Below are 56,772 nucleotides of genomic sequence, written 5' to 3' on the forward strand. Positions count from 1 at the left end.
AAGAATGGTAAGGAAATTCATACTTGGGTAGTCTCTATTGGGATTCTACCATGTGAATTTTTCTTCATAAAATTGAAGTGTATTTTTTAGTTAAGTAGCCACATGACCTAATCTTAGGTGGGAAATCTAAGGAATAGCACTTAAGGTATTGTACCTAAGTTTTGTTCTTAAAACAAAAAGACGTGTCCATTTAAAAAAGTACTAGAGGTAAGTCACACAATTTTTTCAGAACATCTTTAAAGTTTAAACCCTAACAAAATGTATTAAAGGGATAAGCTGGAAAACAGTCCCGTCCGTAAACTCTAGAATATTGACCTATTTTTTACCACATGGCGCTATTCTAGTTTTGCACAATTGTTTTAGAGATTTTATTCAAGAAAATCAATTAATCATCAAGCTCATTAATTGTACTACATTATTTAATCTGAATTAAGTTTGTTAAAGCAAAAAAGTCTCTTCCTTTACGTGTTTAGATCCAAAGACTCCATACCCTGATACACCTTTAAATAAATGGTATCAATATTTTTCAATCTCAATCTCATTTTTATTTTTCCAATGTTTTATCTAAAATATTATTTACTTTTTAACTTTGAAATTTGACTCATTCTTTAATTATTCCAAGATGTGAACATCGTATACAAAAGTATGAATTAATGCTTTTGTCATTTATATTTCTTCTTTTGTTTACTAGTTTAAATAATCCTATAATAAGCTTGAGTTACAACTTACAACCAGTAACGTCTTTAGTTTATTTATAACTAACTAGTGTTCGTTATTAGTTATTTTATAATACTAATATGTGTTATAATGTTTGAAAAATTAATTTCGATTATGTACTATATACGTCACTAAAATAATGAATGAAAAAAAAAATTGTAACACAATATATCCATAAGTAACCATAATTAATTAGACTCTAAAAATCTCACTATATGTTCTTTTTTGTTTGATCAGGTGTACATATATATTTAGTTCTTACATTTGACGGTTTCCAATATCAATTTTTTTTATTATTTCCTTTTTTTTTTAAGAAATATATATATATATATATATATATATATTTTAAAGAAAACATGTGAACTTTTGAAGGCTAAACATCTATGATTTAAGGTTTATAATTTCTAATTCTTAAAGCTAAATATACATGCCTAGAGATTAAAAATAAAACAATAATTGAACAGGGAAATATAAACTTATACTATTTTGTATCTTACGTTTTATTTTACTTACATCTGAGTAACTTAATCACCTACAAAGATTAAATACTTTCCAAAAATATAAATAAAAACAAAAAACACATACCTTTTAGAAACCCCATATGTTGTGAAAAGATTGTATCAAGCTTTGATAGTGTTGTTAATGATTTTACTTACATCTGAGTACCATAATCACTTACAAAGATTAAATACTTTCCAAAAATATAAATAAAAACAAAAAACACATACCTTTTAGAAACCCCATATGTTGTGAAAGCATTGTATCAAGTTTTGATAGTGTTGTTAAGGAGTTTAGAGCATATGCACTTGAAACCAAATTCAATTTCATACTCTTTTTGACACTAATTTCTCACTCTTTGTCTCTCTATCTCTCCAGTCCTATTTTTCTTTTGGCCTTTTGATATTTTGTGAAATTGGAATATATATATATATATATATATATATAAAGAACATGAAAACTAACATTGAATGGAGAAAACCTTTGAAAACCTTTCATTTTTTAAATTAATGAAATTAAAAGCGAAAGAGTTCAAGAAGTTGGAAAAGGGAGAAGAACCAAATCTTTTAATTTTTCTACATTTATAGCTTAAACTAATCATTGATAAAAAGATGGGAGGTGAAAGGCTTATCGAAAAGGTACTCATACAAAGCGCCATATGGCAGAACCTTATGCACTTCTGCATGAGGCCTCTTCTTTTATATATATATTGATGATTGATGATTGATGATTAATTGTATATGTTGATAGCATGTTTGGGTTGGTTTTTTTTTTTTTTTTTTTAATTTTTTTTGAAAGATTACCAAATACTCCAATATTGCATCTTTTATATCATAATTTTGGAAGTTCCGTGGTATGAAAATTCAAAATTTGTCCTCTATAATTATAAATATATGTTTTGCTTAGTAAAGTGCCTTCTCCATATCAACCAATATATATATATATATATATTGGCTGAATCTTCATGCACTACGTTACTATATATATTCAAAGAGATATTAGTCTAAGAATCAAAAAGAATATCGGAAGCCACATAGCTAGTTGCTCTTCTCTCTCTCTCTCTCTCTCTCTCACACACACACACATCCAGATATGAGTACCCACCAAGATGTTCCAGCTAAAAGACCAAAGGGAGGCTTGGTAACCATACCGTTCATAATAGGTACATGCAAAAAGGAAAGAGAAGAGAATCTTTTTTTTTTTTTTTTTTTAAATTTCTTTGCTAGATTTTTAATATTATTTGAAGTATACTATAGGTTGTATGATCTTGCAGCTTTATGATGAAGTTTTGTTGAAATTAATAATTGCAGCAAATGAAGCACTTGAGAAGGTGGCAAGCTGTGGGCTGGTTCCAAATATGATAATGTACTTGATGCTAGAGTACCATCTGGGATTAGCCGAAGGGGCCAACATACTCTTCTACTGGTTAGCTGCCACCCATTTCATGCCTCTCTTCGGGGCTTTCCTTGCTGATTCATATCTGGGTCGCTTCCTCACCATTGCCTTGGGTTCGATTGCCAGTCTCTTGGTAATTACTGACTATGTTTTTTGTTGATCTTCTAACTTTCTTATGACATTTCTTTTTCTATCTAATAGATTTAAATTTAAGGCAATATCTCCTGACACTTTAACCCCGTAGACCTATTGCCGATACAGCTTGCAGCGAACAAAAATATTTGTTTTCACTTTTCATGATATTGTGCATTAATCATAGATCTCACCCATCACATATGGGACAAAAGCCATAATGACATGGATGTCTCTTTAAACTGAAATATTCTCATTTATCTATCTTTTTCTTTTCTTTTCTTTTTTTTTTTTCTTTTTTTGCTGAGATATCTATCTATCTTAATATTTTCATTTTCAATACACTTATTTTATAGATATGTTTATCTTTATGTGTGAGCTCTGGTTCAATTCCATCAAGGATTGATTTACTAGAAGGAGTTCTAGTTCTAGCATGAGAAGTTAAGATTTAAAATCTCTATTTAAGTGTGGTATTTTTAGAAGTAACACTACTAAGATTTAGGGTCTTTAATTATAAGTGTGTTCTAGTAGGAGAAGTTAAGATTTGACATAAGCATATTAGGATTTAGGAGTATCTTTATGTGTGAGCTTAATTTGGTTCAATTCCATTAGGATTTGGTTTACTAGTCAAAGAAGAGGTTTTAGTTCTAGTAGGATTAGTTAAGATTTAAGGTCTATATAAGTGTGTTATTCTGGAAGTAACACAATATTAAGATTTAGGGTTTGTATAAGTGTTTTAGTAGGAGACGTTAAAATTTGGCTTAAGAATTACTGGTCTATTGTACATCCTTGGTGTAATGGTCACTCTCCAAGTATAAGTGTTTATAAGGTATGGAGGATAAGGGATAGGGATCAAGTCTCCAAGATGAAATTTCACAAACATATACACTTAGATTAGGCTAGATTAAAATTTCTATTTTGTATTAAAAAAAATGGCTCAAAACTAAATTAAGCAGGACTCACTTGTTAATATATAAAAGAAAACCCAAGGACCACGACTATGGCTCATCCCAACAATGGAAAAATTACTAAAATAACCTTGACTTTAGAAATAATCAAATAAAGCATAAAATAAAATATAAAAACACAATTAACTCCATCAACCACACGCAGCTATTTCCCTCTATAGGGATGGGGGCACAGCACAATTCGTCTTGGAGGAGAGAACCATACTATGGTTGCTCCATCAACCATTCCGTAAGATTTTGCTTCTCTAACCACGCTAGAGTTGTGCCATCAACCACTCCATAAATTTTTATTACATTAATATTTTGAGAATTCCATTGTTTGATCATATTCTTTTTGTTCTTAATGTCTATGCCAAATTTTATGTTAATTGGTTGTTTTTTACATTTTGATTCATAAATTCATATTTTGCATATAATTTTAAAGTTAAACATACTTGAAATTTAAACATGAATTGATGAGATAGTTATTAATATTTGATTAGTTTGATATTTTGTAAGCACGTAAAATAGAACAAGGAAATATAATTTAATGGTTAATTTGTCAATATACTCATTTAATAAAAAATTATAGAGCGCTGTAACATTGTCAGTCTTAAGGAGCTTATTTGACCATACGAGGACTGGTCAGCGTGATAGGAAGAGATTCTGGCAGCTTAGCTATATTTCACTTGGTTGTTGGAGGTCTTCTTGGTCTTATAGTGCGTGCATCATGACATACGTTATTGAATCCACGATGAAGAGTGCACAAATCATTAGAAATTAACTAGAGGTCAATGATTTCTTAAATTAGTGTAGTATGTACTTAATTAGAAATTTCTTTTATGTTTATTAATTTGCTCTAGGATCAATGTGATTACATGTTTAACAATACATGCCCAAGCGATAAACGGATTAAAAGAGCCGGAAATTACAATATTTTTCGAAATTACAATATTTTTTACAATTAACTGGATGATTTGGAACAAGCGGAATGAAGTCTCACCTAGGCATTCCAAACCTGCATCCCTAGCTAGAAAAGCTACTGTCCCCATACCTTAGAATATGTAGAGGCTAATTTTGGTAGTCTCACTTCAGTTTCTAATATTTTTTTGTTGTTTTGTTCTCTATAGGAATTCTTTCTCTCTTTTTTTATTCTTTGTTTTAGTTGCTTTGGGGAATTAAATGGAAATGACAACTGATTTAGATATAGCAGAAGCCTTTGTATTATTGTCTCTATTGTTGGTTTTGGATGGAGGTGTTTCCTCTAGCTTGTACTGGTTGCTCCAGTTGTATACTTTATGTGGTAGAATGAAATTATCAAGCTTTATCCTTTAAAAAAAAAGAAAAAAAAAAGAGCAAACTTTCTTTGTACTTTTATTAAGAAAAATAACATTAAAGTTTTCGTCTTTGTAGGGAATGCTACTCCTATGTTTGACAGCCATGATTCCAGAAGCACGGCCTCCTCCATGCAACCCATTTACGACACATAGTTGCAAATCTCCAACAACTGCTCAAATGACTCTTCTAATCTCCTCCTTTGCAATCATGTCCATTGGAGCTGCTGGAACTAGGCCATGTTCCTTAGTATTTGGTGCAGATCAGTTAGAAAAGAGAGATAATCCCCAAAGCCAGAGAGTCTTAAGAAGCTTCTTTGGCTGGTACTACGCTTCTGTAGCTCTTTCAATCTTGATTGCCTTCACGGGAATTGTCTACATTCAAGATCATCTAGGATGGAAAGTGGGTTTTGGAGTTCCTACCATTCTTATGTTCTTGTCTGCTTTCTTCTTTTTCCTTGCTTCACCCTTATATGTAATGAAGAAACCCAGCAAGAGCATTTTCACAAGCTTTCTTCACGTGCTTGTGGCTGCTTATAGAAAAAGAAAATTCCCACTGCCAGACACGGACTTAAGTTACAAGTGGTATTATCAAAAGGGCTCAAAGCTTGTCCTGCCAACCAACAAGCTATGGTATCATATATTGAACATAGTTTCAATTTCAACATTTCAATTCCAAACATTCATAAACCTTTGTTGATTTTCTTTGTTATTATTAGGTTTTTAAACAGAGCTTGCATCATTAGAAATACTGGAAATGAGATAGCACCAAATTCATCAGCAGCTTCAGATCCTTGGAATTTTTGCACAATAGAGCAAGTGGAAGAGGTAAAAGCACTGATTATGGTCTTACCATTGTGGTCTACAGGGATCATGGTGTCAATAAGCGCTACTCAGAGCTCATTTCCATTGCTTCAAGCTAAGTCCATGAACAGACACATCACTTCAAGTTTTAAAATTCCACCAGCCTCTTTTGGATTGTTTTCAATCGTTGCTCTAATAGTTTGGGTTGCTCTTTATTACCGCGTGATCATTCCCTTAGCGTCAAAAATCAAAGGTAAACCAATGTGGCTAGGTGCAAAGCAAAGAATGGGAATTGGAGTATTTCTCTCATGCTTGGCCATGGTAGTTTCCGCAATGGTAGAGAAAATTCGACGTGGAAGAGCGATACAGGAAGGGTTTATGAACAATGCAAATGAAGACTCAGAGATGTCTGCTTTGTGGCTTGTGCCACAATATTTCTTGATTGGATTAGCTGAAGCCTTTAATGCAATAGGCCAGATTGAGTTTTATTATGCAGAGTTGCCAAAGGGTATGTCAAGTATTGCCATGGCTCTCTTTCAATTAGGAATGGGGTTTGCAAGCTTGACAGCTAGTGTTATACTAAGCACTGTTAATAAAATAACTTCAAGTGGAGGAAAAGATAGCTGGGTTTCAAAGAATATTGACAAGGGTCACTATGACAATTACTATTGGCTTCTTGCTGTGTTGAACTTTATAAATTTGCTGTACTTTTTTGTTTGTAGTTGGATTTATGGACCTGCAGCTGTTGAATTAGTATCAGAAATTAAGGATGGACAAATTGGCGAATGAAGTTAAAGAGAAAGGGAAAGGTTTAAAGGTCAAATAAGATTTATTAAAGTTTCCATACAAGACTTCACACAGTTTGATATCTTTTAGAGTAATTAGCTTGATGTATGTTTAACCATTTTGTGCTGCTTCTTGTGAATATTTGTGAGCTATGCCTATGTAGTGAAATATAATGAAGACTATGATCTTTGAATCTATGATATAACTTCAAGTTCCAATTAAAGATGTTAATTAATCTTCAATTTTGTTCCATATATACTATCTACAATATTCCTCACCAGCATACATAATTTGTGTACATCAAATAAAACCAGAGTTTTAAGAGTAAATTGGCTTAGTTAATGATCAAGCTATATAATTCTTTACAATTTTCTACCTGTACGTACTATGAATAGAGACACAAATTTTCACTATCTTTTTCATTATTCATGAGGTGGCATATTATGATTTTCACTAATAAAAATGTTGTCAATTGTAGGTTTCCGTGAAAGTTATCAAGAATGGAATTGAGATTTTAGCTTAGGGGTACAAGCATGAACTAATAGATTTTTATGAAAATTCAAACTATCATCTACTTGGTATTAACAAAAAAAAAAGAAAAAAAAAAAAGTTTCTGAATTATTTGTATGCTTGTAGCTAGTTTTTCCATAATCTACAAATCAAATAAAAGTTATATCTATTATCTAAATCTATAAGTAGTCCTATTAAAAATAATAATAATAATATAAGTAATATTCTTTTAATTGAAAAGCTCAAAAGTATTGTCAAATTAAAAAAAGAAAAAGAATTTAAAAAAAAAAAAAAACCCACAAAGAAGTCATTTAGTTATATCTAAACAACATCACGATAGTATCCAAATCCCCCAAAGTGCCAACTTTAAACTTTGGGTAGCAACCAGAGTTAAAAAAATTTAAACACACTGTCATTTGAAATTTAAAAAAAAAAAAAATCAACAATTAACAAACATGTTTTGATGTAAAAAAAAAAAAAAAAAAAAAAAGTAAAAAAAATAACACACCACATAGGCACACAATGTCTTATAATGCATACTCACACGAATGGACCAGATTACTAATTTATTTGTTTCCTCGGCCCAATTTTTAATTTTTAAGGGGCCCAGTATTGTTATTTTGGGCCCAAATTTTAAAATATTTAAAATTAGTAGGGTTGACTCCTCTTTGTATTGTTATTTCTGCCAATGATTGGGAGCATAAATGTATGGGTGGTTTGTAAAAATAAAAAATAAAAAAACCAACTGATAACATTTCTTGATGTAATTATTAACTCTTTAAATAAGATTGCACCGATTAAGTTTAATTTTTTATTACTTAAAAAAGTGTTTATCTTTCTTTTGTTTTAACAGGAAGGCCATAGATGTGGGTTAGTTGTTTAGTTTGCCTTTTCAAATCTAAACTTCATATTTGAATTAGATATACTATAAAAAAAAATATTAAAAATATAAAATTAAAAAAAAAAAAACCCTTAAGCTACGTTGAAATTTTCATTTGGTGCTTCCTTTGAGCGAGCTGGAATTCCTACAAGTTTTCTCGAACAAACTTATCAACAACCTTCCATTATAAACAGCTCAACTATGGCACAATGCATAATTTTGGGCTTTGGATTTTTGCAACAACTGCGGCATTGTCTAGTGACCTTCAAGCTTCAGCTCTCGTCAGTGACCTTTAATTTTGCTTTTAATTGACTAATTATATCCCCTAAGTAGAAGTTGCATAAGTATGTTCATCCATAGAAGGATTTATTTATATATATATATATATATTTTTTTTTTTCCATTTCCTCTCTTTCTTTTGTATTTATAAAAAAAAATTGAATACCATTTAATTTTAAATGTTATCAAGTATGATGCATCTATTAAGAGAGAGAGAGAGAGAGAGAGAGAGAGAGAGAGAGAGAGAGAGAGAGAGAGAGAGAGAGTGTGTGTGTCAAAGAACAACTTTGATTTATAATAATCTTGATTATTTGCTCACGGAGAATTGACCAATCTTCCTGTCCTAAGTTGTGGCAACCTTATGAGAGAGAACAAATTAGTAATTACCCGTAAACTGAATTAGTGAAATATGCATTGCATTTCATTATGTGATCAATTAATTTTGGCATACGCCTGTGTTTTTTAAATGTATAAATTCATTGCATTGATTTGTAGAACTAAAACCAAAATGCATTCTATTCATCCAAAAAAAAACCAAAATGCATTCTGCGTTTCGTTGGTTTGTGCTCAAAGCTTGCTCATTTCACCAAGTTTAACCTTTAGTGTGGGTGTGGCCATCCATTGCTTACCCAAAGCAATTAGTTCTCCATTATCTTTCTTTCTGACCTCCACCACCACAGATGTTAATATTTCTTTGTCCGCCACAACCTTCGCTTCTATCTCAACCTCTTCCTGTCATGGACACATAGTTCTATTATCAAGGTCATAAAAATAAGTTGGAAACATAATCTTGATTTTTGAGGGAACAATTTCTGAAAACATTTCACATCTATAAAGAAAAGGGAAAAAATGCATAGAAAACAATTTTCATAGGATTTACCTTTAAAGAATATGAAGACAATAGCAGAAAATGCATTAAAAGGGATCCTACGAAATAGGTTTTTTAATCATTTCAAAATATATTCATCATTTACATGAAATAATAACAATACACCATATTATTTACATTAAAAAAAAAATACATATTAACTTTAAAGTTCATTGCAATATGTGAACTGCTGGGGTATTACAACAATAAGCAATATTAATAAAATGACTGATTGGATTACAATTCATGTGTGCTTTGTGGAAGGAAGGTCAAACCACAATCAGGATAATTTTGGTGTGCAAAATGTGAAACAAAAACAAATCTCCCTATCCCAAGTTTAGAGGCACTCACATTAACTAAATACTCTCCAAATATTTATAATATATTCATTAGAAAATTTTTGTATGAGATGGTCTCATGAGTCTTATGTCTCAATGACATGTGGGTCTTACATGCGTGTGACCCATAATGTCATTGAGACATAAGTCTCATGAGATACTTTCTAATATTTATCTCACTACAACTACTATATATACAATTGCAAACTACTTCAGGCACAAGATACAAATTAAAGCTTCAAATTGAATTTTTGGACGCAACTAACAAAACAACTTTTGTGATATTTGATCGAGATGCTGAGAAAATTCTAAATAAATCTGCAAAAGATCTTGCTAAAAAACAAACTGAGCTACAACTTATTTAAATTATTAAATTATTGTAAAACTATTGATCATAATATATATTAGATTCCTCATATACATATTGATATTGGAAAAAGAATCTCACATTATTTGGAGAAAATTTTAGGAAATAAAATGCATTTTCCTACTTCATTTGAATGAATTTAATCTAAAGGGTAGTTTTGAAAATTACACAATTGCTAAGATTTTTTATGTACCTTCAAATGACAAAAAGGTATGGAAGAAAAAAAAATATACACAATCCAATATGCTATATTAATTCTTTTGCTACACTATTCCTAAATTAACAAAAAAAATATAAAAACCTTTAAAAAAAACTTTCATATCACTAAAATTTAACATAAGTGCAAATACTTACGAAAAATTTTAACGACAACAAATCCTCAAGATCAAACTTTGTTAGATCCAGTCAAGAATCTTACAATGCCAATGCATTAGTTATTAAATTAACACAAATAATACAACAAAAGGAAAAAGTGATGAAAACTCAAAAACTGAACAAATAGGAATGGGCCAAACTTCAAACGTTAAAGATGAAGAAACAGATGATGATAACATCTCAACCAGCTTTACCCTCAACAAGCTTTACAAGTGTCACTATGCTGCAATAACAAAGCATTGAAAAAACCAAAAAAAAGAAAAAGAAAATCATAATGAAGCTCTTAATTACATCACATAATAAAGATCAATAATATGGAATCTATTAATATACTTTTATCAACTTTTATTATACAATATTACTCCAAAATTGTTTTTATTTTTTATTTTTTTATTTTTTATTTATTGCTTATTACTTGAACTAAATAATTATAATGGATATGTGTATGAAATTTACAATTGTTGTTTCCTATGATGAACTCATTAATAACAAAGTTTTATAACAAATATGTTATAATATATGTACAACATTCTCCAAAATCAATTTACATAAAACATGACTACATTATTCGTTCATCGCATGACAACATACTAGTTTAACAATTGTCATTGTAGTGCATTAACTTTGAACAATTTTCTTTCTTTTTTTTTTTTTTTCTTTTCCTTTTTGCCTTTTTTATGAATGAACAATTGTCCTTTTAATATGCTAAGTTTAAAAAAATTTATTTTTTTGGTTTAAATAAATTATCTCTAAAATTGTTTTTAGTATTAAAAATGTGAAACAACATCAATTTAAGGGAGTTAACAAAGAGTTTTTAACGGTAATGAACATAAGGACCAACGTTATCAAAGATAATGAATTAAATGAGAATTTTTTAATTTAGTGGACTAAAATCACAATTGATTATAATATAAGGTAAGTGTATTTTTGCCTAAAATGAAAGAATATTTAAATGTGTGTTAGCTATAAATTTCGAAAAATAAAAATAAAACTTTTGACTTATTTTTTACAAAATGGCACTGATTTCGTGAATTGACAAAAAGTAAATTTTATTTTATTTTATTTTTTTGGAGAAGTCAAATTTAAAGATTAATTTAAAATTTTGGGTAAAACTGATTGAATTGAAATTTAGCCCTTTTTATAGTTTAAAAATTTTTGAAAAAAAAAAAATCACAAGAAAGTTACAATCTTTTATTTAAATTAATTTTTAAACTTGGAAATTATACTTTACTCACCTATGGTTTGCCCAAAAAACGTTTTGCCTACATGTGATTTAAAAATTAGCACTTTACCCACATGAGGTAAGTTTCATTTGTTTCCAATTACCCACCCTTGTTAAAAATATGGGTAAATGTGTATTTTTGATACTCTTATATATCTCTTTCCTCCTTAAACATAAAAAAACTAAAAAAAATAAAGAGAAAAAAGACCTAAAAGTTAGGTTATATAAAACTTAAGACAGATAGTTAGGATTTATAAAACTTAAGACAGGTATCATCTTTAGTGTCCCCAATGGAATTGCCAAACCACTTCTCAATGAAAAATTGATGAACATTAAGAATGCAAGAGGATATTATTATTGAGGGATATATGTAATCCCTTTTTAAGTTTCCAAAGGCTATCAGTGGTCGTTGCTAAATAAGTAGATATTACGCTTATTCCAATAAGAAATACATCCTTTGTGGAGGGTTGCTTAGCTTCACATCACAGCAGAATAAGGATTAATATATGTGCACACACACACGAAGAAGAAAGAACTTTTTCAACCAAGAAATGCGTATTTTCATAATTATTTGCTCACGGAGAAATTGATTAATCCTCCTGTCCTAAGCTATGATGCACAGACGCGGCAAAATGGGCGCCGCACTCGCATTCAACACGGCGACACGTGAGCAATGCTGCTGCCCATGCATCGATGCCGCGTCTGAGGGTTTTTTTTTTTTTTTTTAACAGATTCACGCCGACTCAACTCCAATTTGCACTAAACTGAGCTGATTCAGCCACAATCAAGTCATATCGGCCGAATCAGAGCATATCAGCCGGTGGTCGAAATTGGCCTTAAATCATGCCGGAACAGCCGAAATCAGCTTTGAATGAGGCCCAAACATCCTAAATCTGACCTTCCTCAATTTTATTTTGAATATTTATTGCTTCTTTTGTGTCTTTTTTGTTTTGTGTTTTGTTTTGTATTTCTTGCCTTCTTCTTTCTTTGTTTTATGAACCAAGGACATATAATATTTTTTTAAGAATATTTTAATAGTAAAAATATAAAGAAAATATAAATAAAAATATTTTTAATAATTTTTTAATTGCCGCATCTGCATCCTACTTTTTCAAAAATTGCCAAATCTTGCAATCGCACCTGCACCCGCACCCGAATCCGGAAACACACCCCTGCTTCATAGGTCCTAAGCGGTGGCAACTCATATGAGAGAGAACAAATTACCCCTAAAGTTGAATTAGTGAAATGCATTGCAATGTACGTGATCAGAATTTTGACATAGTCCTGCGTTTTTCAAATGTATAAATTCTTTGTATTGATATGTAGAACTAAAACTAAAATACATTCTGAATTGTGTTTGTTTGTGCTCAAAGCTTGCTCTTTTCACTAAGTTTAATCTTGGATGTGGACCATGTGGTCATCCATTGCTTACCCAAAGCAATTAGTTTTCCATTATCTTTCTGTCTGACCTCCACCACCACAGATGTTAATATTTCTTTCTCTGCCATAACCTTTGCCTCTATCTCAACCTCTTCCTGTCATAGATTCATAGTTCAGTTATCAAGGTCATAAAAATAAATTAGAAACATAATCTTGATTTTTGAGGGAATAATTTTTGAAAACAACCCGTCCAAAAAAAACAAAAACAAATTAAATTGGTGCCCTAACACTTTCATTTTGGAGTTTATAAAAGCAATATAATGGAAAGGAAGGGAGTTTAATGAAACTAATTAATGTTTCCAATGGAGGTATCTAAATTCAAATCATCTCTTCCAAATGCCCAAAAAAAAAAAAAAAAATTGAATAAATAAGTAATAAAAAATGTCAAAAATTTTGTACCTTAACTGGCATTTTCTTTTCGTATTTTTTATAGAAGTATTCAGGATTTAAAGCTTTCTCTACTATCGTGATTATCGATCTTTTTTCTTTTTTGGGGAGGGGGGTGGGGACAAAGAACATTGTAGATTAATGGGTTGACTTCTCTTGGCGTTTCTAATAAAAACATCGAGAAGACATCCAAAGTTTTAATTCCAACACCCTATTCATTAAATTATAAAATAAAAATTAAAAATGAAGTGAAGAAAATGAAGTGAAGAAAGGTAAGAGAGAGAACTCGAATCTTAGGCGTGGAGTAGTATGAAATATTGAGCTGTACAGAAATGTTGATAAGACCAATTAAAGATAACACAGCGGCAGCTCCAATGGTGTCGATTAGCGTTGCCATTGCACCCACGTGCCAATTCCCTTCTTTATCCTAAAACGATAACATATATATATATATATATATATATATAAATATTAGGGAAAAAGAGAAGGGTTAAAGTGAGTGATTTATCAATGAGAAATAGGTAACACTTACTGCTACGCTATTGGGGACAAGAAAATGACATCGAATGAAACCCTTTTGAGCCTGAACAATCTTGAGTCCCTCCATTGTTATGGTCTCAAGCTCTTCACCAATCATGCCCTTTGACAGACCTTCAAGCCATTTCAGGGATGTCTCCACCGAAATATGGCCTTCCATCTCTCTATCTCCCCGATCTGTGGAGGAATCTCTATTCATAGTTAACTTATTATATATGGTGGTGAACTTAGTAAATTTTGTTCTGTTTGTGATCTCCATTATAGAAAAATAAATAAATAGATAAACTATTCTCACGTTCTAACATGTGTGACCAATCTATTGAAGTCCTATCTCAGTGGCACACAATTTTACGCACACTTTGCCACTAAAACGGTCATATGTGACAAATGACAGACTGTAATATGCTGTCTGTTACCATTACATGTTAACTTTATCTTATGAAACCATCTATTCATATAGCTAACGCTTAATAAGAAAGCATGCTGAAACTATTATTATTAAATGAAAGTTTCACTTTTGAGGTCTAGAGTGGACTCCCTCAAAGTAATGTGTTTATCAAACTACGAGATCTTGCATTTGAACAAAATTTTGAAACATTTGTTAGGTTCATATTTTTATGTAATTAGCATATCTTATGATAAAATGTACTTTACTTGTTTATTATTTGTAATTGTTTTTCATATGGTGCACATAAAATGTTTTTAAGTGCTTTAAGGAAAGACAAGTATGAAGCTAATCAAAACAATCAATCCTAGTTTATGCTATAGTTTCTCAAGCCTGGTTTTTTTTAAATAGGCTAGTTTATTTGAATATGGGTTCATTCATTGTATTCAGGTTATTAATGTATTCGGCTTAGTCTTGTACTTGAGGTTTTGTCATGGATAAACAAAGGGGGAGATTGTTAGGATAATGTGATTTGGTATTGTCAAATCATACCAAATTATGTGTCTTTTATTGAGTTTTCATATATCTTAAAGTTGTAATTGAAGACCAAGTTAAAGACATAAAGTTTGCTCAAGAAAAGCTATAAAAAAACACATTTTCATCACTTTTTCAAAATGTACCTTGATAGCAGCTCAATACCTCTTGGTGAAAGCTCGAAACTTATTTTCTCCTCAATAGAGACACAAGCTCGATCAATCGCATCACGGATCACCAAAAATCAGCAATGCGAAAAAGCCCGTAACTTATTTGTTTGAAGCCCGAATTGAGATCTGTTTGAACCAATATTTAAAGGACAACTAAACCTTCTATTAGAAGGCTTTTTTTTTTTTGAGAGAGAACTACTCCGTTTATGCAGCTGGGGTTTTGTAACAAAGTTTTCTCTATTTCACCATATCAAAGAGTTTCAAAGTAAATCTGAAGATTCCATTGGTGAAGAAGCTAAAGTCATAGCAACCAACACAAACTTGGTATTGTGAAGAAAACCTTCAAGAGATTCTTGAAGTCAATTGAAAGTTCCAATTGTGATTGTGGGTGAAGCGTTCATATATTGAAGAGTTCAGAAGTGGTAGAAGGTTTCTGCTGTAAGTTTATCTACTGGGTTTGTAGAGTCTAGGAACAAAGGTTTTATACTAGATCTGAAACTTCTCTTTATTATAGTAAATTGCTTTTTTGGAATGTTTCCCCCAAGTTTTTTTATTGTGAAACTAGTTTCTTTCATTGGTTTTCCTAGATCATACCTTCAAGAGGTTCTTGAAGTCAATTGGAGGTTCCAATTGTGATTGTGGGTGAAGTGTTCATATATTGGAGAGTGCAAAGGTTCTAAAGCGGTAGAAGGTTTCTGCTGTAAGTTTATCTACTGGGTTTGTAGAGTCTCAAGACAAAGGTTTTATACTAGATTTGAAACTTCTCTTTACTATAATGGATTGCTTTTTGGGAAGGTTTTCCCCTAGGTTTTTTACTATGAAACTAGTTTGTTTCATTGATTTTCCTAAGTTATCATATTTTGTCTTATTTACTATTCCGTTGTGCTTAATATTGGTGTTTGTTTGTTTGTACAAGGATTATTCATAATAGATCTAATTAGCAACTTAGGTTTAAAACTTGTTAATTCTATCAACTGGAGTCAAAATTTCCCAACAATATTAACAAATTTGTATTTATGACATAGGTTTTGATGATCACAAACATATAAACTATATTAGCCTCTCAATTGTAGTCTCCTTAAGGTATCAAGTATCAACTCCCTAGCAATTATTTTATTAATTGTAGATGATTTTAAGTCTAGGTATAATCTATTCCTCTATCACAGAGAGAGAATACTTGTGATCTTCTTCTTATTAATAAGATCTCTTAGGGATGGCAATGGGGTGGGTGGGTGTCGGACCATGGGTGCCTTGTCCCCAACCCATCTACTCTTCAGGAAGAGGAAAACTTGTTTGGCACAGTAGTTGGGTAATTTGAGTTTGGGGCAAGTTAGAGATGTTTTACTAATCCTAATGCGATTAGTTTTGACATTGATTAGATAAAGATGAAGCTTAAAGGGAAATGGAAACTATGATGGTACTTTTTTTTCTTTTATTTTTTGAGGGAGTTTCAACTTATGGCATCCCCTCTTAATGATAACTCTTTATCTTCAGACTAAAACACCAATCAGTTTTTGGTGTAAGCGGGAATTGAATCACAGATCTCTTATACAGCTATCAGAAATTTTACTAGTTGAACTAACTGAAACTCACAACTATGATAGTACTCAAGAGAGAAATAGAGACAAATGTTTTGAAGATAGTAATAGAATATGTAGAAAAAAGATATTATATCTAAGATATGTATAGAAAGAAGAAATTACATTATATGTATAAATAGGTTAAATATATATTAAATAAATATGTATATATACATTCGGATGGGACGAGCAAAACATGTCCCTGCCCTGTCACCTTTTTGCAGTGAGAAAAATTCACTCTAGGGCGCGAGGCAGAGGTGGGCCATGCGGCGCATATTGTTTTTGCCATCCTATGTACTTAGGACTCTATGTTAGAGCAAACTTGTTTTCAATGTAGCAGTTGAGGAACTTTCTCCTGTTATAATTTGGATGGTTCCGGAATGTACTGTAAGTCTATTACCACACTATTTCTTATTGTTTATCATATACCTTATTACCCTTTTTTTTTTTTTTTGTTAAGTTGTCAGACTTACATAACTGTTAACGATTGGAGTGTCTCGATTGGCAATCCCAAGCACTATAGTTAATGGTTGGTGCTGCACCATATTCCAAGTAGTAATTGTCACTTGTAAGGATGAAGAATCCTAATCTAATGTTTCCATGAGCTGAAACCAATTCACCCCAATCTTTCAGCTCCTGTCCTTGCACTGATGTGTTTGGCTTGGAAGAAGATAGCCCCAACAAGAGTAGCAAACATTAGAACTGAGGGCTAAAATGGTCATATATCACTGTTTGACAAAATATTTAGCAATCTACTACCTTTTTGAACTCAAGTTGCCATGTAACTCGAGTTCCACAAAATCAAGTTCTTTGAAAAAATAGTCTTCAAATTTGTCGTGCTATTTTTTTTGGAACTCGAGTTACATAAAAAATTTTCCATGGAACTCGAGTTTGTGAAACTCAAGTTACATGGCAAACTCAAGTTTTAAAAAAGTAGTAAATCCCTAATTATTTAGCAAACAATGGTAAATCCATACATATTTGATCAAATAGTGGTACTTGGCCATTTTGGCCTAGAACTGAGCATAAGTTTTGGTGCTCTGCACTTCTACTTATTTACAAAACCAAAGTCCCAAATAGCAATCCCACAGAGAGAGAGAGAGAGAGAGAGAGAGAGAGAGAGAGAGAGAGAGAGAGAGAGAGAGAGAGAGAGAGAGAGAGAGAGAGAGAGAGAGAGAGAGAGAGAGAGAGAGAGAGAGAGAGAGAGAGAGAGAGAGAGAGAGAGAGAGATTTTATTTAGTTTTTTGGGTTACATGACATTTTGATAACTACAACTTATCAGCTTTGACTAATTTCATCCATATAATACGAGGCACGAGGTCCATAATATTGCAATGACATATTGCATCCATTAGGAGAAATGTAACAGATAAGATAATTTGATGAACAAATTACAATGGCATGAAACATATAATATATGGAAAACATTTCTTTTCCTCTATATATCATTATTAAGGTTTTATTCTGTTCAAAATTTTGTAATTCAGATCACCTTCACATAAAAATTTTAAATTCCAAAACTGAATGTTAAATGCTTCATTTTGATCTACAGTCAATATTCATTTTGCTCCTGCACACGAGCAATGGACCATATCGCTGAATACGGCCCTAATTATCAACGAAATTTGGAGGGCTAGGAATCATATTCTGTTTCAAGATGGCAAAGCTGACCTGTTAAAAGCCAAGCAAAGCGTTCACGCTAAATTCATTGAATTCTCTAATGTTTTTTCTTCAGTTATCCACCCCTCACCGGAACAAAGCATAGCAGCTTACTCTCCCCCTCCTGAGAACTGGATCAAGATCAATGTGGATGCCCCCTTAAACGATACCAGGTCTGCACTAGCTGTTGTAGCAAGGGACAATCATGGTGAGTTCATTCACATTTGGGGAACGAGGCATCACCTCTGTACCTCAGCCCAAGCTGAAGCTGAGGCACTCCTGTGGGCAGTGAACCTAGCTATCCAAGAGCGTTGGAATTGTGTCTTGTTTGAAGGAGATGCAAATTGCTGCTTTGATGCACTGTCTTGCTCAGATCATATCCCGGACTGGTCTATGAACACTATCATTAATAATATCAGTAGTTTAGCTGCTAATTTCCCGTTTTTTAAATTTAGTTGGGTCCGGAGCACTTGTAATTCTGCAGTCCATGTGACTGCTAGACTTGCCTTGAACTCTTTTCATGTCTTTTGTTATAATAACCGAATCTCCCCACCCCCTCTTGAGGCTGTCTGTAAGGGAGATTTCCCTGGTTGTTCTACTTTTGTTTAATGAAATCGCATTTTATCAACAAACAAAAAAAAGCATTAACTGTTTAGCTGCCAGCACTTTCTTCAGCTCTTTTTTGTTCACCTAGGATAAGATATTATCACATTAAAAGTCCGTTTGAGCACAGCTTATTTAGTTGAAATTGAAAAATTTTTGTTGAAAATACTGCAGATAAAGTTAAAAAATAATTAAAATAATACAATGAGACCCGTGAATATTATAAAAAAGCACAATTTGACCAATAAATAGTAGCAAAAATAAACTAAATAGTAAAAAAAAAGCTAACCTTTTAAGCCAATGCCAAACGCAACTTAAGAGTATGTTTGGAAATAGGTTATTTAATTAAAACTGAAAACTTTTTCCTGAAAGTACTATAGATAAAGCTAAAGGTAGCTAAAATAGTACAGTGAGATCCATGAATAGTACTAAAAAGTGTAATAAGACCCATAAATTGTAGCAAAAATAAGCTAGATAGTAAAAAAGGCTGACTTTTTAAGCCAATGTCAAACGCAACCTAAGTATAAAAAAATAACTCTTACATACCCATCTGAAGTTTTCATGATAAGAAATGGAAACAAAACAATATTTTTCTTGCAAAAGTATAAAATGAAAGCAATTTACTTTATACTATATTGAGAATCTATTTGGATACCGCTTATTTTGCTGAAAACTAAAAATTTATTGCTGAAAATACTGTAACAAAATATTGTTGCTGCGTTTTATTAATAACTTAGTGCCGTGGGACCAGCCAAAAAAAAGACAAAACGCACGCTGAGTGTTACATGCTTCATTTTGATCTAAAGTCAATACACACTTATTGTTTAGCAGCCAGCACTTTCTTCAGCTCTTTTTTATTCACCTGGAATCAGATATGATCACATTAAGGAAGTTTAACAAAAAAACTCGTACATACTCATCAGAAATTTTCATGGTAAGAAATGGAAACGAAACAATATTTTTCTTGCAAAAATATAAAGTGAAAGCAATTCACCTTTCCCATAGCATTACGGGGCAGTGAGTCCCATAGATACAATTTGGTTGGCAGCTGGAGAGAAATAACAAAATTTTTTAGTTAACAGACAGGAATTTATTTAAATTTACTAAAATTAAAGACACTGCATATATAGACAGATTTATAAATCAAGCACATCAGGCTAAATCTACTACTGGAGAAGACATTCAATATGCTCGTATACATGGCATGCCCAATCATTAACACAGACGTTTCCTGCCTAAGCCTCAACCACTTCCCAATTTTGAAGTCTCCGTGAAACACAGCCCCAAGTCTAGCAATGAGTATCAAACTCACCGAAAATCTATCCTCTGGAAATCTATTTTCATCAATTATGTTAGTGTAAAGACATGCTCCAATACCTTGTAAGGTGCAAGTTTTTCTTTAGCCCAAGAGCGGAGTTCTTTCAAGCTTATTGCAGGCTTCAAATCTTCCTCCTGTTTTACCTTTGCATCCACTTTATGCACAATAATTGCACAAACAGCTTCTCCATAATCTTTGTCTGGTAAGCCCAGCACACAACATTCTGCAACAACAGGATGCTGCACAAAAGATATTCTGATTGTGATTTTTTTTTTTTTTTTTTTTTTTTTTTTTTTTTTTTTAATAAAAAAAATCCCCTTTTTTGAATGTTTGTACCCGAGGGTGAAGAATTTTAGAAGAACAAGAATAAATGTCCTGCAATAAAGGGACCATGACTATGCACAGATAGAGAGTGGATAAGAAGTCTTACCTCCAAAATAGTTGACTCAATTTCTAATGCAGATAATTTGTATCCACCAACCTTCATAATATCAGCACTTGTACCTGATACACACACCACACAGTGTAGTAGCGTATAAATATGTGATCATTGATTTATGGAATATTATAACAATGTTAAACTTGATACCACTTGCAATTAGTATTCAGATAATCATGAAATTTGGGCCCATTTATCAGTGTAAGAGGCAATTAATATATGAAGCTGGAACTGAATCCCATAAAATTCAAAAAATATAAATTAATAAGTTCTTCATCTGGGACTAGCAGGGCCGTCTTCTTCAACATAGGATGACAGTAGTTTTAGTCTTTTGTTTAACTTTCACTATAAAACTTCTAACTACTCTGAGTGAGTCCAACCAGGGCAAAAATGGCATGAGCATATTTTTGACAAGTTAAAAGAGCCAGATATATGTCTTCACTAACCAGCAGTACCAGGTTTATGTGTGTATATATATATATTGATAAGTAGGTTTATTTATATATATTACACATGGCATGTTGCATGGAACCAAAAGAACACATCGAGCATAAATGGATCTCAAGTAAAAAGTTTGTCTTAGGCATAATCTGAGATAAAAAGAATTTGGCAAAATATAAAGAACAATACAATGCACATAGATTCTAAATGTCCTTACGTCCCAAAATGACGTAATATCCATCTTCATCCACTCTACCAGCATCTCCAGTCTTGAAGAAGCCACCATCAATAAATGATTCCTTAGTTACCTATAACCCAAAAAATAAATAAAAAAATGCAAAAGTGAATTTGTATGAGTATTCCTCATTCCATATTTCATTATTCCATTATTCTACGTATTCCTGTTTTCTAAAGCATATTTCATCTTTCAATCCATATAAGTACAATTCAAAGACATTCTTAGACAAAAACTCTGAAGTTGCATGATATCTAGGCCATATGTTACAGAATTTAAATTAGTTTTGAATCTCAATATGATTGTATACCCAAATTTAAAACATTAATGAGACCTATGAGATTGTAGCCCATGGAGTATATGTTGTCAAAATTCTTAGATCATGGCTTCCACAGGAAAAAAAAAAAAGGCCGAGTGGAGGGGTGGGGGTGTGTGCAGAGATATAAAGGTCAAATAACATGCATTTCTCTACTTTGGTTGTTATAAATGATCTGAGAAAAGAAAAAAAGATGGCACTAACATAGAACATAGACAAAAATTTGGAATGGATACACATCTTAGTAAAATTTAAAAACCTAATGATAATGGTCGTTTTCGCTGCCAATCAGCTTTAGCTTAGATTGCACCCACACCCCTAGTAGAAAGGGATGAAGGGTGAGGTCGCAGGTTCAATTGCTTGAGTGCATGTGTAACTAACCAACAAAAGAAAAATGAAGTTGTCTCCATAATCCTGAGTGGGCTTTGAAAAATGCATCAGCTACTAAACAATTAGGAAGGAATAATAAGTGATGCACGGAAATAAGTATATGATATCAGAAAGTACCTCAGGAAGTTTCCAGTATTCCTTAAATAATGAAGGGCTTTTAACGCAAAGTTCACCCACCCCATCTGTATTGTCTCCATTCTCATCCTCCGTTAGAATCTTGACCTATCGCAAACACATCATTTCATTATTCACACATAATTGTCAATTTCTTTCATATTAACTTCTATTCTGGTGAGAAATTCATTTCATTTATATAATTCTAATAAATCGAAAAATAAAACTCCACTATGCTATTCATAAATGTTTAGATGAAATCTTTACAATAATTGTTTCTGTTCAGTGGTTATAATACATCATCCACTTCATCGTGGAGGTCAACAAACCGCTAGAGCCAAGAAAAAAATAAAAAAATAAAAAAATAAAAAAAAAATCTTGACTTAACTAACCTGCACACCAGGAAATGGCTTCCCAACAGTCCCGGGCTTCCGCATAGCTTTTAAAGGATTTGATATTGACATGACAAACTAAAAACAACAAACCATTAAACATCTGCTGATTAGACACAGTATATACTCTCCTCCATAAAGTTAATAGATAGCCTGAAAAAAAGAGAGACTTAAACTAGAATTCATTTACTTCAGTCATGCCATATCGTTCCAAAAGGCGATGCCCAGTGATGGTTTCCCATTGTTGCATGACAGGTAGAGGGAGTGCCGAGGAACCACACATCTGGGAAAGGAAATAAAAAATAAAAAATAAAAAACAAAAAGAGGAAATAAAAGTAGCTTTATCTGCTGTCAATGGATAAAAACCAAAAGAATATAGACGACAATCCACAATATAAGCAAAAGCTGCAAAATCTAAAATATTTTACAGCATAGAAAAAGCCCCTTTCTACTTACCATAAGTCGCAACTCTCTTGCTGCTGAGGCAGAAGCAACTTGTAACTCTGGATCCATTGCTTCATAACCTTGTATCAGTCGAGTATACATAGTTGGAACCTACATATTACAAATTAATTCATTGCATCAACTCTCAACTTTGACCATTCTACTAAAAGACTATAAACACTCTATATTAGGAATAAGTACCTTATAATAAAAAAAGTGTGCATTAGAACCTAACTAAGATTCACTATTTCTATCTTTAAGTATTACCCTATGACACGCCCACTCTTGACTCTGTATGAACCGAAAGAAATTGAAATCCACATAATCCACGGCATAGTCCACTAAGTTAATGTGGTGGTACAAGAACATAAATTTGCAATTTCAAGAGGTAAATAAAAGAGTCCAACCAGGTAATATTCTAAGTGACTGAAGGATATAAAACAAAATAACCATCAAGCAGCAGGTAACTAATATACAGAATACAATGCACCATATTCTAACAAGATTAGAGTACACAAAAATAGTACAGGTACCATAAAAAGTGTCCATTCACATAAACAAGCTTAAGACAAAGACCAAACTTACTCCTGTAAATACAGTTATAGCATCTTCAGCCCTAGTCCCATCAACTGGATATGACTCACGCCATCTCTGCCAGATTCCCCTTACACTAAATTTTGGCATAAACTCAACCTTCAATAACACAATAAAAGATATTAAAACCAAAAGTGGTGAAAGAAAAGTGAACTTTAAGAGTTAAGCGGAACAAAAAGTAGAAAACATGAGCTTGAGGAAAGGAAAAAGGGATTAATCATTGGTCTAATAGAAACATAAAGTAGATAGTAGAATATATTACCGTTGAACCCGCATAGAGAGGAGCTAGCAAAGCATTAAAAAGGCCATGAACATGTGTCTTATAAGTTAAGGATCACTGTAACACTGAATTTCCAAATCAAGTTGTATACAGCAGCTCACAAAAGTAGTCAACAAAGATGTACACTCAAGATGTAATCATATGAAGAACTATAAAAGTTTTGCAATCTAAATATGTAAAATATGATGGATATGATGTAATGGTAAGGAATGCAAAAATTGATCAGCCGATGTATACTCCCAAGCTTCTGTCAATGTTTGTACCTGAAATTGACCCAATAGTGCAGCAAATATCAATTTAAAAATCATTAAAAATAAAATTTAGATACTATATAAATAAGAAAATATTGCATAGTTTCAAGTAATTGCTCGATCAAGGTGATTTTAGCATTGGTTGTCACCATGGAGTCAGACAGCAGGTAAAAAGAAATCAATGTTCAGAGTAAATGCTCTGAAGAACAGTTATCTACAAGAAGATTTTTTCTTGAATAGTCATCAGCATGAATGATTTCTACATGCTGCATACCTGTGCAGTGATGCTTCTGTGAGTGTGAACAACTCCTTTAGGTTTACCTGTTGTACCACTTGTATATATAATTAATGCCGGATCCTCACCTGCAGATTGAGAAGGAAAAAAAATGTCTTCTGTGAGTGTGAACAGCTACAATTTTCTATAATTTCTCAAAGTTTTATGACCATCTTACTTGAGTTCTCAATACTACCACGCAAAATTCCAAGTTCATCTATTTCTCCAGGATGTGAATGATCATGAGCATTTTTCAGTGAAGAAGTGCTGGGAACAGGTGGAATAATAGAAAACTGAGCAGCACATTTTGAAGCAACTTCTTGCAGTAACTCACGATGATCGTTGGTACTTAGTACCATGGAGATATCCTATAAAAAATAGTGGAAAGAGTTGAAAAAAACCAAGTCCCAAAAAAAAAAAAAAAAATACAGAAAATTACAAATATATATACATTACAAAATGAAGATGATGGATGCTGGCATGAATTACAACCTCCTTTCAGCACATATATTGCTATAAAGTTTAAGCAATCATAGTACCTCTAATTCACCTATAAAATAAGATGCCATCAGCTAGCATGACTATCTTCAAAAAGAGTAATGACTATCTTCAAAAAGAGTAAAAATCATAATAGTGAACTCCATAAAATAAATTCTGAAGTCAAATGGCATCATATTATTGTTTCGGGGTTGGCAGTTGATACTAAAAAATGTTCTAGTACACGGATTTTGAGTTCACTAATTTCCATTTGCAAATTCGAACAAAAGAATCAGGGAAGGACCCTTAGAAGCACTTCTAACAATAAAAAAAACATGAAACAAATACGAATATTTGCAATTTAAAGGCAAAAGAGAATAAGCACTCAAGGACACACCGAATCATTCATCACATGTAAGAGCTCGGCCTCTGGGTAGCTGAGTGCTAGCGGAACTGCAACGCCTCCACTAAACCAAGTCCCTAATATTCCAGCAACAAACTCAGCTGAAGGTTTGGCCACAATTCCTATTCGAGCTCCACCAAGATGTCTTTGTTTACCCATGCCATCAATAGAAAGAGAAGGATTTTCATCTTTCCTTGCTTCACAAGGCTGAGTAAACACCCAATAATTATAAATGAGTACAAAATATTGCATGAATAAGGTAAAAAGTCTAACATTAGTTTCTTTACAGGTATATTAAAAAGAATATAGCTGAAAAATCGATGAACCAAACTGGGAATTCTTACAGTAAATTTACTAATTAAGTATATTAAAAAGAATATACCTGAAAAATCGATGAACCAAACTGGAAATTCTTACAGTAAATTTACTAATTAAGTGGTTGGTGCAACATAATAGCCACATTCTTATTGAACTTGCATACTTCTTCCCAACTTAATATAAAAGTCTCATGCACAAGAGTGGGGTATGCTATCTTTAAAGTTATAGGAGTAAGTGAACTACTCACAGTTTTTATGTCACTGTAGTTTAAAAAATTAGATATCTTCACTGCAGATGAAATGATTTGTCTGTAACTATAACTTTGCTGATCAGCTCTAATAGCAACACTATCGGGGGCAGCAGACCCCTGCCGACCAACTGCTTTGACCACCTCCATAAATGTCCCAGAATGTGACGCTGTAGAATGGAAGAAAAATCATTGCAACATATTTCGTGAGATATAAGCATTCATGCATAACAAAGATGGTTCATCAAACCCATTAGCCCTTGCAACTGAATACCCCAGCACAAAACAAGGGCTTGTAATTTGTTTATGGGTGCCACATCAACATGTTTCAGTCATTAATCCCCTTTGATGATTCAACTTCATAGTGCTCATCTTATATATATATATATATATATATATATATCAAATTCACTCATATATTAATGTGATTTTGACTTCGCTAAAAAATACTAAATGGAAACCTCAAAATACATATCTGGAACCTAGAGAGATCGAATTCCTCCGTTGTGTTTAATGATGGCAATCAAGGTCCAGAATGGTGTAACTATTAATCAGGCTGGATGCCTACACACCCCCCACTGAGCAGGCATCGGGTAAATTGCAAAATGTCTCAGCTAGGAGTCAAACCAGAGATTTCTGGGTTTATAGTTAGTCTAGGCACTCCCCCTTACTGCTGAGGCACCCTGGGTGGAGGCAGAGTCATCGCCATAATTGATAGTATACTATGAAACAACACATTTCTGATTTCCTTATCGCTGTCTACTCTGATGGCTGTTCTTAATTGAATTGCACCTTTAAATGCAATGTAAAAGAGAATGATGCTGCCATTCAATTATCCTGTCCATTCTCCCATTCCCTCACCAATAACTTCATTTTAATCTAATAAAATTGTACATAACCAAAAATATTCTCTATCATTATCAAGTATTCAACCAAATTGAATTCTAAACAACAAAACCAACATAAAAAAAACCAGGAAAAAAGAAAAAGAAAAAGAAAAAGAGATAATATTTTGCCATATGTTTTTATTTTATAAGAAAAATAATTCACAGCCACTCGCATTCTCAACATTCAATTTCAAACACGACAAACTACTTCCTAATTTAACTTTCTTTGACCACCAACATACACATACATATTCAAGTCTTTAACAACATCATATACTTACACAAATACATGCAAACACATACATTAAACACCAACAGTAAAACAATCAAGCATGGTTATCCAATCAGACCAGACCAGTCAGTCATTTCTTCAAGCACAAAGCATAACACCCAAAAAAACTTGCATTCCTTGCATTCATTTCAATGATTTTTCACTAACCAAGTTTTCATTTTGATAATTACCCAAATAAAAGAACACTCACAGGAGTAAGACCGAGGTGCAGAGACACGACAACAACAAGCTTGGCTCCTGATACGCCTTACAGAGAGAGCAAGACAACGACACAAATTAGTTCCCAAACGCAAAGAAGAAGAAGTAAAAGTGGGCCTAAATAACTGGTAGTTGAAAGATTTATTTATTAATGAAGAATTCATTGCTGAAGAAAGTAGTTGACTGTTAATAATGGGTGCTGAAAAATATAGGTTTGCGTGTGTGAATTGGTTGGGTTTCAATATTATGTGTGGTGTGTCATGTGACTGTTTCAAGTCGGTAGTTGGTGTTTTTTTTGGCACAATCAATTAATGACAGACAGTATCAAAGTTGGGTTTGTGTGCTTAGTTCTTGATTGAAAGAAAGGATTAAGGGAAGCTTGACAGTAAAACAGAAAAGCAGAGGTGGTGGTGGGGTTTTAATGTTTTGTGTGATTTTGTCGGCTCTGTAAACAACAAAAATGGTTCTACTTCACTAGGGAATTTTTTTTGATAAAGCACTCATGGAAAGGGATTTAAGGTTTTTTATTTTAAAAAGTTTTTTTTTTTTATAACATTATTTTGAAAAGTTTTTTTTTTTTTTTACTTGTAATGTAAATTTAGATCGCAAATATAATGTAAACTTATAAAGACTCTTAATTTTTATATTTTTTTAAATAAAAATAAGAAATTTATCTTATTAGATTGCCTGATGATAGTAAATTATTCTCTCAATATTGAGAAAATTACATTATAAAGTTAATGAAGACTGTTCTTTACTCTTTAGTAAAAGGGAATGGTTGCGGATGTTTTTCCTTTTTGACTTTTCATTAAATTTTAAAAGAAGTTTCAACAAATTTTACTAACTTATGCCAAGATTTAATGGCTATTGTCTTAAAGAAGAGAGTATTAGTTTTAATCCTCCTCCTTTGTTACAAAAGGGGGGGAAAACTTTTTTGAATGAATTTCAGGCTTGATGGCAATGAGATTGAGAATTTGGGATCAATTCCAATAAATCCATAAAATCATTATTTGATTTACTTTGCTCTAAAATACGATTTAATTGTTTATATTTATTTGCATTTTACAAAATATTTTGACAATCATAAGTCATAATATATCTATTTGTGGAGGCATGTGATGAATTTTATTCGTAAAGAACTAGTTTTGAATCTTCTTTGAAATGAGTATAATGATGCATACCTTTATTATGAGCTTTTGAATCTTCTTTCTTATGGATCTTATGCGTTGTTTTGTTTTGAGCCTACAAAAACATCCTTCTTCTTTTTTATTTTAAATCTGCTTTATAAAAATCCACTTTTAATAAGCTCCCCCCATTGTTATTTATGAAACATCAAAAAAATTAGGAGAGAAAAAGGGAAAAAGAAAAGAAAAGAAAGGTTTCTTATTTTAGTTGTAAGAAAAAAATGGAGTTGATATGGGCCTTAAAACTTAAGGTTCTTTTATGAGGGGACTAAATTAATTTGGCCATTGAAAAAGAAAGGTACCTCCTCTTTGCATATATTCAGGATTTTTTTTGTAGTTTTTGACCTTTTTCCTTTTTAATTTGCTAACCAATGATTCTTTGAAGGTGGAATAGGAATAGCCTATGATACTAAAACGTTAACTCAATCGATAAAGTCTCAGATAGTTGAATAAGAGATCTAGGGTTCAATCTCTACTTACACCAAAAACTTATTGATGTCTTGGTCTGATGGTAAAGAGTTATCATTAAAAGCAGATGTCATATATTGAAACTCTCTTAAAAAAAAATAGCCTATGATACTGGAGAAATTTGTTTATATTTTGTTTGTGAATGACACGTTCTTATTATAATTGGATCATTTGATTTAATAACAATAAATAACAGGTTGACTGAAGTATTTTTTTTATTTTATTATTCACGAAGTCACACTAACCAGTAAACACTATGTACAGGTGTTTTCTTCTTGTTTTTTTTATACAACATAGAAAAGAAAAGAGAAAAATTGATCATTTTTATGCACGATTATGTACCAAGTATATAATATTATCCTTGTTACAATGGAATAGCTTTGAGAGGATGAAACTCACAAATAAATATATGTTTTGTTTGTTTCAATGGAAAATTTTGTGTAAAAATAATTTTCATGTTTTCTAGCGTTTAATAGCATTAGAAAAAATTAGTCAAAGGAAAATTATTTTTGGTCAACAAAAAAAGCAATACTTATTTTTAGAGATTGTTTTTCACTATTTTTTTTTTTTTGGAAAACAACTCTATCTCATAGTAAACTAAATAAGAGAAGTTAAGAGATTATTTTTTAACTCTTAAGGTTGCTACCAAATATAGAAAAATGAGGTAGTTTTATAGAAAATACTTTTTAAAAAATGACTCATTTTTTAGAAAATATTATTGCCGAAACAAACAGAGCTTATCGAAAATATAATAAATGTTAAGGTCACAACATTTTTATAACACTTTCACAAAAAATATTATGTGGTAGATTGTTATTGGTGGGCAAAAAAGTATTTTCCATTATAAATTCACATTAAAACTAGTAACAACTTACTACTTATGAAAGTATTGTAAAAATATTATAGACTTAGCATTATCAATAAATATTTAGTAATTTTACTTTCAAACAAAAAAAATATTTAGTAATTTTAAGGAGAGGCGGGGTTTGACAAGTAAAGGCAGAGAACTATGGGGGCAAGGATGCCACTGAGTTGTAATTTGCAACCCCCATTAAGGACAATTGAAAGGAAATGCTGACTGAAAAGGTGAAGTAGAAAAAACAGTTTTGGGGACTTGGTGGGGGGATTCTAGGAAACTTCTCAACGTGGATGTAAATGCCATAATTTTCTTAGAATTGCCTTGGTACACATAAATCACCCAATGCAAAATTCTAATTTTTAATACATATCTCATCCCCGCTAGCGAACAAATCCATTTCAATGTACCTTCAAAGTTATTGAGATCTCATGCCTCATCATTACTAGGGGACCATGATTCCATTACATTTGACCTTCAACATTATTGAGAGCTCTGTCACATGGAGACATGGCAAAACGGGTCAGAATTTTCTGACCCAACCCGACCCAACCTAAAAATACTCAACCCAAATCCAATTTTTTGACTCGAAGTAAAAACGGGTTAACTCGTGACCTAACCCGTGTTTTTTGCAGGTCAACCCGACTAGACCCGGGACCTGACCTGAACCCAAATCATTTTTTAAAACTTTTTTTTTTTGTAAAAAAATTAATAAAATTAAGACAATATTTGTTGAATTGTTTGTTGTGAGTTTTAAGGAAATGATTAAGACATTTACATAACTGCTTGCAAATTAACTGAAAGATGAATAGTTGAACATTCTGTGATGAGTAAAGATTTTTAAATATCAAATAGCAAAGTATATGCCAAGATAATCTGGTTACAGTAGAGTTAAAAATATAGATATAAAATTGTAGACATGTGTGAGAAACATTCACAAGTGTGAAAATAGTGAAGTCAAAGTATCAAATGAGCATAAATTATGAATGCTTAGACTTATTTTTTCAACAATTTATGCCCAAAATAAACGGCATTTCAAAATAAATTATGATATTTCCTAAAGTGTGTATTACTTAACAATGATATGATATTCATAAAAGATATCATGTATAAATAAGTAAACAATCAAACTTTAATGTACATCTCAAATTGAAATAAAGTGTCAACCACAATTGATAATAGATTATAAAATTAATTTTCAAGATTGTAAATTTCTTATATATTTTTATTCTTTGTCAAATGAGTTATCTAACAAGTCATTTGTAATTTTGTTTTATATTTTGGAATGTTAATATTGTGTAGAAATAAAACTTATGCATTTGTTTTACTTATCTTTGTGTTATTTTATTTTAGATAGCAATGTTAGGATTTGTATAATTTTAAAATTATTGAATAAATATTAATAAGTTTAACTGAATTCATTCTTGATATAAGTGGTGAATTCAAAGTAATGCATTTTACATCAAGTAATTTATTGCATGACTTTCTAAATGGCAAATACATGTTGTTTTCTTTATAATAAAAAAATTCATGTGAAAAATACGGATCAACCCAACCTGACTCGACCCGCAACCCGATTGACCCAAACAGGTTTTTAACCTGCCAAAAATAACCCTTTTTGACTCACAACCCGTTTGACCTACAACCCGATTAACCCAACTCGACCCGCCCATTTTGCCATATCTAGTCACATGCATCACCCATGCATCAATTATTAAAGTTGTTGTCTATACGGATTTTCAGTCAATACAATTGTTAAAGTTTTTTATGTTCAAATAAGAAAATTAAGGTTCAAACCTCATTTATACTAAAAAATCAATGAGTGTCTTGACTTGATGATAAAAAAATATTGTGGATTTCAATTAACTCAATTGGTAAAGTCTCTGATGGTTGAATAAGTGATCTGAGGTTTAATCTTTGCCTACACTAAAAACTGATTGGTATCTTAGTCTAATGATAAAGTATTATCATTAGGAGTAGACGTCATAGGTTAAAAGTTGAAACTCTCTCAAAAAAAAAATGATGAAAAATATCATGAAACGGGTATCCTAAATTGAAATATATTATATCTAAAAAGAAGATTATTGTTTATATTCAGTAACAGCAAAAATTGTCAAGGCTGATGGATAAAATGTCTCAAGTCATTCTCCTTATGAGACAGTCTCATAAAACTCACCCCTCTCAAAATATGAAGATTTCACATGTGTGTGAGGCCCACCAAATATGAAAAAGATGCCTTATAACTTTATAAGATGGTCTCATACCCTCGTGAAGATACTTTCTCCTTGGGGGAGCTACAGACCTTTGGCCAATAGACCCCTAACTTCTATATTGGAGGATTCAAAATTAAGGAAATTAAAAATAATTCTTTATAAAAAAAAAATGTTTTATGAATATCAAAAAACAAATCGAACTAAATACAGGCTTGAAATAGAACTCAAAACAGTCCTAGTGCATCCAAGTTCACACATAAATCTGCATAATCTAGGTATTACTATAAAAGGCACACTAAAAATTTCAATCACTTCTTTGATTCAACAGGATGGTCACAAGCTTAAAAAGGGGTGGTTGTAATTAAACTCGAGCCCAACATAACCTTTTAATCTTCAATATGTGGAAATGCAAGATGCAAAATAAAAACAAATATAGAGATTTGACAACTTTCCATGTGAGGTTGTAACTCTTAGGTATACATGGCTTGCTTTGGAGGAGGAACAGCTACGGTTTGATCATGATGCCTTCTTCCTTCTTGTTCAGCAAGAATTCCATTCCATCCTACATACAATATTAACAAACACCAATTTAACTCCATTTGAAAATTTTTGAAATTGAAATGTTAAAAAAGCCAGGAAAACAAAATATGTTATAACATATTTTGAAACTAAAATTTTCTTTAGGCTCTAATGTTTTGGCCTCATTGAGTAATGATGTGACTTGCGATGCCACCTTTGTTATGCTAACTAGATGTTGGGGTTGGCATTTTGAATGTGAAATGTGATTTCTTTTCTTTTCTTTATCTTTTGAGAAGTAAAACTGATTAAAGTTTGAAGCTTGAAAAGGCAATTCAACTATTTTGTGTAAATTGTCTTTGTCTGACCCCTCAACAACATGAAGAGAAAAAAAAAATTCCATTAGTTAATCAGAAATTTAAATTATAACCAGAGTCAGTGTGTATTTTAAACTTCTTAGTTCTAATTGAAGTGGTTAATATTATCTCCATTCACATCAGCATGTTCCTGGTGGAGTTGCATCATATTAAACTAGTGAAGTTGATATAGAAAGACTTTCTCAAGAAAAATAATATGAAAATGTGTCATCAAGAATTAGCATATATCAAAGTCATTAGATGTCACTCTCTCCCTTGAATATGCTTCTGAGTGCAAGCTAATATTTATTTTGCACTTAAAGTAGTTTTGTTAAATCATTCTAGTGCCTTTTAGGAGACATTCTTCACTGTAGATAAACATATAGCTTCTAGAGCAATCAGTCTTTAAGCACTTTAAACTCCATTTGCACTTTTATGCTAAGAGAGACCTATAAATAAATAAATAAAGAATGAGATGTAGTACCTAGAGCAGGATCAAGTCCTCTGTTTTTAAGCTCTCTGAACTCCTGACAAAGGGAACAGCATGGACAAAAGATGTGAGAGATCACATCTGTATACGGAGCTTCTACCAAATCATACTTCTTCCTCAGCTTTGTTCTATATTTTGAGCCGATTATCCATTGAGAGCACAAGGCAGGCATCATCAAGAGGTAAATGAAACTCCCCAAATGACAAGCTGCAGTCACCAATATGTCATCATCAATTAGTAGGTGGCAACCATGTCTCCAATCATATTAGAATTAATAGTCATACTGATAGGGGACTTGATAAGAGCCTTATAGTTCAATCACACTACCAAGTTCCTTTCATTAAACAAACTTGGGTTCAAATCCCTTTCTCCCACTTGTTATAAGCAAAGAAAAAAAAAAGATGGGGGACTTATATTTGAAGCCATTATTATGCATATAAGTACATAACCATGTAACTAATTAGGTGTTTATGATGAGAAAGAAGTATGAAATAGGGAAGGTTGGGTAATGGATCCTTACTCATTTCGCCAGCATCAAGGACTTCTGCTATCTGCCCAAATGTCACACAAGGTAAAAAGGCTGTCATAATGGCTGCCAAGATAAATAAATAACGAGTTAGATTGATTGTTCTGCCTTGTACCATATTGCTATATCATACATAGGCCTGTTAAAATAATCGGTGGATCATGAGCAGTTCTTTCTGTAACAATATACATGTATTTTTTTGGTGAGTGTAATGAATTATTGATATATGTGTTATTTTCCATTTGATCTGATCCCATTAGTATGGCTTAATAAAACCAATCACTCTTTCCTTCAAGCAAAAGAAAAGTGCTATTTAAGCGTTTCTTTCTTCATATTCTTTAGAAATTATTAGTTTCTTACTATTAGCTAGTCATTTTGGCCTAGCTTAGACTTCAGCAGCCAAAAGAAGCAACACAAATTTTTTTGTGAAGCTACCCTCAGGCAGATTTCATTCAAAGAAAATAAAAGTTACAGTTTTGTAGTTTTGTGATGATCAGTAGAGTCACTAAATTCTTTAATCTCAGCTAAAAGAAACTAAATAAATTGCATTAAGATTGCCATTTTTTAGGTTAGCAATCATGTGATAGGATTACCATTTTTTAATATGATGTTCAAGACTGTCAAACAGTATTGTTGTACATGTAGCCAGATTCTAAACTGCCTATTCTAATCCTTTTGTACAAGTTTGGATGATTTTGAAACTTGAGTTACTGTTGGTATGACCACTCAGCCAGTTGCTGCAGTGTTCCAATAAGCTCAATGGTTTAGAGTCTATATATCTGATCATTCGAAGTACTTACTCAACTCAGACTTCTAAGAGTCTTGTGACTCAATGGCTTTGCCCAATTCTCCCATTGTAGAGAACTTGAATTCAAGTTTCCCTTCTCCCATTTGTTGAAACCAAAACACACACACAAACACGCACACGTGACTTTAGAAACTGAGTCCAGAATTCTTCCTAAAAAAGCCCTAGTTTATATCAAGCATGAGTTGGACCAACCTACTAAAAAGTGAGTTCGAATTGAGGTTTTAAAATCCTCTCCTAGTGTTTTAAGATTTAGACATGTTTGTCTTTAGCAAAAATCTTTTGAGCAGACACATCAAACTATAGATATATAGAAACCAACAAAACAAAGCCAAAAATATAACTAAAGAACACTAATACCATTTGTCTGGTGTTCATGACAGTCGAATAATCCGGTGCTCCAGGGGCTTCCAATGGCCTGATTCTTCTGTTCTTGAAACTTAGGAGTAAATGAACCAATAGGTTCACCAAGTTGTGGTATTTCTCCATCCTGGGTGGCTTCGACCCTACCCATTTGATCAGTACTTTAGTTGCCAAGTTGCTTTGCTTTCTGAAGGACAAGGAGTGGGAATGTACTAGGCTTGTAATTAATAGCCTTATTTTTTAAGAAATCTTGCAAATGATTACTGGACAATGGACACTCAACGGGAAGCAATAGGATTTAAACTTGAAGAACCCTTCTGAACACAAGTTGAAGTATGAAGAGTCAGTCAAGTCAACCAACCTCATTTGAGTGATCCCACTCCGTTCTCCTCCCTATATATCTTTTTTCTTGATACACAGGATGTGTACACTACAGTGCAGTTCCTACCATTCCAAATGACATTAGACTTCTAGAATTTTAAGATCCTTGACTTCAGATCCCAATAGGGTGTGATTGAAATACTACCCCAACTACTTGAAATGATGAAAGACTTCTGAATTTTTAGGTCAATAGCATGAACCTCAATGGAAGTTCAACTAGAAAAACAATACTTAACGGGACCCATTTTCCCTTTTGTCAGAGGATAGACCAATGTACTTCGACAACATTCCGATGCCCATCAAAGGTCTGCAAACCAATTTAGACTATTGTACCTTATACAAACTTCTAAAGCCCATTTTTTCAAGTCAATCCATAATTGCTTTCCCATTCATCTTTGAATTATGACTTTACAGTGCGGCTTGAACTTCTTGTCCTAAATTATCTTATGTCCCTGCTATCTATGATGAGCCATATTACAATTCCATTCTGCATCTAGGCCATGCCATTGCATGCAAGAAGTTGGAACCCAACGGTTGATGATGACTGTCCCCCTTTAATAAAAACATATATTTAATTTCGAAAAGAAAACAAATTACAGTTTTAAATTGATGATCCATTGGTCAGGTAATCTTTATCAGGTGATGCTTGTCAGTAAACAGGTTCCCAGTCTATGAAGTTTGGTTACATGCATACAAGGCAAAAAAGTAAACTTCAGGTTTTCTTTTTAATAAAATGAATAACAATAATCCATTCAGTTCAATCAAACAAGAATGCTGAAATATTCAAACCTCATGATAAACATGAAATATTTCAAACACGATAAGGATCAGATATTTTATATTATAAAACCAACTAGAATAATATCCTCAATGTACAAAGTCATCTTATGCAGTACAATATTGTACAGAAATCACACTTCTTTGTCATGACCTAGTCCAGCCTAGCAAAACAAACTCTCCAACAAGTTGCTTCTCAGATTTTGCAAATCCGGGACTAACCACGGTTTCTAAATTTCCAGCACAAAGTTTCTAGCCAAGACAAATAAAAAACAATGGGAGCAATGGGCATCATTGACCTTGCCATCTCCTCCACCAGGATCGAGTAGTTCCTTCTGAAGGAGGAGGCGTGAGGAGATCTAGCATTGTTTCCTTCTCTTTTGGTGTCAATGAAACCCCTCTAACAAGGTTTAAAGCCATGATGTGAACGTTAGTCTGTTTCCTGTGCTTGTTGAAAGCCCATACTCCTACAGCACCACCTGCAACTATAAGCTGCTCCAAAAACTCAACAGGTTAATATCAGTAAAATTAATAGTTTAAGCACTATGAAAATGTTGCTTTTAGGCCCTTAAACTAACCGGTGAGAGCCACAATGCTGCAGTCTGCAGGTCAAACTTTGGGGCATAAAGTACTGTCTCCCCAAAATCATCCTCAAGCTTTTTAAAAATCTCTTTGTCAGTCTTCCCAGATTGAATCTCATCACGAATTAACTGCATTGCAAGCATTATGAGTATCCAATTGGAATTTTTCATTTACAAGGTTGTTCATAGAAAAATTATCAAAAGAGCATAAAGAAGACAGAAAAATTCATGCAGGAAATATTAAGTCCTCTTTAAGATACTTTATACGAGTAGAATGGTGTTTATTATTTAATTATCTGAAATTAGTTGACTTTTTTATGTGTTTTATAATTTCTAAAACAGGTCCTCTTTACGATGCTTCAAATTTTTACACTGAAAAACTAAATTAGAAGTCGGAAGTCACAATTAATATCTAGTTGAAAACTGGAAGCTTGTTCTTTGTTAAAATACTCATCTATCAAAATTTAAGCTCTATTTGTATTTGACAAAGAAAACCAAAATCTGATGTAAACTCACAACTTGATTGGGAAAAGAAAGAATTGCATTGTCTCCATAAAAAATAAGAAATAAAAAGGAATCCAGTTGTTGACACTAGAATGAGATGTATTAGAAAAGGAACCCCTGTTCATGGTAATAAGAAATGGAAACCTTGATAACAATAAGAGGCTTATTGCAGGATGCCCCTGATTAATCTCCACCAGTGATCTACGGAGGTTAATCAAATATAGCAAAAAGTTAAGAGGCAGAAAGAAAGAAAATTTTTTACCAGTTGCACGCAGGTTATCAATCCAATAGGTCCCTTTAGAGATGTGCTTTCATATGTGTGTGTGTGTGGGTTAGCATGCCTGCAGACACGCATAGGCATATACAGTTTATCAAAATCAACTTAAAGACACTAGCAAGTGCTCCAATCTTTGCGTAACTCAAACCAGACTTGTACCTACTCAAATTCAAAGATTTCACAACTTTGACTACAGCTAGAAGTTTAGAAAAAGTCTAAACATTAGCCTAAATATAACACCACGGGTAATTTTTTGTAATGGAGGGAGAGGAGAGGGGAGGAGGGGCCCCTCTCCTCTCCCTCCATCCAAACATAGTGTAATTCCTTGTGATATTATAACACCAAGGATTAGAAGCATATTATTGGTCTGTTTTCAGAAAGGCAAAGATAATCGTTTAAAGTAAGCAAACTACCTTCCTGAGAAGAATTGCAATATCCGCTTGCGAATCTTCAATGGATTGACTTCCACATTCAGTGCACCGGACATTGTGACTGATGTTTCTTGCCCGGGCTTCCATCGTCCTTGTCTTCTTCACTACATCATCTTCACTCTCCATTGTCAATATGTATTACCTCAACTTCTAAGTAACTGCCAAAACACCAAAAAAAAATCACAAATAACATATAAATAATTTCTTTAAAAACAAGTCCATAAATTTAAAAGCTTCTTCTCTCTGACGCATTTCATCAAACAGTTGTTACACCCAAAAACCCAACATGTTAGTTGTAACCCCCTTTGTGAATAGAGCAACCAACCTTTAAAACTCAACGCTTAAATATAATTTAAATTCACGAAACTAGAATTTCCTTCCAGTATTAGTGGGTGACAAACAAAATTACAACTTCACCATAGTATAAGCCCAAATTACAAAATTTCCTTCCACTATGAATGATATAGAACACTTCTACAAGAACTATAAACAAGACAATTCTGCAAAAAAAAATTACAAAACCCTGACAACTTCACGCTGTTTCCAATCAAACCCATCAAGGATAAGAGTAGAACCCTGTTTGGTCGCCGAGAAAATTGAAGAGAAAAGGTAAAAAAGAAAATGAAATTTTCATCTATTCAATGTTGTTATGGTTTTCATAAAATGGAAAAACGCACCTATTAAGCTTAATTGAGAATGGGTTTCTGTTTTCTGGATGATGAGAAATGGAAGATAAGGTGGTTTTCAAATTTATGTTATTTTTCCCTTATTTTTCTCGGAGCCAAACAGAGGATAAAGAAGAAAAATAGAATCAAAGGAAAGGAATGGCAGAAGCGTTAGAGTGAGTGATGGAGAAAGAAGTGAATTGCAAAACTTACAGTGAGAGTGTGAGCTACTCGGTCTGCCTTCAAGTTTTTGAATCAAGCTGAATATATATGGGTTTTGTTGGGTTTAAGGTTTAAGGTAATCTCGTTCTCGCTTACAATTTATTTATTTGTGGGTATTTATAGGTTTACTAAGTACACTTGCAACTTCTCACATTTGTTTATTTTACCTGTAAATTTATTTATTTTAAGTTTAAAATTTACATTCTTAGTGCAATGCAAGTTAAGATTTTTTTTTTTTTTTTTTTTTTTCAATTCTATATCTAATCTTTACCGGCTATCATACATTCATACTACCCAGCCTACTGGTTCTTTTTGAAGCAATCTACTATTTTAGTCCTTAAATTATATTTTGAGTTCAATTTTGTCCTCAATCATTTTTTTTTTAATAGTTAGTAAAAAATTGTATTCCCACGTTAAAAATAAGGGAAATTTATTTATTATTTTTAAGTATGATGATTAATGCCTTCTCAAAAAAAAAAAGTACGATGATTAATGGGCTGAAATATATTGGAGCAGACATTGGGTCAGGAATGTTTACCCGCTATCATACATTCATACTAAGCCTATTGGTTCTTTTTGAAGCAATCTGCTATTTTAGTCCTTAAATTATATTTTGAGTTCAATTTTTTCCTCAATCATTTTTTTTAATAGTTAGTCAAAAATTTTATTCTCACATTAAAAATAAGGGAAATTTTTATTATTATTTTTAAGTATGATGATTAATGCCTTTTCAAAAAAAAAAAAAGTATGATGATTAATGGGCTGAAATGTATTGGAGTAGACATTGGGCTGGGAATGTTTCAGTTTCTTGTGTTCTTCCATTTTTCTTGTGTTTGCACAAACACAAGGTTATCTGTACTCTTTATTTACAAATTCTAGATAATTTATATATATATATATATATATATATATATATGTAAGCACACGATTCGCGTGGAACCGCAGTTGGGTTGGGTTCGCACGTAAATGGGCCCATACAATATCATTTGTAGAGAGTGGGATCGAAAGGTTAGGTCATGTTTTCTTGGCTGAGGTTTTGTTAAGATATTTATGCAGGGTTCCAATATCTTCGCCTCTGAAGCCTTTTTCTTCCTTCAGTGGGACTGGAGGAGCCCCCTCTTTAGGTTACATATTTTTTCTTTTATACTTGCATGTGTTCAATTTCCTTCGTCCACGTGTAGGGTCGACCCTTTCAAGACTGATACTTGTCCCATCAGCTTTAGACCCGAGTTGTTGGGGAGTGGTTGAGTAAGCTAAAGAAACACGACTCTGTCAGAGGCAAAACTCTGTCTCGGGCAGGTAGTATGGGCAGCCTTTTCTAGATATTTCAGATTTCTTACAAGATTATCCCTATGCCGCTTTTGCCCCTTTCCTTAGTGTAGTTCTGGGCCAGCCGAGGGCTGTACCCTCCTCGGCAGCTCCTCTAGCATATTAATGCTTTGCGTTATTGGGCTTGGGCTACTATCTTCTTCGGCTTGGGCCTTAAGTCTTCTTGTGAACAGGTGGATCTGGTCCATCTGTTGCCGGGGCCCACAATAGCCCCTTAAAACCATGCTGTCCGACCCCTTAGTTGGATAGGAGGGTTTTGATAATACCGAGCATTTATAGCGGCTCATTAAATTCGGCCCTCGATCAACGTCGGCGACTTTTCACCTCCCCAAGGAATGTGCCGTTCCACGAGATGTCTTCCTCGATTTGCGCGTGATGCGTTTATACCGTTCGGTTATTCGTAGTGTGCTTTTAATATCTTCCTTTTACGAGGCCTCCCAAATCTTACGGTTGCTGATAACGTGGGGGGAATGGAATGAATGCGCATTTATTCGCAGATTCCCTTGAGGATCAGAACGGGTTATGCGCCCCTGCTTTACTCCCTTACATAAAGAGAGAAATCCAGAGGTGATTCTTGCATATCTGAATCCCTTAGGCCCTTCTTATAGTTCACTTCTTCCATCTGGTTGCTCCTAATCCAATAATACATCCACCATAGTAATCGGCCATGAATGAATCCTTCCTTTTCCAGAAACGCCATGCCCTAACAAAGCTTGAGATGACTCGGTCAGGGCAAGGATGGCGGAGACTCAAGATCTGTCTCCCCATTCTTTTAGCCAAAATCCGAAGCAGGGACTCGTCATACCCCATTTCTAGTATGACTGAGTCGAAAACATCCCTTGTCATCTCCATCTGCTCTCTCATGAGCATACCTAATATGGCTCCCCTTTTCCCTCTTTTGCTCCTTTTACTTTCTTTTCATTGCTTCCCTCTTCTTCTCCTCCTTCCCGCTCATGTCCTCCATCTTCTTTTTCCCTTGCATTCTTCAGTGACAAGAGCTTGCTGAAGTGCTTCCATGTGTTCCAATTCTTCTTCCTTCTCCTCCATTATTTTTGTATAAGGATCTTCTCCTGATATGAACAATTCTGAGGCGTAGATTTCAGAGAGACTTTGAAAGCGAGTTCAGAAGACACTTGATGGTTTACTTATTTATGTTACGGATGTTGTTACTGTTTTAGCAGTTCATTTTTTTTTTGTATAGGCTTGTTTAAGCCCTTTCTTGTACGTTGTAACAATTTTTCATATTAATAAAAGTTATTGTTATTCTATTTCGTATGTCTTGTCTATATATTTTAACAAATGTGAAAGCGCTGCTCGGCATAATAGTATAGCATTTGAACCACTAATAGCTAAGGCCAAAGTAATCATTGATAAAAAGATGCCATGATGACTTTAACAAAATTATTCAACATAACAATCCGACCAGTGAGGAATGAGACTTACCTTAAAATTATCCGTGATGGGTACTAAATGCTCGATAAGGTGTAAGAAGCAGTTATCCGAGGACATGTTACCCACTGGATGAGCGGCCTCCTTAGGTTGACGATCATGAGGTTGTTCTGCCATCTCCACGATACGCGAGCCTTAACCTTTTCCAGTATTTAGACCGAGAAATTTCTTCATTAGGGCAGTTGATTTCCCAAGAAGCCAGAGTCCGAGGACTTTGCAAAACCTGGGTTCTGTTCAGGACTTATGCGCTTTATCTTATGTACTTGATTTTTCCCTTAGGCGTGAGTCCGAGACTTGTGTCTTTATCGGTACTTGGTTTCCCCTTTTAGCTTGAGTCCGAGGACCATGCAAGCTTTAGGTTCTGTCCGAGACCAATGTCTGCATCAGTGCTTGGTTTCCTCTTTTAGCTTGAGTCCGAGGACCATGCAAGCCTTAGGTTCTGCCTTAAACTTAGATTTTTTCAGTACTTGGTTTCCCCATAGGTTTGGGTCCGAGGACCATACAAGACCTAGGTTCTGTCCAAGATTCTTTGAGCTTAGTTTCTCCTCTTCCTCAAGTATTTCACGAGGTGCCAAAAAGGGGTTGTCCCCGGCCATGGCCACTACTCGGCGTCGGCTACAGTACCTGGGCCCTTACACAAAGCGGGCCCGGGGCCACGAATCCACCTAGCCCATAAATTAAGGGATATTCCTGCAACTTCTGGCCACGTGGTACTCTCTGATGTCACGGTGACCGAGGCGCGCCTTTACGAGGCTCTTTAATCTTGTGGTTGTAGTTGATATTGGAAGTTGAGCCAGGACTGTTTTATCTGTAGCGTTTCTTGGGACACCACGTGAGTTGACTGCCATCACCTTGCCTTGACTAATAAATGGGAAGGAGATAAAGTTGCTTTATATACGCACAAATCCTTCAGATTTTCTCCCACATCACAGCTTCCATATCCGGAGTTCTCATTTCTTGGCGTAACATGTTGAAAGTGAAGGTTGGGAAGAAAGATCCGTCTCCGCCGCAGAAGCGCCGTGTCTTCATGAGGCTTATCATTGTAAGGTATGGGCACAGGAAGCACAAGTTCAGGAGAATACTCCATCTCCACCGAGGGAGGACGGCGTCTCTCCCTCTTTTAGCCAAAATCCGAAGCAGGCTCTGTTCATGCCAGCACTTTGGTATAGCAGAAGAAGGGTTTTCCTCCATCAGCGCCTTTGCTTTGCGGCAGGTGTATATTTAGAGAAAGCCCCATCACCTCCGACTCCCTGCACCTTTTCTTCAACGGTGTCAGGTTCAAGTTGGGTCTCTTTGGCTGCCTGAGTTATGGGCATGTAAGGGTGCGGGGGAAGAATAAGGTCTCGGAGCCGTAGCCAACCTTTCCTCCGACATACCTCCTCGGCTTTCTCCAGCTTTCTTGTATTTTCTTTTCTTGCTTATGTAGTAAGCTTTGACGTGGGCTGATTCTAGCTTTTCATTTGTACACTGTACTATTTCTTCATCGTAATAAAAGTGGAAATTGATTTACATGTTTTAAGCGTTGATCTAATGGGCAACACAACTTTATGAACGAATGTGCTCTATGTATGTGTTGCTTTGAGAATATTTGTGATAAAGCTACTCTGAAGTATAATTTAATCAAATCTCACCTGTCAGCACCATCAGGCGTTATACCGATGATTTGTAATGAATCAAACTTAAGAAACTAACCGGGATATTAGTTGGACATTCTGTGATAAGCGCGTGAATGTCGTCCAAGGCTAATGATTTATAAATAATCCATCCGAGCAGTCGACTAGGAGTTAGGGAGCTCCAAAGGCGCTTTTGTGTACTTGGTTTCCCCAGAGGCTTGGGTCCGAGGACCATGCAAGGCCTTGGTCCTGTCCAAAACTTGTATGATTCTTTTTAAGTAGTTGGTTTCCCCCTATGATTCTTCTTAAGTAGTTGGTTTCCCCAGAGGCTTGGGTCCGAGGACCATGCAAGGCCTTGGTTCTGTCCAAAACTTGTGTGATTCTTCTTAAGTAGTTGGTTTCCCCAGAGGCTTGGGTCCGAGGACCATGCAAGGCCTTGGTTCTGTCCAAAACTTGTATGATTCTTTTTAAGTAGTTGGTTTCCCCAGAGGCTTGGGTCCGAGGACCATGCAAGACCTTGGTTCTGTCCAAAACTTGTATGATTCTTCTTAAGTAGTTGGTTTCCCCAGAGGCTTGGGTCCGAGGACCATGCAAGGCCTTGGTTCTGTCCAAAACTTGTATGATTCTTCTTAAGTAGTTGGTTTCCCCAGAGGCTTGGGTCCGAGGACCATGCAAGGCCTTGGTTCTGTCCAAAACTTGTATGATTCTTCTTAAGTAGTTGGTTTCCCCAGAGGCTTGGGTCCGAGGACCATGCAAGGCCTTGGTTCTGTCCAAAACTTGTATGATTCTTCTTAAGTAGTTGGTTTCCCCAGAGGCTTGGGTCCGAGGACCATGCAAGGCCTTGGTTCTGTCCAAAACTTGTATGATTCTTTTTAAGTAGTTAGTTTCCCCAGAGGCTTGGGTCCGAGGACCATGCAAGGCCTTGGTTCTGTCCAAAACTTGTATGCTTCTTTTTAAGTAGTTGGTTTCCCCAGAGGCTTGGGTCCGAGGACCATGCAAGGCCTTGGTTCTGTCCAAAACTTGTATGCTTCTTTACTTGCTTATTCTTCCGAAGGTTTTGCTCCTCGAATAAGGTGGAGGAGGTCGGCCTGATGTTTGAAGCCCCTAGGCTTGCCCATGTCGTTGACACCGTGGAACATAGCCCCTAGTGGGAGTCTATGTTGGAATAGCAACAACGTGTCGCCGGTGATACAGGCGTCCTCATAGTCCCTTGTTCGACAGAAACTCAACCTCGTCACCGCTCGAGCTAACACGCAAGCCTCCCCACAGACGGCGCCAATTGTAAGCACACGATTCGCGTGGAACCGCAGTTGGGTTGGGTTCGCACGTAAATGGGCCCATACAATATCATTTGTAGAGAGTGGGATCGAAAGGCTAGGTCATGTTTTCTTGGCTGAGGTTTTGTTAAGATATTTATGCAGGGTTCCAATATCTTCGCCTCTGAAGCCTTTTTCTTCCTTTAGTGGGACTGGAGGAGCCCCCTCTTTAGGTTACATATTTTTTCTTTTATACTCGCATGTGTTCAATTTCCTTCGTCCACGTGTAGGGTCGACCCTTTCAAGACTGATACTTGTCCCATCAGCTTTAGACCTGAGTTGTTGGGGAGTGGTTGAGTAAGCTAAAGAAACACGACTCTGTCAGAGGCAAAACTCTGTCTCGGGCAGGTAGTATGGGCAGCCTTTCCTAGATATTTCAGATTTCTTACAAGATTATCCCTATGCCGCTTTTGCCCCTTTCCTTAGTGTAGTTCTGGGCCAGCCGAGGGCTGTACCCTCCTCGGCGGCTCCTCTAGCATGTTAATGCTTTGCGTTATTGGGCTTGGGCTACTATCTTCTTCGGCTTGGGCCTTAAGTCTTCTTGTGAACAGGTGGATCTGGTCCATCTGTTGCCGGGCCCCACAATATATATATATATATATAGTTTTACTTTGTTATTTCTAAGATTCTTGTTGATTTTATTTTTATTATCATTTTAGGTTTTATATTCCTTATTTGAGAGAGATGGATTTAAATTTTAAAATTGTATAATAATATATCTTTCATGTGACATTTTTTTTTAATGAAACATGACATTTATAAATATATGAGAAATCATTACATATTTTAGAAATGCAGGTTTAAAAAAAGTGTAAGCTAATACCCATAAACATCTTCTAAAAAGAATAAGGAAAGTATAATTTTAACCGTATAATTGTGATTATTTTTAATTGTATACATACATATGCACAGAACTACACACTAGTGATATTTAATGCTTGACGACACTGTAACTTATATAATGTGCTTTTAAGAAAGAAATTGTTGTCAATGTTATCATACATTGCAAGAGAGTTTTGCCTACTTAAATGACACGTCGAAGTCTCTTTTAGTCTTTTGTCACTCCTTTTGGGTGTGGTGGTTGTTTGATTCGTTTAACTAATCTCGTGATTCTACGACAAGATAATCTGCTTGGCAAAGAAGCTGGTTAGCTGGAAAGGGAGAGAGGAGATCATTGGCAAAGCCAGAGGAGGGCGAGAGGGGGCAAGTGCCCCCTTGACCTCCCCAAAAACTCATATATAATATACCTATAAAACAATTTGCCCCGTTACAAAATTTTTTTATCTCAACTTTGCCCTAACATAAATAAGAAGACTTCTCTGCTTCTAGAAGAAAGCAAACTAATGTCATGTATAAGTACATAACACATTTTCGTCCTTTTCCAATGAAAACAAAGTTCAATGGCCCCACATAAGACTAAAAGTATTGTCCTTTTGACAAGTTTCCAAACTACTAACAATAAATAATGAATTTACACAATTTTTTCACAACAAATTTCACAATTGTTGAACATTCAATTTTCATTTAGGTCCACCACTCACACTACTTTATTGTCTACCAGTTATATAATTACCAGTGTCAACTTGTGAAAATACCAACTCTCCTCTTGTTGGGTTCTACATAATCATTATTTAAAAAAAAAAAAAAAATGGCCTACTTAAATTCATATATACCACTAAAACCATATCCTCCACTCTTTTTCTTATTTTTTAGTTTTTAATTTTTTTTCAATCTTGTTTTTGCTATAAACCACATTTTAACTGCTTAAAAGAATAGAGAAAAAATGTTGAATTCAACATTATTTTTTAATAGCATTCAAGGCAGTGAGGATACAAAATTGCTAGTACATTGTTATACCCTTAACACTTTTACAATAATTTATTTTAAGAAATAAAATTGATTGTTTAAACTCTATTTATTTAGATTAATCTCCAAATTACATTAATATATATTTGTGTATTTAGTTTGCTATTAATATCAATTAATTTTTTTAGATTAATTTTGCTTTCAACATTGCCCCCTCCTAAATTGAATCTTTGGCTCCGCCACTGGAGGAGATAATAAAAGGAAGCCGATGATGGAGAGAGCAGCTGAGCAGGTGGGGCTTTTTGTCGGCTCAAATAAATGAGAGACTATTTTGCTCTAGCTTGCAAACATTCTCAATTGCTGCTTTTATACTTTTGTTGTGAAAGATCACACAGCACATACCTGCATATGATCACAAAAATTCCAAGTCCACTAAGCAGCCGTATAAATAAACCAATTGAATGGAAAACAAGCCATACATGTCATGCACATTCGGTGAAAAAAAAAAAAAAAAAAAGAGACAAGGATTGAAAAATTAATGCATTCACTTTCAATTGCATTATGCCCAAGCCAAGTATTTCCTAAATATCCAAAGCTACTAATACAAAAAATGGAAATTCAAAAGTGGATTTTCCACATAACAAAGGTCTAAACCCAAAAGAAAGCTTTAGTTTTACCTTGAATCAAGGGCATCATTCACCTAACAAATTGAGAAATTTTTATATATCATAGACGTATTATGGACTCTTGATTTTGCTATTACCATCCACTTTGACAAAATCTTCAAAAGTAACTTTGTTCTAAATAATTATTGGTCCACATTATAAATGATATAAGAGAAAATTAATTAGATTTGAATTTAAGGAGGATGTAATGCAATCATAATATTATTTGTCATAAATATCCTATAATAATGATTTACACGTCTCAAAACTAGTATTAGGAAAAAGGAGGCCATTTCTTTATTTGATTTGCCATCTTGACTTTTTATCTAACATATTAAGAAAAAGGAGTTTCTCAAAAAAAAAAAAGAAAAAAGAAAAAGGAGACCATTCTTTTTCTCCCACCATATAATAAACTAATCATTTTGTATAAAAACTTTAACACTAATTACTGCACATCTTTGACGTGATAGTCATTCCGCAAGTACAAGTGTTTGTGGAGGTGAGGAAAAGGCAAGGGTTGAGGTCCAAATCTCTAACTAAAAGAGAGATTCACACACATAAACTTAGATTAGATTAGAGTAAGATTTCTATTTCAAATAAAAATAAAAATCTCTAACACTAACACATATAGATATAGTTATAGTTACCATCAACTCTAACTTATTAGGTTTTAATTTTTTAGCTTTAATCTTCCCTAATGGAAACTTGATGACATGTGCTTTTTCTTTTTATATAAGTTAAAATGGCTTTAATTAAAAATTGAGTAACCTAAACATATGAAAAACTATTTGAATTTACGATTATGTCTTCAACTCATGTTTTCAGTTGTTACACATTTGTATGTCTGTAAACACTAATGTGCACATTGCTCTTCCTAAATCTAATAACCAAAGTCAATCATTTCCCACACAAACAAAAGGAAAAAGCTTGTGCCAACTGGTCCATGTCCAACCCTGTTCTTTCTTTGATAAATGGTCTTATCCATTTTCATGTAAAAGATGGTTCATTTCTTGGCTCTCTCTCTCTCTCTCTCTCTCTCTCTCTCTCTCTCTCTCTCTCTCTCTCTCTCTCTATCTCTATATATATATATATATATAAGATGGGTTCAAGTTACATCTGATATAACTCTAAAGAGTTACATATTTTTTAAACCACTAAATTTATGTAGATCCAACGGTCAAAAAAAGACCCTCATTAATGCTAATATTCTAATTGATCTCATTTATTATCCTTTATTTAATGCATTCTATACTTATTTCTAAACCCAATTTTTTATTTTTTTTTTATTTTTGGTGACATTATGAATGTAGAAAGAACATAGATTATTACTAAGATTTTATTTTTCTTTTCTTTGTTTAATATGTTCTCCTTGAATCCCCAGTAATCATCATAGAAAAATGGCCCTTGAATTTTTTCAAAGAACTTAACATTAGCTTATATAAAAAAAAATAAATAAATAAAACTATTAATCACATCAAAGTTATTACAGTCTCCAAATTAAAATTTTGCTATATAGTCTCCAAATGAAAATTTTGTTACATTTCTCATATATAAGATTTAGGACAATTGAGTTCAAAAACAGCACACACCCATTCATAAAAAAAATATTAAAATAAATAAATAAAAAACAGCACACAACCTATTGTTTGTGAGATTAGAGCGTGAACCTATCTCATATGAGATTACACCAAGTGAGATTAAAGCGTAGTTGAGTTTAATTTACATATATATATATATATATATATATATATATAAACAGCACACAACCGGATGAGATTAAAAGCAACTAATACTTGTTTGTAGTGGGTTCTTGTTGAAAAAACAACGTTCATGATCATGAGACAAGATCTGGAGTGTTCATATTGATGAGGTAAGGAGCATGGTGGTGAGATTGGAATTAAGAGAAAGGCAATGGAATTGAGTTGGAGAAAAGCGATGGAGGAGAAAGAGAGAGCAAAGAAAAACTTGATTATGGAGGAGAGAGAGAGAGAGACGTAGACTTTTTTTTTTTTTGGGGGGTTTAGAGATATGTATGGAATGTATTAAATAAGGGATAATAAATTAGATCAATTAGAATATTAGCATTAATGAGGGTTTTTTTTTTACCATTGGATCTATTTTTTTTTTAGAGATAATTACAACATGCTGCTAACCCCGCAGCTTGAACTCTTTCCCCCTGAACCCCCAAACACTTTGTGCATGGAGAGGTTCCAATTCAGTTACAAGACCCTTGGCACCATTGGATCTACTTAAATCCAATTGGTTTAAAAAATGTGTAACTTGAACTCATCTATATATATATATATATATATATATAGATGAGTAGAACTTGTGTTTCTATATCATACCTATAAATTTACAAAACCCAGACAACTTCACGTTGTTTCCAATCAAACCCATCAAGGATAAGAGTAGAACCCTCTTTGGTCGCCGAGAAAATTGAGGTGAAAAGGTAAAAAAGAAAATGAAATTTTCATCTATTCGGTGTTGTTATGGTTTTCAGAAAATAGAGCAACGCACATATTAAGCTTAATTAAGAATGGGCTTCTGTTTTCTGAATGATGAGAAATGGAAGATAAGGTGGTTCTCAAATTTATGTCATTTTCCCCTTATTTTTCTCGGAGCCAAACAGAGGATAAAGAAGAAAAATAGGATCAAAGGAAAGGAATGGCAGAAGTGTTAGAGTGAGTGATGGAGAAAGAAGTGAATGGCAAAACTTACAGTGAGAGTGAGCTGTTTGGTCTGCCTTCAAGTTTTTGAATCAAGAAATATATATATATATATATATATATATGGGTTTGTTGGATTTAAGGTTTAAGGTTTATAAGGTATTGGAATGGAATAATCATAATATAATGGAAAGGAATAGAATGGAATGGAAAGGAAAAAAAATGGAATGGAATGTATTTAAGTAAGGGAAAATAATGAAAAAGAATGGAATGAAATGGAATTAAACAACCCTGATTGGATGTTTTAAAATAAAAGAATGGAAAGGAATAAAAATGAATGGAATGTAAGTAATCTTGTTTGGGAGCAACATGGAGGGAATGGAATGGAATCATTTTATGACAATATTACTATTAGACCCCTATTTTAAAATAAATGATTGAATATATATAGGAGTATCTTGGGAGTTTTAGTAAAAAAATCATTAAATCTAATTTCATTCCCTCCCATTCCTCCTAATTTCGAAAGGAATGAAAATTTGAGATTTTAAGGGAATAGAGAGGAATGAGTGTTCCCTCTTACTCATTTCATTCCCTCGCACTTAAACTCCCAAATAAGGGAATGAACTTTCCATTCCCTCCATTAAAACTTCCAAACAAGGGAAGGAAATAATATTCTAAAATTATTCTTTTCATTCATTTCCATTCCATTTCATTCCCTCCTTCCCAAACGAGGCCTTAAGGTTATCTCATTTTCACTTACAATTTATTTTTTGTGGGTATTTATAGGTTAACTAAGTACGTTTGCAACTTTTTTTTTTTTTTTTTTTAATGGTTACATCTGCAACTTCTCACATTTATTTATTTTACCTTGTAAATGTGTACAATACACATTTATTATTTAGTCTAAAATTTATATTTTTAGTGCAATGCAAGTTAAGAATTTTTTTTTTCAATTTTATATCTAATCATTACTCTCAATCATATTGCCCAGCCTACTGTTTCTTTTTGAGCAATCTACGATTTTAGTCCTTAAATTATATTTTGAGTTCAATTTTGTCCTCAATTATTTTTGTTTTTAATAGTTAGTCAAAATGTTTATTCCCACATTGAAAATGAGAGAAACTTTTTTTATTGTTTTTAAGTATGATGATTAATGTGCTGAAATGTATTGGAGTAGACATTAGGCCAGGTATGTTTTAGTTTCTCTTATGTTTTTCCATTTTTCTTGTGTTTGTACAAACACAAGGTTATGCATACTCTTTATTTACAAATTCTAAATAATTTATATATAGTTTTACCTTGTTATATCTTAAATTCTCGTTGATTTTATTTTTATTATCTTTTTAGGTTTTATGTTTCTTATATGAAATAGAGGGATTTAAATTTTAAAAGGGTATAATGATATATCTTTCATGTGACATTTTTTTTTAATGAAACATGACATATATATATATATATATATATATATATGAGAAACCATTACATAATTTAAAAATGTAGGTTTAAAAAAAGTGTAAGCTAATACCCGTAAACATCTTCTAAAATAAATAAGAAAAATATAATTTGAACCATATAATTGTGATTATTTTTAATTGTATATGTATATATGTACAGAGCTACACACTAGTGATATTTAATGCTTAATGACACTGTAACTTATATAATGTGCTTTTAAGAAAGAAATTGTTGTCAATGTTATCATACATCACAGGATAGTTTTGCCTACTTAAACGACACGTCGAAGACTCTTTTAGTCTTTTGTCACTCCTTTTGGGTGTGGTGGTTGCTTGATTTGTTTGACTAATCTCGTGATTTTGCGACAAGATAATCTGCTTGGCAAAGAAGCTAGTTAGCAGGAAAGGGAGAAATGAGATCACTGGCAAAGCCAAGGGAGGGCGAGAGGGGGCAAGTGCCCCCCTAACCTCCCCAAAAACTCATATATAATATACCTATAAAGCAATTTGCCCCCTTACAAAATTTTTCTATCTCAACTTTGCCCCTAGCATAAATAAGAAGACTTTTCTGCTTCTAAAAGAAAGCAGTCTAATGTCATGTATAAGTACATATCTCATTTTCGTCTTTTTCCAACGAAAACAAAGTTCAATGGCCCCACATAAGACTACACATAAGACTAAAAGTATTGTCATTTTGACAAGTTTCCAAACTACTAACAGTAAATAATGAATTTACACAATTTTTTTCACAACAAATTTCACAATTGTCTATATAGTATTTCTCACAATAAATTTCACAATTGTTGAATATTCAATTTTCATTTAGGTCCACCACTTACACTACTTTATTGTCTGCCAGTTATATAATTGCTAGTGTCAACTTGTGAAAATACCAACTCTCCTCTTGGTGGGTTCTACATAATCATTATTTTTTATAAAAAAAAATGGCCCACTTATATTCATATATACCACTAAAATCATAGCCTCCACTCTTTTTCTTATTTTTTAGTTTTTATTATTATTATTTTTCAATCTTGTTTTTGCTATAATCCACATTTTAACTACTTAAAAGAAAAGAGAAAAAATGTTGAATTCAACATTATTTTTAATAGCATTCAAGGCAGTGAGGATACAAAATTGCTAGTACATTGTTATACCCTTAACACTTTTACAATAATTTATTTTAAGAAATAAAATTGATTGTTTAAACTCTATTTATTTAGATTTGGAAGGGCAAGATTTGGTTCTTCAGCCCAAAGGGTTAAAGGAATTAGGCCCAAAGAGCCCAATACAATGAATTTATAGATAATGGGTTTAAAAATTAGGCCTTAATGAATCATGCAGCAGCTATAATTGGCCCAAATGACAAAGAAGCAAAGATAAAATAACTTAGTTCAAAGAAAATTGTCCTTGGCACAATCCAAAGAGATCAGTTCTTGTATATATCCCTTAAATATGATTACAAACACTATTCTTCTTGCTACAATCTTTTTTCTCTTAATTCTCCCCCCCCCCCCCCATTTGCCTTCAGGGTATTTTTTCTCTTTTATACTCTTTTTTTATTTCATCTCCACCCTCCACGTGTAGACTACATTATTGATGTTGATCCTTGTCCCATCAACAGCTTCCTAAAGTCTTTGGGAGCAGCCAGGGGCGTAGCCAGGAATACATACTTGGGGGGGCCGGGTTGTAACAGAGATATACTAAATATAATTCTTAAGTCTATTGGATACAAAATTATCAACTTTCATATATCATTATATACTTGAACATTTTGGGAATTCAACCGAAATTCCAAACCTGTGAGAAACAAAAAAAAATAGAGAAAACAAAACGCCAAAAGTAAAACAATCACACACACAAAACAGTATTTACGTGGTTCGGCAATTTGCCTACGTCCACAGAGTTGCAGGGATTTCACTATTATCAAAGAAAATTACAATGTGTGGCTACAATGTTTTTCTTTCTCAAAAACAACAACAAGATAAAACCCTAATCACCAAAAAAACGGCTTTTATATCCTGCGCACAGGATTCACAATGGGCTACAAAACGGGCCAAAAATTTTTTGTCAGCCCAAGCCTCCGCTCCATGGACTAAGCCTCAGTAAATCTCCCATTATTCGGGTCAGGTTGGGTCATCAACCGGATCAAATCATGCCTAACGACGATTTTTCATGGAATAAAATTCATCCATTATCATCTCTATAGTGAAATTTCCTGCAATTTCCTTCTCTATATAAACTATCATATTATCTGCCAAAAGCTCATCCTCCATTCTATTGCGAAGTCTTGTTTTTAACAACTTCATAGCTGAGAAAGCTCGTTCTGTAGTTGCTGTAGAAACTGGAAGGGTCAACATAAGACGAATAAGTCTATCAATCAAAAAATAGATTTTAGACTTTCCTGAAATTTTTAATCCCCTACATAGCTCGGAAATTGTACTTATATTTTGAAAATCTGGATGTTTTATCACATCAAGCTCATAATGTTGCAATTGAGACTTCAAAAGTTCTCGTTCATGTTCAGTGAAATCTTGAGGATAATATTTCTTAACCAAATTGCATATATCAACAATTTTGAATAATCTAAAAGCATCATTGGGATTTAAAACTAAACTAAGAATGACAAGTTCCGTTGTTAGCTCACAAAATCTACTTTTCAATTCTTGCAATTGAAAGTCTATTGCAACTGTAAATATGCCAATTCTAAAATGATGTTCCATTGTTAAATCGTCATCTTGACGACGATATCTACCTCAACCTTTAGTGTAACGAGCATTAATATCAGGAATATCAATTTCATGTTGGTCACAAAATGATATAACACTAGCAAGTAAAGGCTCCCATCCATCATCTCTCAACTTTTGAATAAGTGATTTTGTAGTTGAAACTAAATGCATGGCATTTAAAAGGTCTTGAGAATGTTATTGCAAAGCTTGACAAAAACATTAGTAATTCTCATTATCTCTTTCATCAAATGCAAGATTAAAATAAATTCAAATGATGTTAATACCTGATAAGCTCCCTCAGCATCAATGCGTTGTTTATAGTTAGCCCCTTCCTCAGAGATAGTGTTGATAACTTTGCAAGTAGCATCAAACATTTTAATTAAACTACAAATAAATTGAAAATGAGATCCCCACCTAGTATCTCCAGCTCGTTGCAAAGTACCAATCTGGTTTGCACCTCTTCCAGTCTCAATTTCACTAGGAGCAATCATATTCTCAACTTGTTCTGCTTGAGCATGTTGCAATTCATCATTACGCTTACTAGAACCAACAACAATATTGATAATATTAACCAAATGATCAAAGAATTGATGAACATCTTTTACTCTCTAGATGCTGTAACTAGAGCTAATTGCAACCTATGAGCCATACAATGTACATAATAAGCATATGGGCAATCTTTAAGAAAAAGAGCTTGTAATCCATTCCATTCACCACACATGTTACTAGCCCTATCATATCCTTGACCTCGAATATTTTCAATGTGGAAGTTGTAAAGAGAAAGGACGGCACATATCTCATTCTTTAAAGTCAATGCAGTAGTGTCTCTAACATGCACAACATGAAAGAAACGCTCTTTAATGAAACCTTCTTTATCAACAAACCTCAAAATGATGGCCATTTGCTCTCTCTTCGACTCATCCCGGGCTTCATCAACAAGAATGCAAAATTTTACATCCCCAATTTCTTCACGAATAGCATTTCCCACATTACTAGCAAGAATATGCAAAATCTCCTTTTGAATTGTGGGTGATGTATATTTGGCATTTCCTGGAGCATTTTCCAAGACAACACTGGCTACTTTGTCATTGAAAGTTGATGTGAATTTTATCAATTTAATAAAATTGCCTCTATTTTTTGAATCAAGGCTTTCATCATGACCTCTAAAAGCACAAGCTTGGAATGCTAGCCATCGAGCACACTCTATTGAGGTTTTGAGCCGCAACCGATTATTGTCTAATTCTTTTGACGTTTGTTTCTCAATTAGCTTGTCAATATGTCGTGAATAATTCTTTAAATCCTCGCAACATTTCACAGCAATTTTATGTGGGAAGTTTGGTTCTTTCCCTTCATGACGAATTAAAGGACAATTCATTCCATTTTTCACCTTTTTCCAATTATTAAAACCTGTTGAAATGAATGCATCTGATTCGAGACGACCTATTGGTTTCTTACTAAAAAGGTAGCAAGGTAGACAATATAACGCATCCATTGAAGGTGAGTATTCCAACCAATCCTTATGTGAAACAAACCATGAAGGTTGAAATCGACGACGATGAGTATCATCATTGTATGGATAGACTATATCTTTAGGTTCGTATGGACCTTCTATGAGATAAGCTCGTCGGATTTCATCTTGTTTGTTGATAGGAAATTCACATATTTGTTTACGTGTTCCTGAATCACGATCTATCTCTTCAAATTGAAGTTTTGGACATTTGGAGGGGTGTTCATCAGGCATCGAAGTATTAACATTTGTTTCTACAGCCACAGGTGTCCTAATTTCTGAATTGCTAACATCTTTTTTCTTAAAGAATGCATCAATTGTTTTTCGTTTGCTCATAATTCTTTTAGCTTTAAGAATATGACTCAAAAATTAACTTGAAAAGAATTTTAAAAAATAAAATTTTAATTAGAAATTTTTGCTTAGTTATATAAATGTTATTCATACTCAAGAAAAAAACAAAATTTCCACTATAATTTAAACAGTCAACCCATTTTTAATACAACTTTAATTAATAATAACCCCTCAAAAAAAAATTTTAATTAATTTGTCTTTTATAATGTATTGGTTAATTTAATTATATAGCTTTAATTATTGTTGTTTAGCGTAACAATAAACTATATTGCTTTAATTTATTTGTCATTAATTATACTGCTTTAATTTGTTATATTGTTTAGCCCCTTGTACATATTACATTAAAAGAGCCGAACATTATACATTCCATGTGCAGCATAATAATTAAAACAGTGTAATGTGCTGCACATTACATTGCTTTAATTATTGTTTACCTGGCCCCATGAGCCCATCTACCCCCTCCCCACCCCACTCAACAGACAACAGACAAGCACAACATGCGCCCCAATCACAATAGCCAGCTGCAATCATAAAATTTTGCAATGCCAATCATAAATCACAACACAGTGAACACACGTTACACTAAAGACCAACACACTAATCAACAAAAAGGGATAAGATAAAGACAAAAATAGAAAAAAAGTAAAAGCCAACCAATAAAAGAGTGAGATCAAATAGGCTATTAAAGTTAAAGAATAAAGAGAGACGTTTATACATAAATTTCATTTCAATTTTTTCATTCAGTCATTCAGTGAGAGAGAGAGAGAGAGAGAAAGTCTGAGAGAAAAACCTTGAGGGAGGGCCGGACTGCCGGAGGGAGGAACCGGCAACTAGCAACGCTGCACGCCTGCACCAGAACAGAGGCAAAGTGATCTGCGATCTCCGATGACCGATCTACTGTCTACGATCTACGAAAATTTCATTTCATTTTTCATTTCAGTGACAGTGAGAGAAAAAGAGAGAAATACCTTGAGGGAGGGCCGAAGGGAGCACCGAGCACCGAGCACCAGAGCAGAGGCAGAGCGATCTGCAATCTCCGATCTCCGATCTGCGATGAGGGGCGAGCGACGACGACGAGCGAGCTGCAGCGTCATGGCGACGTGACTGTGGGTTACTGGGTTTGGTTTTCGTTTGTGTATTGGGGATTTTTTTTTTTAGATAAACACCTCTGTCACTCTGTGTTTGGTTTGCTGTTGAGTTTGATTTGCTTTT

At 33.5% G+C, this 56,772-nt stretch overlaps 6 protein-coding genes across 10 annotated transcripts; 1 reads left to right on the top strand and 5 right to left on the bottom strand.

The window, feature by feature from the left end:
• The first annotated feature begins 2,207 nt into the window (after positions 1–2,207).
• Positions 2,208–6,855, top strand: LOC126725430 (protein NRT1/ PTR FAMILY 1.2-like). The gene is made up of 4 exons (XM_050430172.1): positions 2,208–2,377; positions 2,526–2,743; positions 5,103–5,656; positions 5,743–6,855. The coding sequence occupies exons 1-4, from the start codon at positions 2,308–2,310 to the stop codon at positions 6,614–6,616; spliced, it is 1,716 nt and encodes a 571-aa protein (XP_050286129.1). The 5' UTR covers positions 2,208–2,307; the 3' UTR covers positions 6,617–6,855.
• A 1,994-nt stretch (positions 6,856–8,849) lies between these two features.
• LOC126727950 (uncharacterized) lies at positions 8,850–13,976 on the bottom strand. The gene is made up of 3 exons (XM_050433845.1): positions 13,812–13,976; positions 13,566–13,706; positions 8,850–9,014 (listed from the first exon to the last, which is right to left on the bottom strand). Exons 1-3 carry the CDS (start codon positions 13,974–13,976, stop codon positions 8,850–8,852), a joined length of 471 nt encoding a protein of 156 aa, XP_050289802.1.
• A 5,468-nt stretch (positions 13,977–19,444) lies between these two features.
• On the bottom strand, positions 19,445–27,423 carry LOC126725431 (probable CoA ligase CCL8). 3 transcript variants are annotated; one of them, XM_050430173.1, is made up of 17 exons: positions 27,050–27,421; positions 25,681–25,850; positions 25,110–25,322; positions 24,414–24,603; positions 24,236–24,324; positions 23,902–23,973; positions 23,693–23,743; positions 23,422–23,529; positions 22,849–22,947; positions 22,583–22,675; positions 22,393–22,470; positions 22,004–22,108; positions 21,163–21,253; positions 20,496–20,569; positions 20,125–20,304; positions 19,742–19,795; positions 19,445–19,609 (listed from the first exon to the last, which is right to left on the bottom strand). In XM_050430173.1, the coding sequence occupies exons 1-17, from the start codon at positions 27,219–27,221 to the stop codon at positions 19,565–19,567; spliced, it is 1,884 nt and encodes a 627-aa protein (XP_050286130.1). In that variant the 5' UTR covers positions 27,222–27,421; the 3' UTR covers positions 19,445–19,564. The 3 variants fall into 3 exon arrangements, with proteins under 3 accessions (XP_050286130.1, XP_050286132.1, XP_050286131.1); XM_050430175.1 differs by having other exon boundaries at positions 27,030–27,153; XM_050430174.1 differs by lacking the exon at positions 22,583–22,675 and having other exon boundaries at positions 27,050–27,423.
• Positions 27,424–32,067: 4,644 nt separating this feature from the next.
• On the bottom strand, positions 32,068–35,867 carry LOC126725432 (protein PLANT CADMIUM RESISTANCE 8). Its single transcript, XM_050430176.1, has 4 exons — positions 34,832–35,867; positions 33,661–33,732; positions 33,135–33,347; positions 32,068–32,340 (listed from the first exon to the last, which is right to left on the bottom strand). Exons 1-4 carry the CDS (start codon positions 34,983–34,985, stop codon positions 32,249–32,251), a joined length of 531 nt encoding a protein of 176 aa, XP_050286133.1. The 5' UTR covers positions 34,986–35,867; the 3' UTR covers positions 32,068–32,248.
• Positions 35,868–36,022: 155 nt separating this feature from the next.
• On the bottom strand, positions 36,023–38,820 carry LOC126725433 (cytochrome c-type biogenesis CcmH-like mitochondrial protein). 3 transcript variants are annotated; one of them, XM_050430177.1, is made up of 4 exons: positions 38,664–38,820; positions 37,768–37,943; positions 36,571–36,702; positions 36,023–36,484 (listed from the first exon to the last, which is right to left on the bottom strand). In XM_050430177.1, the coding sequence occupies exons 2-4, from the start codon at positions 37,909–37,911 to the stop codon at positions 36,284–36,286; spliced, it is 477 nt and encodes a 158-aa protein (XP_050286134.1). In that variant the 5' UTR covers positions 37,912–37,943; positions 38,664–38,820; the 3' UTR covers positions 36,023–36,283. The 3 variants fall into 3 exon arrangements, with proteins under 3 accessions (XP_050286134.1, XP_050286135.1, XP_050286136.1); XM_050430178.1 differs by lacking the exon at positions 38,664–38,820 and adding an exon at positions 38,463–38,626; XM_050430179.1 differs by lacking the exons at positions 37,768–37,943; positions 38,664–38,820 and adding an exon at positions 37,340–37,630.
• Positions 38,821–53,132: 14,312 nt separating this feature from the next.
• Positions 53,133–55,443, bottom strand: LOC126727951 (uncharacterized). The gene is made up of 5 exons (XM_050433846.1): positions 54,308–55,443; positions 54,145–54,242; positions 53,987–54,054; positions 53,735–53,834; positions 53,133–53,662 (listed from the first exon to the last, which is right to left on the bottom strand). Exons 1-5 carry the CDS (start codon positions 55,441–55,443, stop codon positions 53,133–53,135), a joined length of 1,932 nt encoding a protein of 643 aa, XP_050289803.1.
• Between the last annotated feature and the right edge of the window lie 1,329 nt (positions 55,444–56,772).

Source organism: Quercus robur, chromosome 5 (assembly GCF_932294415.1).
Source record: "Quercus robur chromosome 5, dhQueRobu3.1, whole genome shotgun sequence".
Taxonomy (NCBI): Eukaryota; Viridiplantae; Streptophyta; class Magnoliopsida; order Fagales; family Fagaceae; genus Quercus; species Quercus robur.

Bases quoted from the DNA above. Each gene is read 5' to 3' on its own strand.
- LOC126725430 (XM_050430172.1), top strand. From the start codon at position 2,308: ATGAGTACCCACCAAGATGTTCCAGCTAAAAGACCAAAGGGAGGCTTG. The intron at 2,744-5,102 runs GTAATTACTGAC...TCGTCTTTGTAG, and splicing joins GTTCGATTGCCAGTCTCTTG to GGAATGCTACTCCTATGTTT. The intron at 5,657-5,742 runs GTATCATATATT...TGTTATTATTAG, and splicing joins CTGCCAACCAACAAGCTATG to GTTTTTAAACAGAGCTTGCA.
- LOC126727950 (XM_050433845.1), bottom strand. From the start codon at position 13,976: ATGGAAGGCCATATTTCGGTGGAGACATCCCTGAAATGGCTTGAAGGT. The intron at 13,707-13,811 runs GTAAGTGTTACC...TTATCGTTTTAG, and splicing joins TTGTCCCCAATAGCGTAGCA to GATAAAGAAGGGAATTGGCA. The intron at 9,015-13,565 runs GTTCTCTCTCTT...TGTCCATGACAG, and splicing joins ACTCCACGCCTAAGATTCGA to GAAGAGGTTGAGATAGAAGC.
- LOC126725431 (XM_050430173.1), bottom strand. From the start codon at position 27,221: ATGAATTCTTCATTAATAAATAAATCTTTCAACTACCAGTTATTTAGG. The intron at 25,851-27,049 runs GTGAGTGTTCTT...TCCATTCTACAG, and splicing joins TGCACCTCGGTCTTACTCCT to CGTCACATTCTGGGACATTT. The intron at 22,109-22,392 runs GTTAGTTAAGTC...TGTTTGCGATAG, and splicing joins AGCCATTTCCTGGTGTGCAG to GTCAAGATTCTAACGGAGGA.
- LOC126725432 (XM_050430176.1), bottom strand. From the start codon at position 34,985: ATGGGTAGGGTCGAAGCCACCCAGGATGGAGAAATACCACAACTTGGT. The intron at 33,733-34,831 runs GTATTAGTGTTC...TTATCTTGGCAG, and splicing joins TCATGAACACCAGACAAATG to CCATTATGACAGCCTTTTTA. The intron at 32,341-33,134 runs GTACTACATCTC...TATTGTATGTAG, and splicing joins AGGACTTGATCCTGCTCTAG to GATGGAATGGAATTCTTGCT.
- LOC126725433 (XM_050430177.1), bottom strand. From the start codon at position 37,911: ATGGAGAGTGAAGATGATGTAGTGAAGAAGACAAGGACGATGGAAGCC. The intron at 36,703-37,767 runs GTAGTTTGCTTA...CTTGCAATGCAG, and splicing joins TTGCAATTCTTCTCAGGAAG to TTAATTCGTGATGAGATTCA. The intron at 36,485-36,570 runs GTTAGTTTAAGG...TTTTTGGAGCAG, and splicing joins CAGCATTGTGGCTCTCACCG to CTTATAGTTGCAGGTGGTGC.
- LOC126727951 (XM_050433846.1), bottom strand. From the start codon at position 55,443: ATGCCTGATGAACACCCCTCCAAATGTCCAAAACTTCAATTTGAAGAG. The intron at 54,243-54,307 runs GTAAAAGATGTT...TGTTGGTTCTAG, and splicing joins CTAGTTACAGCATCTAGAGA to TAAGCGTAATGATGAATTGC. The intron at 53,663-53,734 runs GTTGAGGTAGAT...GCATATTTACAG, and splicing joins TAATGCTCGTTACACTAAAG to TTGCAATAGACTTTCAATTG.